Genomic DNA, 72089 nt, shown 5'->3' with positions numbered 1-72089 from the left:
ATAAATTAATATTAAATGTCTAAAATGAGTATACTTAAAAAAATTAGTAAATATAGTTAATTATTAGTTCCTTCATCTCATAGTTTATGATTGATTTGGTCATATTGTGATCACAAACTAAGTTTAGTATATAGTTAAATAAATTTCAAAATTTGCAAAATTATAAAATATATTTTTAATCCTTCTTAAAATGTATTTATTAAAATTTTAAAATGAAACATAAATATTTGTTACTTATTACTCAATGTTTAGTCAAGTTGATATGACATAATACTCAAAATAGGATAAATAATATAAAATGAAATATATATAAAATTTTACTAATTTTAAAAATCATGTAATTGAAAAGATTTTCAAAAAAAAATAGCATAAATATGAACATGAGTACGGCTTTACTATCTCAGAATAAGTACGAAGTACACGCTAGTGATTCACCTTTCATGAATGATGCATGTATTTTTTTTTATACCGTTAATTTTTTTTTTTTGAACAAAATGCAATTTTTTATTAACTCAAACGATCTTCCAAAATACAAACTTTAACTTTGTCTGGAACAGAACTCCATTCAAAGATACGATCAGGGTATATATGAGCCACATGAGCCAATTCATGTGCCGACATATTTGCGGATCGTTTAACAAAATACAACTTAACGTTGTTTAATTCCTGAAGACTCCGTCTACACTCCTCGATTATTTTCCCAATTCTAGATCGTATAGGAGTAGCACTCCTTATTAATTGAACAACCACAAGACAATCAGACTCAATGACAAAATTCGCACCTGGGAGCTCTTTAACCCAGCTTAGAGCTTCCTTCACTGCAATTGCTTCTGCCAGCGTTGGATTCATGATCTCCACAATACATCTTGTCCTAGCCAATATTAAGTTTCCTGCATGATCTCGAGCTATCAAGCCTATACCTGAAACCCCCTGGTGTTCCATGATTGCTGCGTCAACCGTGATCTTTACTACCTCATGTTGTGGCTTAACCCAGTAAACTGCACCGTCCCCTTGAACAGGAGGCTGCAATGGTGCACTTTGATACCTTCCCTGGGCTGATTTCCACTGTGAAAGATACTCCCAAGCTTTAGCAACTATTCTCATAGAATTCCAGCTTCGTTGGTTCCAAATTAAGTCGTTCCTTGCTCGCCAAATCGACCAACACAGTGTGATAATTTTTCCTGATGTATTAACTGGCTGATTTCTTAGCATCTGGTCCAACCAATCCACAAAATCCCTGTACTCAGTAATGCATAAATCTGGTTTAAAAATTCTCCAGCAAAAAGCTGCATATCTGCACTGCACCAAGCAATGTAAAACTGATTCAGCATCTTCCTGACAAACTGGACACAAATTGTCGATTCGCACCTGTCTGGCCTGCAATATTGTTTTTGTCGGTAAACAATTTACTACTGCTCTCCAGACCAAGTTTAACGCTCTCGGGGGAGCTTCGACTTTCCAAAGTTTGTTCCATAATTCATCACTAGGATTTGTACACCACAGGCCATTCCTTCTCTGAATGAAATTGTATGCACTTTTTACTGTGTATTGACCAGTATTCTCAAACTTCCAGCACAAAGTATCTCTGTCTAAGTCTCTTTCCACCTTCGTATTCATGATACAATTAAAGTCCCTTGTATTGAAAATGTCTGCTACAAGATCCATATCCCATTCTTTTGTATCCGTACTGAATAAAGCTACCACCTTCTGGTCATTCAAAGCAGGAGATACTGTGGATATATACGGATTCTCAACATCATTCAACCATGGTTGTTTCAGAATATCGATTTCAGTACCCGTCCCTATTCGCCAGCAAGAACCTGCAGAGATAACTTCTTTCGACTCCGAAATGCTGCGCCATATGAAACTTGGGTTACTTCCCAACTTTGAGTTTAAAAAGTCAGAGTCTGTATAATACCTTGCTTTATATAAACGGGCAACAAGGCTTTCAGGATGAGTGATAAACCTCCAACATTGTTTCCCCAATAAAGACATGTTGACATCCCTTAATCTTTTGAACCCTAAGCCTCCAACCTTTTTGTGACGGGCCATCCTTTCCCAGCCCATCCATGTATTTCTCGATCCACTTTGCTTTGATGAACTCCAGTAGAACTTAGCCATTGCCTTTTCCATATCTTGAACCAGATTTAGAGGAAGTAAAAAAACATTCATGGCGTACGATGGAAGCGTTTGAGCCACTGTTCTAATAAGAATTTCCTTCACTGATCTGGAAATATTCCTTTCATTCCAGCTATGGATGGTGGCATTAACTCTATCTCTCAGATAACCGAAAATAGCAGATTTATTCCAGCCTATAATATTAGGAAGCCCAAGATATTTTGTCGACTGATCAGCTTCAGGAATTTGAAGTAATTGACAGATCCTCTCCTTGTTATATGGAATAATATTGGCACTGAAGAAAACTGTAGACTTACTTCTATTAATGCGTTGGCCCGATGCTTTCTCATAGACAGACAACAGCTCCAAAACTCTACCTGCTTCTTCCACGTCTGCTTTGCAATAGAGGTATGAGTCGTCTGCAAACAACATATGGCTGATGGAGGGAGCTTTCCTACATATCTTTATTCCTTATAGCCATTGTCTAGTTACATAATTCTGAATCATGGCAGATAAACCTTCCGCACATATAATGAAGAGGTAAGGAGAGAGAGGATCTCCTTGCCTTAAACCTCGACTAGGTTTTATTGGCCCCATTTCGCTATCTCCATGAACAATTGTGTAATCTACTGTTGTGACGCACTTTAGAATTAAATGAATCCACCACACATCAAACCCCATTCGATCAAGCACCTCCTTAAGAAACCTCCACTCGATTCTGTCATAGGCTTTGGACATGTCCAATTTGATAGCCATAGATCCCTCCTTGCCCAACTTCTTGCGTTTCAAGTAATGCATTACTTCAAATGAAATCATTATGTTATCTGTGATAAGGCGGCCTGGTAAGAAAGCACTTTGAGTTTCCGAGATAACTGAGTCTAACACCTTTTTCATTCGATTGGCAATCACTTTCGTAATTATTTTCATAGCCACATTACAAAGAGCTATAGGTCTTAACTCCGTCAACACTGTAGGATTTTTCTTTTTAGGAATAAGAACAATATTTGTAGAATTAATATTGTCTATGAGATTACCTGTCTGAAAGAAATTCCTCACCATCTGCGTCATCTCTACTCCTACTACCGACCAGTTCTTTTGAAAGAAAGCCGGGGTCATACCATCTGGCCCCGGAGCTTTATCTGGATGCATATGAAAGACTGCTTCTTTAACCTCCTGACTAGTAACATCGATTAAGAGATCCCTGTTTTGTTCCATTGATACGGTTTTAGAGAGACAGTTTAGAACAGCTTCACATTGAGTATGCTCCTCGGTAAAAAGCTGTTGAAAATAGTCCTGTATCAACTCTGAAAGACCGTTGTTCCAATCTACCCAATCTCCTCCACTGTTCTTCAATTTCTGGATATGATTGAGCCTTTTCCTCTTCTTATAAGAAGCATGAAAATATTTTGTATTTTTATCTCCAGCTTGAAGCCAGAGTTGTTTGGATCTTTGCCGCCAAAATATTTCCTTTTGATCAAGTACTAAGAACAGCTGTTTTTTTTCCTCCTCATATTCTTCTACTGATTGAGCATCCCGTTTACCTTTCAACTTCTTTAAGCGAGTCTTACATTTCCTGATACGACTGTTAAAACACCCCGTGATCTCTTTTCCCCAAACCTGAAGGCTCTCTGCGCATTTAGCCAGCTTTTGCTGCACATTATCACTCCCAGACTCCTCCCAACGGTCCCTGATTATTTCAAAACATGTCGGCTCAGTAAGCCATGCATTCTCGAACCGGAACTTCCACTTTTTATTGCCTCTATTATGAGTTTCTGGACATAACAACAAAGGACTGTGATCTGAGGCAGAAATTTCAATGTTGTACACTTTAGCCATGTCAAAAATCCTCAACCAGTACGGGTTTGCCATAACCCTGTCTAATTTGATCTCCGTCCAGTGATCAGTGTTCCTCCCTTTTTCCCAGGTAAATTGATGCCCTATTATCTCTAAATCCTGTAAATCTGCTTCATATATACATTCCTTAAAACCTTCAATCAGATTATTAGGATAGGGTGATCCTCCTCTTTTTTCTTCCTGAGATACAATATTGTTGAAATCCCCGACCAGACACCATGGTAAGTTAGCATCACGAGATAGGTTTTTTAGGAGTTCCCAAGTTTTAAATCTCTGAGCTCTTGAGGGTTCTCCGTAAATACCAGTTAAACGCCATTCACACTTTCCTTGGACACTTAGTTTCACATCAATATGAGACCTGGACTGACTCAAAAGGTTAACAGTACCTTCAAATCTCCACAATAACGCAATACCCCCACTCTTTCCTTGAGGTTCCACTGCAATAAAACCCTCAAAACCCAATCTACTACAAAGCTTCTCCATCTTATCATAACTGCTGATTGTTTCACTAAGAAAAACAAATGACGGATTTTCACTTCGGGTTAACTCTTTAAGGAACTGAAATTTTCCAAGGGCACCCATTCCCTGGCAGTTCCAAGCTAGAACATTCATAATGACTGGCGGGGTTGTGTTGCAACACCCGCCATTGCTTCGTTTTTTGATACTTCTGAGCTAGATACCTGTACTTCCATGTCTGTGACTTGGGTTATTTGTATGTCCGTGGCTTGATCCACTCTGCGTCTTTTTGGGTCTGCAATTCTTATTTCCAAATTTTCGGGCCCATGTGATTTTCCTTCCAAATCTTCATTTTGAATTTGCGTATTTATCTGATATACATTATCCTGAATAGCCAGCTGCTTAGTTCCTTCATTTGCTCCTACATTCTCTCCCTGAAATAACATGTTTCCATTTTGATCACTTCCTGAATTTTTGCTGGTTTGTTGAACCAAAGCATAATTCACGGCATTCTCTCTATCTGTATTAACTGCTCCCTTATCACCGGAATAACTCGCCTGAGAACTACCTCCTTGTCGGAGCCATTTTGAACCTATGGTATGAGTCTTTCTTCGTGGGTCAGCTCGGAGCCACGAACCATATGGTTTATCTATCATCTCCACCGGTTTGTCAAAAATTTCATCACAATACCTTTCAGCATGTCCTATGAGACCACAGATGAAACAAAAAGTTGGGATTGCTTCATACTGAAAATTAACCCAGCACCATTCTTTTTCCGACTTCCGTAGCTTCATTCTTCGTTTGATAGGTTTATCGAGTGGCAGAGTCACTCTAACTCTTAAGAATTCCCTCCAGACTCCCACAAAATTGTTGGGATCCCCTTCCACATACTTACCTATATAATTTCCAACATCCTTAATAACTCGCTGTGACATGAATCCTGCGGACATGCCATGTAGTTGGACCCAGAGATCCATTTCATTTATCACCAGTTTTCTGGGATCTTCTCCCTCCTTGAGTCTTACCATCACCAGGTGGAACCGCCCGAATGTCCAAGGACTACCTTCGATCACCCTTTTTATATCCAGTTCATGATAAAACTGGAATAAGAATCTGTTATTATCCAACTGCTTTACGTACAGTCCTCTCCCAGGTCTCCACAAAGACGCCATCTTGTGCTGCATGGCTTGGAAATCGATGTGCGAATCCGTTAGGAAGCGTCCAATCAAACACCATCGTGTATCGATTTCACTTAAATCCTCTGCATTCTCAGCATATCTTATTCCTCCGCTTTCCTCCTCTTCTATTTGTATCCTAGCAAAGGCCTCCTCCATCTCCCTTACGTTTGACTGCTGTTTATCCATTGAATAGATCTCCAGTAACAAAGAGTGCCAGATAAAGGACGAGAATAACAGAAAAACTATATAACAACGAAGAGAGAAACTCTCACAGACTCAAACATGTCAATAGACAAGACATATCGATAGCTTGACTTTCTGTAAGAGTGAGATTGAGTAAATATGAGAGCGGTATGGGTTTGACTGCAGAAAGATTTTATACCGTTAATTAATTTTGAATGAGAGGTCTGGTTTGTGCAAGGATATATCTTAAATGTAGAATTAGATGCCGAACAAGCTGGCTTCCATAAATTATTGATCCTCAAAATTATAGATCCTCTTATTAAACAGAATTGCTAAATTGTTTGTCTAATAGGTATATTATTATTTAATATATATATATATATATATAATTAATTTTTAGATTATTTATAAATTTGGTTGCATTATTTTTTAAGGAAGTAGGACGCATGAAATACAAATTTAAATTCAGAATTCTATGCTTGTTTAACGAATTCAACACTTTTCACTAATTAAATTGAATACGCATCTAAATTTATGTGATAAATAAATAATCAAAAAAAAATTATACTATTATACAATTATAATTATTTAATCGATCCAATAAATAAATTATATGTATTTAAAATAAGATTAAACAGATTGACTCTCAATTCATCTTTTTATACGGATCAATCAATTTATCTTTTTATACTGATCAATTTTGGATTCAGTCGACCCCACCCATTTTGTAACAATCATAATCTGTAAAATTCAAGTGATGTTGTTGTCGAGCTTGCAACTCATAATTGCTCTAATGCCTTGTCAATTAAGGAACACTGGACATAAAATTTTAGTCCAAAGTACGAAAAGTAGTCAAAACAATTTTTTTTTTCAAAATAAAAATAGATAGTTTTTGAAGGATTTGCTAAAAATTTATTCAAAACATTTATGATTTTTTATTCACAAAGAACACAGTTCTAATAATTTTCAAAGAACGTAACATGAAACATAACAATTACAATATTAATGTAATCTTCATAACAAAATTTTCTAAATATTAAATACAAATAATATTATTTTTAAAAATCGACATCCCTCTCGTAAATATATATATTTAACAATATAAGTGAAATAAATTTGCCTATCTATAAAAAAGGTTATATAAACTTAATTTGATGGTAAATTAAAAGTCTATTAACTAGATTAGATATAAGATCAAATTAACTTTGAAAACATATAATATTTTGTTGATATATAATAAATATTTAAATTAGTATAACTTATACTCTATTTTTGAGATAAATGTTCTGTTTTTGTTGACTTACTTTTGGTTTCGATAAAAACTCGAATTAAATTCAAAATAATACGGGTCAAACTCGATACAAATCGAATTAAACATTAAAAAGTCCAAATAAATTGAAAACAATTAGAAAAACTGAAATAACATAATAATTAAATTATTCCAGAGTCTTTGAAATTGACTCGTTCATTTCATCATATAGTCTATATATACCTAGAGCTGGCAATTTGATATACGACACGATAAAATGACACGAGAACGACACGATATAAATGGATATGTGTTCCGCTTTTTGGTACACGGACACGAAAATACACGAAATACGAAATTTAAACGAGTACGGATATGTGTTTACCCTAGGTTACACGACACGACTCGAAAGTACACAGAATAATAAATTTATTAATATATTTATATATTTATTTATGTAAATATACATATTACTTTAATATTATCTGTATATATACATAAAATTCATATATATATTTATAAAAATATATCTAAAAATATACCGTTATATGTATGTATATATATATGTGTGTGAAATTATATCCAATTATATAATATTTTATATATTTATTAAATTATTAAATTATTTATTTTTATACACGGAAATGACATGAAACGAATACAAAACGATGAGTTACAGATATGTTTTTACCCTTAAGTACATGAATGTTAAACGGGTCGGATATGTGTTTTCCCTTCACTACACGAAACACGAAAGTACACAACACGAAAATATACGAACGACACGAATTGACAACTCTATATATACCCGATTTTGTATAAAATTAATAATTTTCACCAATCTGCATTTGTAAATCATCTTATTTTTGAATTTTAACCATCATATTTGAAATACTTAATGATTTTTTTTATTATTTTCGGGGTTTATTATAATAATTTTTAATACATCTAAATGATAATGTTAAGAATATGTGTAATAGTTTGATGATAAGTTCAACAAAACACTTAAGTAGAAATCTGGTGTTTGTAGCCTCAACGGATAAGACCAGTCTGGCTATCCGTTGAAGGAGTAGCTTTACTTAGAAATAAGTTTAGTATTGTAGCACATTTCATTCTCTGTATTTAAGTTGTAATTCTTAGATGTTGTGGGAAATTATAAGTCATGTTGACTACTAGTGGATATACAAATAGGAGGGCTAATTGTAAATATTTCATGCCTTGTAATTTTGTATAAGTGAAGTAGTATCAACTGATATTAAAGGCCTTCAACGGATGAGAAACAAAGCTTTAACAGATGTCTCTAAAGCTTCAACGGATAACATCCATCAACGGATGAGTGCTTCAACGGATAAAACTTCAACTGCTAATGCATCAACGGATAAAGCTTCAACGGATAAAGCCATCAACGGATGAAAGCTTCAAGGGATGCTAAGTTCAATAGCAGTTGATAGTGACAATTCATAAGCTGACAGAGGCACATGGGTTGACAGAGACAAACTGGAATGTGGTAGCCTCTTGGAGGAATCAAGAAAAAGCAGCATTTCCATTCTAGTGCAAACAAGGAAGTATTCAAAGATTAACAGCTAAACCTAAATTGCATTGGATATAGAAATGAAGAAGAAACATGTGAAGAATCTTTTAATTGTATTTTACAGTTTTGTCTTCACTTGTAAACTTGGTGATATATAAACCAAGTAGCAGCTAGTAATTAGATGGTGAATTTTCCAGAGCTGTTTAGAAAAATTCAGAGAGAAAATCATTTAGTTTGTACTAGGACGCAGCTGTGATTTAATTCTTTGAATCACAGATTTTCTGAAATAACACATCTCTGGTGGAACAACAAATCCACCAGAAAAGTTTTTAAGTTCTTTGTGTTCTTTACATCTGTGTTTGAATATATATCTGTCTGTATTAGCTTAAAGCAATTCACACACATGTGTTCATTAAAACACTTAGCCTTAGAAACTGCTTAAAACTTGAAAAAGTTTTGAGATTTACATCCAACCCCCCTTCTGTAAATCTCATTGTTAGTTCACTGGGAATAACAATTGGTATCAGAGCAAGCTCTTAACTTATAAAGAGTTTAAAGATCCATTCTGCTAACATCATGAGTCAGAAGACTCCTCCTGCTAACATCATAAGTAGGAAGGATATTGGTATAAAGATTCCAGTCCTGGAAAGAGATAACTATCATCACTGAAAAGTGAAGATGCATTTACATCTACTCTCTCAAGATGAAAGCTACATCAACTGCATTGAAAATGGCCCTCATATCCCTCATAAGGTGGCCACATCTGCTACTGCAACAGTTGTTGTTGGACAGTTCATTCCCAAGCCAAAAGCAGAATGGACTATTGAAGATATTGAAGAGATTCGCAAGGACAAGAAAGCCATGAACATTCTGTTTAATGCCATGACACCACACACTGATAATGATGTATCTAGTATGTTAGATTCCATAGGCTACTCTTTTGTTTCTGCTAGCTTAGGGAGCATTAGAAGAAAGGGCCTTAGGAAAGAATGGAGCTTTCTTGGAGATGCCTTTATCAAGATTTTCTCTGGGAAGATTAGCAATTTTGATGCCATAACTTCATCTCTTGTTAATATGCTCTATATGCTAGTTTCTGATAGGTACTTTAATTTTAGCAACTATGTCATGCTAGAATTAGGTTCCAGGTTAGGTAACAAAGCTAATAGACCTCATAACATCTACTATGCTAGATTCTTTATGTTATTGGCTAACCATGTTGCTGAAGGTTTGGTCATAACTAATGAGAGCAATAAACTCAAATGTTGGGCACAAGAGAAAAAGGTCATTGCAGACCTTTTGAGAATTAACCTCAACAGCTAGGTGCCATTGGTATATTTACCAATAATGAATGCACCTCAGGTAAGTGAGGTAAATACTTCTGCAACTCCTACTTCTTCCAACCCCATTGTTTCTTTGCCTTCTAGTGTGGCAATGGAATCTGTGTCTTTGTCCCAACAGATTCCTACCAAAGCCACCAAAACTAAAATTCCAAAACACAAGTCAAAGAAAACCACCTCTGTTGTTTCTCAAAAGACAACGGTTGTAACAACTACTATAAACGCTGAAGGGAGTGAACAGGGTGTGAGTGGTGAGGGGAGGGGTGAATATCAAGAAACCCCCCAGGATAAGGTGAGAGAGGTGAGTGGTACCCTAGCCATCCAAGCCACAGTTTCTCAAAAGACTGTGGTGGTTCAAAAGGATTCAAACACATCCCTAGTTGCATCCTCCCAAAAGGATGCAACTATTGAAAATAGTCCCTAACCAGGGACACAAAACAAAAGAGGGAGGGACACTGAAGCCACACATTCACCTATCAAAGCCTTTTCAAGAAGAAAGAAGGCTAAAACCCTAGTTTCAACACAGGGGGCACACACTGCACAGATACATCCACCTGTATCTTTGCCTTCTCAAATTCAGCTTGATGTGGCTCCAGCAAATGTGGAGTCACAGCCCCGATCTCTCATAATAGACACACATCAATCACCAAATTCTCCATCACCATCTCTGGATGTGGATATGATATTCACATCAGTTCCTGATTCTCCCTCTTTAAAACTCAGGGAGGAGCCCCACTAAAATCCTGGTGATCATCATCTTTTAGATGATTTGTTAGATCATCAGCCAATTCCTTCAGACTTAGTTGAAGAATCTGTGTCACCTCACTTAAAATCAATCCACACAGATTCAACAATCATGTCACTTTCAATATCTACTTCTTTTTCTTCTTCAACGGATATCGCTCATCTGTTGACAAGTGGTTGTTCTTCAACGGATAAGCTTAACAGCAGTTATCCGTTGATGTCATCAGTTTCTACTTCAACGGATACTCCCTATCCGTTGATAGTCTCTATACATATATCTGAATCAATTTCAAGTGTAGAAGACATGGTTACTGTACAATCACTTCTAGGATTGAGGGAAGGGAGTGATAATTTGAGTGAGAGGCTGGGTTGCTCCCAGGCAAAAGGAGAGGTTGAGAGTCAAAATATGCATGCTATTTCTTCCAGCATGGCAAAAGTGAGTGAGAGGAGTGCCACCTTAGTAGGTGAGGGTGAGGGTGTGAGGGTGTGTGTGAGCCAGGGGGAGCCCCTTGAAAGGAATATATCCTAAGTCCAATCATGTATGAGGATTTAGGAATAACTTTTATGTAATCTGTTTTGATTTCATTGATATTAATAAAAGACTTATTTTGTTTTTTTATTACGGGCTTTATCTATTTAAGTGTTTAAATAAGATATACCATAGTTTAGAGTAAAGCTTTTTATGGATTATGATGAGATCATAATAGTGAGACCTAAAAAGATGATAACTCTAAACTTAAATAGTTCCTGGTCATAGGATTACTAACTGGTAATTAATAATCCGCAAAGATCGGTACATACTATGCTTGCTTCATTATGAAGGATGTCTGTTCTCATAGACATTTGTGTGGTGACACTATACCTAGTATGTAGGTGCTTATTATAGAATAAGTTCACTGAACATGACTCGCACAGCTGAACAACTGATGGAGTTCATTCACGTGTCAACAGTTGTTCACCTAGTGATAGATGTACAAGTATCCTTAGACTTGAGGTCATCATAGTCATCTTGTGTACACTGAACTATGCTTTGGTTTAGTTCTTAGTCTCCAGGGACAATTATTAGGGCTCTTCTGGGTATAGGAATTTGTACACGAAGATAGTGTATGATCAATAAAGGATCTACCCCTTCCAGTGAAGGAAGCGAATGTTCAAGGTTGATCCACTTATGCTAGTTCAGAAATCTCTGGCCAGAGTAAATGAAATTAGAAAGGAGTTTCTAATTTGCATAGAACTACGCATAGTAAATGGTAAGCAAAGTGATTGAATTAGATGGGTTTGACACGAGATCCATGCCTTGTATTTAATCGGGACATTGTAGGGTAGAAGGATTTTATTGTACGGTAACTATTCACTGACAGGTTCTTGGTATTCTAAGCAGTGAATTCATATTATCCGGATAGTCGCGATATGCTGAGAAGTATCCCTCACGATGTAGAATAAATGTGATTAATTAATTAATCATATTTAATAAATTAGAGAATTTATATAAATAATGATAAAATAGTTTTATTATTATTTATTTCTACTACCGGCTTAATATTGAACCTACAGGGTCACACCATAAAAAGAGAATGATTTTTTGGTGGAGAAATTAATTAATAATGGCTAATAATTATTTATTTGTGAAATAAATAATTAATTGGAAAATTTAATAATTAATTAAATTAGATTTAATTGAATATAAATTAATTTAGAAAAGTTCTTAATATTATTAATTAAGGATTTAATTTTTTGAAATTAAATCAAGAGAGAGAATTATTTCTAAAGTGTTTAGAAAAAGGATTAATAATTAAAAGGTGTTTTAATTATTAATGAGAATAATAAATGGGATAATAATAATAATATTTATGGGAAAATTTCAGCTGAAAATTTTGCCTATAAATACACTATTATAGACCCTATTTTATTCGAACCCACATCAAACCCGAAAACCCAAAAAAGTTTGGAAAACCCAATTCTCTCCACCTCATTCCTCCTCCTTAACATCGTTTTCTTGGTGGATACCGGTGGAGTGCTTCACACTTGAGGAGCAACTGCTAAGGATCTCTGATCGTTGTCTCCGAATTATTTTAAAAGGTTAGATTCGATCCCTCGAATTTTTATTCACGATTTATATGCTTTTATTTGGATTTTGTGTGTGTAAAAGTATTTTTCCACGCCCCGCTGCGATTAAAAATCCAACAATGGTATCAGAGCCAGGTTGTATGCATATAGATCTGTGGTAAAAATTTCAGAATTTTATGTGCTTGTATGAATTAATTATGATTTTTACAAGTTATATTATGGATTAATTTTGCCTGATGAGAAATCGTTTCTCAGAATAATTTTGAATGTTGATCTGGGTTCTACAAGTGTTGTAGATCGTCTAGGTATTTTTTTCATAATTTTAGGATGTATAGATTTTTTATTATGAATTTTTAAAGTTCTAGCAATTAAATTCGTAATTAAATAAAGATATATGTATATATATATATTATTTGTAAGTATATATATACATCTGTGGTTTGTACTGCTGTTTGTCATCTGTTGTCTGCTGTTGGCATGGAGGAGACAGACATGGCAGGTCTGTCATGCACGCTGTTCGAGAGGAGGAAAAGGACTGCGGCGGCTGAAAAAAAAATAGGGGTGTAACGCATTCCTGTGGCGCATTCACGGAATGCGTTACACCCTTTTAAATGGCTTAAAAGGCTGTAACGCATCACCGGAATGCGTTACAGGTCTTGTAACGCGTTCCTGTAATGCGTTACAGCCCGTCTGTCCATATTAAATTTGATTTTCTGGGAGTTTCGTAACTCCGATTTAGGCGTGCAATATACCGTTGGATTTGTTTTTCCGAGACGGATCTAATGGAGTGATCAATTTTAGTTTCATAACCTTAATAACAATATTATGAATACAATCATGAGATTCTTGTGTTTGTGAAACACGTAATTGAATATGAATTTTCGATATGAGAAAAGGATGATTCTGTCAACAACAGATTTCTATCTGTAAGAAAGGGTTATTAAGTGACGCCTCTTGATAATGCTCCACCCGATCTGGGAATCGTCTGATTATTGATTATTGATTTGAAATATTTAATTTAAAAGGAAGAATCTCTTTATAATATGATTATGATTGTAACGTTATATAATCCCTCTAAAATTAAATAATATTAAGTAGTAATTGACCAATGATACAACGGGCTTGTGTCGGTCATAGCCTTCCAACATGATAGAAAAGTAGTTCTTATTTTTGAATCATTGTCGGTTCGTGCTACAGCCGAGGGCTTTGATTTCGAAATAAGAAATACTTGTCTGTTACATAGAGATGTGTACATTGAATAAGAATCTAAAGGTCGGTACGTGCTACATCCGTGGGCCTTTGGGGACTGATTCAACTGTACGGAATGTTGGGTTTGACTTGACTTAGAATATTGAGTTTGTCGTGCTACAGCCGAGACTCAATTATTCAAGAGGCTAAAGTTTGATTAGGGAATAACATGAGATGTAATTGACAAGAGTTGTCTGCCTATTGAACATTGCATGGCGGTTCGTGCTACAGCCGGGGTCGTGTAATGGAATGTAGGATCCCTATTCCCACTAGCATTATGAATGCTTAATTTTTCATGTAGGGGGTTGAATAAATTAGGAAAACTAGTGGGAGCCACTTATGAATAAAAACCCGATTTATATAGTGTTTTGAAATGAAACCGAATATTTGCTAAGTGTTGTTATGTGTTTATCATTTACAGATTTACTTTGTACGTTATGTCTTCTGCACTATCACTCAGGAGCATACTGGATGCTCACAAATTGACTGGTCCTAATTATGCTGACTAGCTTCGAAACTTGAGAATTGTTCTCAGGATTGAGAAGCTGGAATACGTGATTGACTCACCTAAGCCTACCGAACCTGCTAGCGATGCGCATAATGATGAACATGTTGTGTATCGTAAGTGGATAGATGATGCAAATGTTGCTCAATGCATCATGCTAGCTTCCATGAACATTGAGCTACAGAAGCAACATGAGCATATGGATGCTCACACTATCCTCATGCATCTACAAGAGTTGTATGATGTGGCGGGGAGGACAGATCGATATGAGATATCGAAGGAGTTGTTCGGTTGTAGGATGTCTGAGGGATCATCTGTGAATGACCATGTACTTAAGATGATCAATTTGATTGAACGTCTTGGACAACTTGGTTTTGCCATGGATGGGGAGCTGAGCCAAGACTTGGTCTTGCAATCGCTTCCGAGTTCGTTCTCGCAGTTTGTTGTGAACTTTCACATGAATAAGTTGGATGTCAGTCTGCCTGAACTCCACAACATGTTGAAGACTGCGGAATCAAATTTTCCCCCTAAGAAGAGTTATGTTCTTCTAATTGGTGAAGGTTCCAATCCTAAGAAAAGGAAGAGGAACTCTTCCAAGAAGAAGAAAGTAGGTGAGAAAACGCCGGTTCCACCAAAAGCTGAAGACCCCAAGAGCAAAGTTGTTTGCTTTCACTGTAACAAGGTGGGGCACTGGAAGAGGAACTGCAAGGTTTACCTTGCAGAATTGAAGAAGAAGGGTAGTGAGACTACCGCTTCTGATTCAGGTATGTTCATGATAGAAGTGCATATGTCATTTCTACTTGGGTATTAGATACCGCCTGTGGTTCTCATATCTGCAATTTGTTGCAGGGACCAAGGAGAAGTAGGACTCTTGAGGAAGAGGAGGTGATTCTACTGATGGAAATGGAGCAACAGTTGCTGCTGAAGATGTAGAATCATTTCATTTACATATGCCTACGGGCAAGACTATTGTTTTAAATAATTGTTATTTTGTTCCCTCGATTGTGAGGAATATTATTCCCATGTTAGACTTGGCTGGATTTTCATTTATTATTGAGAATAATGAATGTTCTATTCTTAGAGATAATATTCTTTATGGACGTGGTGCTTTAAATAATGGTCTGTATATATATGTGACATAATTTGCTTCAGATTGAACAAACTAATAAAAGAAAAGGGATGATGAAAATCTCACTTTAATAGTGGCACTGCAGTCTCCATTTAGTAGACATAGAGAGAGGGCTGCAAATTTGCTAGGAATGGTACACACAGATGTATGTGGACCAATGTCTAAGCAAGCCATGGGTGGATTTTCCTACTTCATTACTTTCATAGATGATAGATCTGGATTCGGATATGTGTTTGATGAAACACAAGTCTGAGGTCTTTGAAAAGTTTAAAGAATATAAGTATGAAGTGGAGAAACAACCAAACATAGTATTATAACTCTTCGATTAGATCGAGGTGGTGAATACTTGAACGGAGAGTTTCTAGATTATCTCAAAGTAAATGGTATAGTCTCCCAGTGGACTCCTCCAGATTGGTATCTGAAAGGAGAAATCGAACTTTGTTAGACATAGTTCGGTCCATGATGAGCTATGCAAATCTTCCAGTATTCCTATGGGGTTATGCATTGGAAACCTCAGCATATTTACTGAATAAGGTGCCTTCCAAAATCTGTTCCTCAAACTTCGTATGAGATATGGAAAGAAAGGAAACCGAGTCTTAAACACGTTAAGATTTGGGGATGTCCAGCTTATGTCAAGTAAGTTGACCCAGATAAGTTGGAATATCGATCCGTAAAATGTAGTTTTGTGGGATATCCTAAAGAGACTTTAGGGTATTACTTTTGCACCGATCATCGGGTGTTTGTCTCCAGACATGCTACCTTCTTGGAAAAGGAGTTTATCCTTGAAGGAAACAGTGGGAGCAAAATTGAACTTGATGAAGTTCAAGAAGCACAAACTACTACGGATCAAGTGGAAATACCTGTTCTGACTGAATAACCTTTTGTGGAATAGCCCATTCATAGATCAGGGAGAGTGTCTCGCCAACCTGAGAGGTATTATGGCATTGTCATTGAGAATGACAATGAGCTGTCAATCATTGATGATGATGACCCTGTGACCTATAATGAGGCTATGAGTAGTGTTGACTCAGAGAAATGGCATAGTGCCATGAAATCCGGAAAGAAATCTATGTATACGGGATACAAAAGAATGATTAGAGCAGATGGCCAGGTGGAGACCTTTAAGGCCAGGCTTATGGCAAAAGGATTCAAACAAAGGCAATGGATTGACTTTGATGAAACTTTTTACCTGTAGCCCTGTTAAAATCAGTTCGGATTTTGCTTGCGAATGCTGTTTACTACGACTATGAAATCTGGCAGATGGCCAGATGGTTTTCTTTCCAAGGGAAATGAAAACCTAGTGTGTAAGCTGCTGTGAACCATATGTGATTTAAAGTAAGCTTCTCGAAAGATGGAACATTCGTTTTGATGAGACAATCAAAGAGTTTGATTTTATCAAAAACGTAGATGAACCATGCGTCTACAAAAAGGTTAGTGGGAGCGCGGTAACATTTTTTGTATTGTATTGAATTAGAGTTGACACACATAACAACATAGCAGACCCACTCACAAAGCTACTTTATGAAAGTCACTTTGATCGTCATAATGACAGGATGGGTATTAGATACCAGAGTGATTGGCTTTAGTACAAGTGGGAGATTGAAAGGAATATGTCCTAAGTCCAATCATGTATGAGGATTTAGGAATAACTTTTATGTAATCTGTTTTGATTTCATTGATATTAATAAAAGACTTGTTTTGTTTTTTATTACGGGCTTTATCTATTTAAGTGTTTAAATAAGATATACCATAGTTTAGAGTAAAGCTTTTTATGGATTATGATGAGATCATAATAGTGAGACCTAAAAAGATGATAACTCTAAACTTAAATAGTTCCTGGTCATAGGATTACTAACTGGTAATTAATAATCCGCAAAGATCGGTACATACTATGCTTGCTTCATTATGAAGGATGTCTGTTCTCATAGACATTTGTGTGGTGACACTATACCTAGTATGTAGGTGCTTATTATAGAATAAGTTCACTGAACATGACTCGCACAGCTGAACAACTGATGGAGTTCATTCACGTGTCAACAGTTGTTCACCTAGTGATAGTTGTACAAGTATCCTTAGACTTGAGGTCATCATAGTCATCTTGTGTACACTGAACTATGCTTTGGTTTAGTTCTTAGTCTCCAGGGACAATTTGTAATAACCCCAATTTTTGAGAAATTTTGAAACCCTTATGAATAGTGTTTTTGCTGAACGAGAAAACTTTTCATGCCACGCTATGTAGGGGTTCTGTTATTGATCTTATGGGATATTATTAGTACTCTATGTGGTATATAAGTGTATGTAAAGATCGTCAGAATCCAATTCTGAACACTTTGATTTTTCCCGGAAATCCACTAGATACGGAGAGAATTGAGTATAAGGTAACAAGATAAAAAAGATTTAAATTAAAGGATTATAAGAGAGGATCATAAAAGGAATACAATATATTGAGAAAGGTTAAGGGAACCTAAGTAATAAGATCCCGGGTATGATCCCTCAAACGATAAACGAGAACGAAAGATAAGCGAACCGTAAAACAAATAAGTGACCAAGAGTCAAGCTTGTACAAGAAGCCAGGGATTGTGACATCATCAAACCACAAGGTGTGGACAAGTGGGAGCATTATGACATGTGCAAGGTGACATAGGCATGACAAGAAAGGAAGGAGATGTGGTGACTTTTTAACCACACAAAATCAAGGGCAACTAGGTAATTTACTAAATCAAACACAAAAACCAAGCCAACCAAGCCAAGCAAAATCATTTTCATCAAAAATCAAAAAGAAACCAAGGCATGGTTCATCATGCTCTCGGCTTTTACTATTGCAAATGGGCAAAAATTTCAAAAATTCAAGATCCAAGCTTCCTAAATTGGTGAGTAAATTCCCTAATCATCTTCATGCTTAGTTAGGGCTATATCATGAGTTTAAGCCATTAATTCCTTCTCAATCTTCTTCATTTAATCAAAGAAGAAGACTATGAATAGTGTTTTCAAGTTTTTAACTTGAAGTTTTTCTTGTTTTTCTTGAAGATCCAAGCTTTCCTAAGACTTCTCAAAGCTTCTTAAGGCTTCCTAGCTCCTCCCACCACTTCAAGGAAGGTATACCATCTCCAAACCCTAGATCCCTATGTATTATAAGATGATTTTAATTAGTAGGATGATATTGTAGCTTGTTGTTGTGATTTAGAGTTTGGGATTTGGAACGGTAGTGAAATGGAATGGTAAATGTTGTGGTTTTGATTAAAAGAACTTAAGTATGATTAAAGTTAAGCTTAGGCATAAGTATGAATGATTAAATTGAATTGGTTGGGGTTGTTATGATGTGATAAGGATGGATGTTGGTTGTATGTTGGATTTGAGGTTGGTTTGTGGTTGGTTTTGAATGGCTTAAAATTGGGAAATCGCGTAAACATAGCCGTCGTAACGTCCGATTTTCTTTGGACTGTTTTTGTGCATAGCATTAGGACCCGAGAACCCCCTGCTATATTATGACCACTGCCATGTTTAGATAACTCATGTTACGAGCTTCGTTTTGATATGTAGTTCGTTCGATTCCGATGCACGGTTTAGGAGAAACGACTGTTTCAAGTAACGGCGTTTCGCGAACGAAACTTTTCCCCTCGCCTTACTTTGAAACATAGGTTAAAGACCAAAAAGGGTTAATTAATGTATGAAACATTTATGGTAAGTGTTTTAGGCAGTTGGTAAGACACTCGCGAAGGAATCGCTTTAAAACTCGTAAAGGTTAAATTATTAAAAATGGTGGAGCCGAGGATACCCGAGTGACTTAAGCAAATCAGTGAGCGCAAAACAAGCGTTAGAGTCTAAGTTAGTTAAAGTATAGATTTACAAGTGATTTTGGTTTAATTCCAACTTACTTGTTGTTTATAGGTTACCAGACTCGTCCCGAGCCTTTTATCACCCCAAGTCGCTCAGGCAAGTATTCTATCCGTTATACTGTTGTTGTGATGTATACATTTGTATATGCATGATCTTGCGATAAATGCATATTGGTTAATTAGCAAATGTTGCGATATATTGAAGCATGCTGATATGGTATATATATATGCATGCCTGTCTCATATTCTTGAGTTATATATCTGTTGGTTCAGTTGATAATACCTATGCTAGAGGATAGCGGTAACTTGCATATACCCTTAGTATAGGGATCCAAAGGTGAAAATATTTTCTAAAACCGGGAGTCGAGGATCCCGAGTAGATTTTGTATATATGGATATGGATATATATATATATATATTTATATATATATATATATATGGTTATAGTTTTCCAAACTATTAATCGAATAAGGTTTATTCGATAACTTTAACTTTATTTTATTATTGAATATTATTTCGAATATTATTCGAAGGAGTATGACTCCTTTTATTTATTTATTTGAATATTATTTGAATATTCATTCGAGGACTTATGACTCCTTTTATTTTATTAATGAATATTATTTTGAATATTCATTCGAGGACTTATGACTCCTTTTATTTTATTAATGAATATTATTTTGAATATTCATTCGGGGACTTATGACTCCTTTTATTTATTTATCTGAATATTATTTGAATATTCATTCGAGGGCTTATGACCCTTTTATTTATTTATCTGAATATTATTTGAATATTCATTCGAGGGCTTATGACCCTTTTATTTATTTATCTGAATATTATTTGAATATTCATTCGAAGGCTTATGACTCAGTTTATATTATTTAATGAATATTATTTGAATATTCATTTGAGGATCTATGACTCCGATTATTTGCTGAGGTATATTCTTTATTTTATTAAAGAATAAGGTGTCAATAATCAAACTTATTTTCGATTATTCAAATAAAGATAATACTTTCATATAAGTATATCTTTGGTTATTTAATACTCGTTTCAAGTATAAGTTTTAATACTTCTACTTCAATTATTTTTATAAAGATTATTCTTTATGGGAATATTATTTAAATAATAATATTCAGTCATTTTCTAAATATTCTGGGGACTGATTTACTTCATTAAATCAGCTTTACTCCAAACACTCTATAAAGTGTTTTCGAGTCTTCAAAATGATTTTTAAAAGATAGAGCGGATCCCAAAACTCATTTTTATATTTAAGATCTTCCTTTTTAGGGGATTTAAATACTCGCTCAAAACCTGAGGGATCCGGCTCTGTGGTGTGTTTTATATTCGCAACAAGGTTGCTGTTTTGTTAAATGAATTGATTACTTACCCAACACTCGGGAAGTAAAATTCTTGGAACAAGTTAATCCATTAACAGGCATCGCCTGGGAAATATCGGTGAGTTTTCCTTTCCAACTAGATACGACTTCTTGGTGAAGCCGTATCAACAAGTTTCTACTTGGGGAAAGGGGGAACGAGCTTTACGTTTCAGAGTCATGGATTTCATCTGAACTAGGAGTGGCATAAGTGGCCGAGTAGCGCCGGCCCAGCCTTATTATATTGGCCCAAATGGCCTGGAAGTTCCGCTAAGGCGGTCCATTCCTTAGGAGTTCAGTGTTCGGTTGACAAGTAAATCCGACAGGTTCTCCTCTACATGTAGAAAATGGTGGGGTTGCACTACTACGACTGATCATCGTAAGTGGTCTTCCTGGCGCGGCAAACTCCCGTAATGAGTTCATCATCCAATTGGATATTTCTGCAACACTACCCAGAGCATTTCGATAGAAAGGCTACGGTTGGGCGATTGTTGAGTGTTGGCAGGGTCAAGTTTTCAAAATGATGTTTGCATCAAATGAAGTATCTCATAACTTCATTTTATTTTGATGATATTTTAAAGATTTAATCTATTCAAATCTTGTCTTGTAGTCTCATCTATGTGATGAACTGTTGAAAGCTCATTATACTTTGAACAGTGGTAGTTCAAGTAGCTTTATAAATGATATAAGTATAGTGAAGTATTTGGTAACTTCATCCCTTGTTTCTACTTATATCTAGTAAGTAATTATCTTACTCGTGATAAAAGATTCTAGTAAGTATCCATTTAGATACTTATATTATTGTTATCACTACATATTATCTTGCGAGCTGTAAGGCTCACTCTTGCTTTATTTCTTCATCACACAACAACAGTTAGGAAAGATGGCCAGACTCCAGCAGACCCAGCGCAAGCGCGTGGGAAGCATCCCGCGTCTTCCCGATGATGTTGTGGCTGCTATAGCTGCAGAGGTAGATCTATTGGTAGATCAGGCATTCTATTTTTGAGAATCAAATTATGTATAATTATAACTTGTGGCAGATAATGGCAATTAACTGTAAATTTATCAAGTAATCATTTTGGGTTGTAATAACTTTTAAATTGTGGATTCAAAGACTTGTACTTATTTAAATTTCATCTCTGAGACTATAACGGGTTGTGGTGTGTGTTAGTGTGGGGTCACAGTATAAGGTTATTATTATTAATTAAGTGAAGTGATATTGTGGAAAGAAAGACCGTGACGACCCGGATCCCCGACCCCGGATCTGGGGGTGTTACACAATTATTAGGGCTCTTCTGAGTATAGGAATTTGTACACGAAGATAGTGTATGATCAATAAAGGATCTACCCCTTCCAGTAAAGGAAGCGAATGTTCAAGGCTGATCCACTTATGCTAGTTCAGGAATCTCTGGCCAGAGTAAATGAAATTAGAAAGGAGTTTCTAATTTGCATAGAACTACGCATAGTAAATGGTAAGCAAAGTGATTGAATTAGATGGGCTTGACACGAGATCCATGCCTTGTATTTAATCGGGACATTGTAGGGTAAAAGGAGTTTATTGTACGGTAACTATTCACTGACAGGTTCTTGGTATTCTAAGCAGTGAATTCATATTATCCGGATAGTCGCGATATGCTGAGAAGTATCCCTCACGATGTAGAATAAATGTGATTAATTAATTAATCATATTTAATAAATTAGAGAATTTATATAAATAATGATAAAATAGTTTTATTATTATTTATTTCTACTACCGGCTTAATATTGAACCTACAGGGTCACACCATAAAAAGAGAATGATTTTTTGGTGGAGGAATTAATTAATAATGGCTAATAATTATTTATTTGTGAAATAAATAATTAATTGGAAAATTTAATAATTAATTAAATTAGATTTAATTGAATATAAATTAATTTAGAAAAGTTCTTAATATTATTAATTAAGGATTTAATTTTTTGAAATTAAATCAAGAGAGAGAATTATTTCTAAAGTGTTTAGAAAAAGGATTAATAATTAAAAGGTGTTTTAATTATTAATGAGAATAATAAATGGGATAATAATAATAATATTTATGGGAAAATTTCAGCTGAAAATTTTGCCTATAAATACACTATTATAGACCCTATTTTATTCGAACCCACATCAAACTCGAAAACCCAAAAAAGTTTGGAAAACCCAATTCTCTCCACCTCATTCCTCCTCCTTAACATCGTTTTCTTGGTGGATACCGGTGGAGTGCTTCACACTTGAGGAGCAACTGCTAAGGATCTCTGATCGTTGTCTCCGAATTATTTTAAAAGGTTAGATTCGATCCCTCGAATTTTTATTCACGATTTATATGCTTTTATTTGGATTTTGTGTGTGTAAAAGTGTTTTTCCACGCCCCGCTGCGATTAAAAATCCAACAATGGTATCAGAGCCAGGTTGTATGCATATAGATCTGTGGTAAAAATTTCAGAATTTTATGTGCTTGTATGAATTAATTATGATTTTTACAAGTTATATTATGGATTAATTTTTCCTGATGAGAAATCGTTTCTCAGAATAATTTTGAATGTTGATCTGGGTTCTACAAGTGTTGTAGATCGTCTGGGTATTTTTTTCATAATTTTAGGATGTATAGATTTTTTATTATGAATTTTTGAAGTTCTAGCAATTAAATTCGTAATTAAATAAAGATATATGTATATATATATATATATATATTATTTGTAAGTATATATATACATCTGTGGTTTGTACTGCTGTTTGTCATCTGCTGTCTGCTGTTGGCACGGAGGAGACAGACATTGCAGGTCTGTCATGCACGCTGTTCGAGAGGAGGAAAAGGACTGCGGCGGCTGGAAAAAAAAAATAGGGGTGTAACGCATTCCTGTGGCGCATTCACGAAATGCGTTACACCCTTTTAAATGGCTTAAAAGGCTGTAACGCATCACCGGAATGCGTTACAGGTCTTGTAACGCGTTCCTGTAATGCGTTACAGCCCGTCTGTCCATATTAAATTTGATTTTTTGGGAGTTTCGTAACTCCGATTTAGGCGTGCAATATACCGTTGGATTTGTTTTTCCGAGACGGATCTAATGGAGTGATCAATTTTAGTTTATATAAAAGTTTTAAACTGTTTATATTCCATGAAGTGTTTTAAAGCTGTTTTTGATCGTTTGAATTGATTTTAAATGCTTCTTGTGATACATAGAGATGTATATTGCTTAGACTAATGTGCTAGATGATGTAACATGCCTACCTTGATGTTTATTCATGTTGATATATGTGATATATGCTTAGTTTATCATGCGATGATAAATTTAGGTGAACTTAAATGAACATAAGGCGCTTGTTAGACAACCTAGTATAGTGAAATAGTTTCATAACCTTAATAACAATATTATGAATACAATCATGAGATTCTTGTGTTTGTGAAACACGTAATTGAATATGAATTTTCGATATGAGAGAAAGGATGATTCTGTCAACAACAGATTTCTATATGTAAGAAAGGGTTATTAAGTGACGCCTCTTGATAATGCTCCACCCGATCTGGGAATCGTCTGATTATTGATTATTGATTTGAAATATTTAATTTAAAAGGAAGAATCTCTTTATAATATGATTATGATTGTAACGTAATATAATCCCTCTAAAATTAAATAATATTAAGTAGTAATTGGCCAATGATACAACGGGCTTGTGTCGGTCATAGCCTTCCAACATGATAGAAAAGTAGTTCTTATTTTTGAATCATTGTCGGTTCGTGCTACAGCCGAGGGATTTGATTTCGAAATAAGAAATACTTGTCTGTTATATAGAGATGTGTACATTGAATAAGAATCTAAAGGTCGGTACGTGCTACAGCCGTGGGCCTTTGGGGACTGATTCAACTGTACGGAATGTTGGGTTTGACTTGACTTAGAATATTGAGTTTGTCGTGCTACAGCCGAGACTCAATTATTCAAGAGGCTAAAGTTTGATTAGGGAATAACATGAGATGTAATTGACAAGAGTTGTCTGCCTATTGAACATTGCATGGCGGTTCGTGCTACAGCCGGGGTCGTGTAATGGAATGTAGGATCCCTATTCCCACTAGCATTATGAATGCTTAATTTTTCACGTAGGGGGTTGAATAAATTAGGAAAACTAGTGGGAGCCACTTATGAATAATGACCCGATTTATATAGTGTTTTGAAATGAAACCGAATATTTGCTAAGTGTTGTTATGTGTTTATCATTTACAGATTTACTTTGTACGTTATGTCTTCTGCACTATCACTCAGGAGCATACTGGATGCTCACAAATTGACTGGTCCTAATTATGCTGACTGGCTTCAAAACTTGAGAATTGTTCTCAGGATTGAGAAGCTGGAATACGTGATTGACTCACCTAAGCCTACCGAACCTGCTAGCGATGCGCATAATGATGAACATGTTGTGTATCGTAAGTGGATAGATGATGCAAATGTTGCTCAATGCATCATGCTAGCTTCCATGAACATTGAGCTACAGAAGCAACATGAGCATATGGATGCTCACACTATCCTCATGCATCTACAAAAGTTGTATGATGTGGCGGGGAGGACAGCTCGATATGAGATATCGAAGGAGTTGTTCGGTTGTAGGATGTCTGAGGGATCATCTGTGAATGACCATGTACTTAAGATGATCAATTTGATTGAACGTCTTGGACAACTTGATTTTGCTATGGATGGGGAGCTGAGCCAAGACTTGGTCTTGCAATCGCTTCCGAGTTCGTTCTCGCAGTTTGTTGTGAACTTTCACATGAATAAGTTGGATGTCAGTCTGCCTGAACTCCACAACATGTTGAAGACTGCGGAATCAAATTTTCCCCCTAAGAAGAGTTCTGTTCTTGTAATTGGTGAAGGTTCCAATCCTAAGAAAAGGAAGAGGAACTCTTCCAAGAAGAAGAAAGTAGGTGAGAAAACGCCGGTTCCACCAAAAGCTGAAGACCCCAAGAGCAAAGTTGTTTGCTTTCACTGTAACAAGGTGGGGCACTGGAAGAGGAACTGCAAGGTTTACCTTGCAGAATTGAAGAAGAAGGGTAGTGAGACTACCGCTTCTGATTCAGGTATGTTCATGATAGAAGTGCATATGTCATTTCTACTTGGGTATTAGATACCGCCTGTGGTTCTCATATCTGCAATTTGTTGCAGGGACCAAGGAGAAGTAGGACTCTTGAGGAAGAGGAGGTGATTCTACTGATGGAAATGGAGCAAGAGTTGCTGCTGAAGATGTAGAATCATTTCATTTACATATGCCTACGGGCAAGACTATTGTTTTAAATAATTGTTATTTTGTTCCCTCGATTGTGAGGAATATTATTCCCATGTTAGACTTGGCTGGATTTTCATTTATTATTGAGAATAATGAATGTTCTATTCTTAGAGATAATATTCTTTATGGATGTGGTGCTTTAAATAATGGTCTGTATATATATATGTGACATAATTTGCTTCAGATTGAACAAACTAATAAAAGAAAAGGGATGATGAAAATCTCACTTTAATAGTGGCACTGTAGTCTCCATTTAGTAGACATGGAGAGAGCTGCAAATTTGCTAGGAATGGTACACACAGATGTATGTGGACCAATGTCTAAGCAAGCCATGGGTGGATTTTCCTACTTCATTACTTTCATAGATGATAGATCTGGATTCGGATATGTGTTTGATGAAACACAAGTCTGAGGTCTTTGAAAAGTTCAAAGAATATAAGTATGAAGTGGAGAAACAACCAAACATAGTATTATAACTCTTCGATTAGATCGAGGTGGTGAATACTTGAACGGAGAGTTTCTAGATTATGTCAAAGTAAATGGTATAGTCTCCCAGTGGACTCCTCCAGATTGGTATCTGAAAGGAGAAATCGAACTTTGTTAGACATAGTTCGGTCCATGATGAGCTATGCAAATCTTCCAGTATTCCTATGGGGTTATGCATTGGAAACCTCAGCATATTTACTGAATAAGGTGCCTTCCAAAATCTGTTCCTCAAACTTCGTATGAGATATGGAAAGAAAGGAAACCGAGTCTTAAACACGTTAAGATTTGGGGATGTCCAGCTTATGTCAAGTAAGTTGACCCAGATAAGTGGGAATATCGATCCGTAAAATGTAGTTTTGTGGGATATCCTAAAGAGACTTTAGGGTATTACTTTTGCACCGATCATCGGGTGTTTGTCTCCAGACATGCTACCTTCTTGGAAAAGGAGTTTATCCTTGAAGGAAACAGTGGGAGCAAAATTGAACTTGATGAAGTTCAAGAAGCACAAACTACTACGGATCAAGTGGAAACACCTGTTCTGACTGAACAACCTTTTGTGGAATAGCCCATTCATAGATCAGGGAGAGTGTCTCGCCAACCTGAGAGGTATTATGGCATTGTCATTGAGAATGACAATGAGCTGTCGATCATTGATGATGATGACCCTGTGACCTATAATGAGGCTATGAGTAGTGTTGACTCAGAGAAATGGCATAGTGCCATGAAATCCGGAAAGAAATCTATGTATACGGGATACAAAAGAATGATTAGAGCAGATGGCGAGGTGGAGACCTTTAAGGCCAGGCTTATGGCAAAAGGATTCAAACAAAGGCAATGGATTGACTTTGATGAAACTTTTTACCTGTAGCCCTGTTAAAATCAGTTCGGATTTTGCTTGCGAATGCTGCTTACTACGACTATGAAATCTGGCAGATGGCCAGATGGTTTTCTTTCCAAGGGAAATGAAAACCTAGTGTGTAAGCTGCTGCGAACCATATGTGATTTAAAGTAAGCTTCTCGAAAGATGGAACATTCGTTTTGATGAGACAATCAAAGAGTTTGATTTTATCAAAAACGTAGATGAACCATGCGTCTACAAAAGGGTTAGTGGGAGCGCGGTAACATTTTTTGTATTGTATTGAATTAGAGTTGACACACATAACAACATAGCAGACCCACTCACAAAGCTACTTTATGAAAGTCACTTTGATCGTCATAATGACAGGATGGGTATTAGATACCAGAGTGATTGGCTTTAGTACAAGTGGGAGATTGAAAGGAATATGTCCTAAGTCCAATCATGTATGAGGATTTAGGAATAACTTTTATGTAATCTGTTTTGATTTCATTGATATTAATAAAAGACTTGTTTTGTTTTTTATTACGGGCTTTATCTATTTAAATGTTTAAATAAGATATACCATAGTTTAGAGTAAAGCTTTTTATGGATTATGATGAGATCATAATAGTGAGACCTAAAAAGATGATAACTCTAAACTTAAATAGTTCCTGGTCATAGGATTACTAACTGGTAATTAATAATCCGCAAAGATCGGTACATACTATGCTTGCTTCATTATGAAGGATGTCTGTTCTCATAGACATTTGTGTGGTGACATTATACCTAGTATGTAGGTGCTTATTATAGAATAAGTTCACTGAACATGACTCGCACAGCTGAACAACTGATGGAGTTCATTCACGTGTCAACAGTTGTTCACCTAGTGATAGTTGTACAAGTATCCTTAGACTTGAGGTCATCATAGTCATCTTGTGTACACTGAACTATGCTTTGGTTTAGTTCTTAGTCTCCAGGGACAATTATTAGGGCTCTTCTGGGTATAGGAATTTGTACACGAAGATAGTGTATGATCAATAAAGGATCTACCCCTTCCAGTGAAGGAAGCGAATGTTCAAGGCTGATCCACTTATGCTAGTTCAGGAATCTCTGGCCAGAGTAAATGAAATTAGAAAGGAGTTTCTAATTTGCATAGAACTACGCATAGTAAATGGTAAGCAAAGTGATTGAATTAGATGGGCTTGACACGAGATCCATGCCTTGTATTTAATCGGGACATTGTAGGGTAGAAGGAGTTTATTGTACGGTAACTATTCACTGACAGGTTCTTGATATTCTAAGCAGTGAATTCATATTATCCGGATAGTCGCGATATGCTGAGAAGTATCCCTCACGATGTAGAATAAATGTGATTAATTAATTAATCATATTTAATAAATTAGAGAATTTATATAAATAATGATAAAATAGTTTTATTATTATTTATTTCTACTACCGGCTTAATATTGAACCTACAGGGTCACACCATAAAAAGAGAATGATTTTTTGGTGGAGGAATTAATTAATAATGGCTAATAATTATTTATTTGTGAAATAAATAATTAATTGGAAAATTTAATAATTAATTAAATTAGATTTAATTGAATATAAATTAATTTAGAAAAGTTCTTAATATTATTAATTAAGGATTTAATTTTTTGAAATTAAATCAAGAGAGAGAATTATTTCTAAAGTGTTTAGAAAAAGGATTAATAATTAAAAGGTGTTTTAATTATTAATGAGAATAATAAATGGGATAATAATAATAATATTTATGGGAAAATTTCAGCTGAAAATTTTGCCTATAAATACACTATTATAGACCCTATTTTATTCGAACCCACATCAAACCCGAAAACCCAAAAAGTTTGGAAAACCCAATTCTCTCCACCTCATTCCTCCTCCTTAACATCGTTTTCTTGGTGGATACCGGTGGAGTGCTTCACACTTGAGGAGCAACTGCTAAGGATCTCTGATCGTTGTCTCCGAATTATTTTAAAAGGTTAGATTCGATCCCTCGAATTTTTATTCACGATTTATATGCTTTTATTTGGATTTTGTGTGTGTAAAAGTGTTTTTCCACGCCCCGCTGCGATTAAAAATCCAACACCCCTGATGCAAGAATATAGAGAAAATGAGAGAAAAGTAAGTACATAAGCTATAAGGGTGGATCCATCCATTGCTAGTGAGTCAATGATTGTGGATGATGCTGAAAAGGGAAGATAATTTCAGCAACATTACAAAGCTGAAATTGATAACGTTTCCTTGGATGCTGACACTTTTACTCATCCTGTTTCAGCCTATCAACTATTGGCTGCTCAGGGCAATGTGGAGGCAGAGCAGACTTTGAACATAGTGCACACTTCAGAATCTCTTCAAAGAGATAAAGCTGCTGTTAATAGGATGTCTTCTCAAGCTGGTGAGCCATCTGAAGAATTTGAAGTAAATTCTAATGATGATGACTCTGTTTCTTTGGATGGAAGCATGAACTTAGGGGGAGATGAAGGCCCAAGTTCTATTCCAAATTTACCTGAATGGGCATGGACAAAGAAATCTACACCAGGACAGTTTGGTGTAGCTTTGGTCAAGCAGGTTATGGCTATTCAAAAGGCCCTTCAGGAAACCTCAGATGCTGGTACCAAGGCTATTCTTCAAGCTCATCTAGACTCTCTGCATCTCCTGCAGTTGCAGCACATCAGACATAATTTGAGTGTGAATGAACTCAAAAAGGATATTGCTGACTTGAAATCCTACAATTCTGAGAAGTTGGATTCAGTCATGCCTTATGGTACAATGCAAGATTTGTTGCTGAGACCGAGGAGAGAATCTGATGCTAATAAGAGGTTGGCCAAGTTGGAAGACAGAGTTCATGTCATTGAAACCTCTGTGGTCACCATTCTTCAAAATCAACAATCTCAGACAAGTCTACTATTGCAGCTGGCAAAAGCACAAGGCTTGACCCTTATCCTTGATGATAACAAAAAGGGGGAGAATAAAGGGGAAGGGGAAGGAGAGCCATCAACAAAAGTTCAAATATCTAAAGTGCTAGTTCCTGCCATCACCACTTCTCCAACACTTCAAATCAAAGGAAAGCTTGATTGAATTGATCTAATCCAGATAGCAGCAGCTGAGATGAAAGTCAAAGAGCAAAGGAGGAGAATTGATGAAATGATGCAACAAATTTTTGGTTCTACAACTTCAAAATCACAATCTGTGAAGCATAGCACAAAGGTGGAGCCAATCATTATGGAGCTCAAGCCAGTAAGGAGGAATAAGGTTGGAGAAACTTCTTCCAAGAATCTAAAACCTATGGTTCTCAAGCCCAACAACAGATCCAACAAGGACTCTACAAAGAACCCTCTAAGCCTTGCTCAGTTGAAAAGAGTGGATTTTCCTCTTCCAAAGCCTGATGAAGACAAGGTTTTGGGTGGTAATATCATGAAGCACAAGGAGACCAAGGATGTGGTTGAAAGAATGAACATGGCTATTATCTTTAGAGAGGGAAATAGTATCTGTGTGATACAAGGACATCCCAAATTCTCAATAGCCAAGAGGGAAGAAGCCAGAAGGTTGAAGGAAGAAGCTGAAAAGCTAAAGGCTGACAAAAGAGCACAAGCAAAGCTTGAAAAACAGCTAAAGTCAAGTCAAGCTGAAGAAAAGAAAGAAATTGAAGACAAGGGTGAAGCTGTAGGTATGGGGGACATGTTTAGTGATGATATGGAAGAAAGAAGTGAGGAAAGAAAGAAATGGCAGAAAGGGAACAGAAAGAAGGCCAATGCAAAAAGGAAGATTATAGATGAAACTGAAGAAACCCAATCAAAATCCAAACCACTACCTTCTATTCCTGAACCCATTGTGCCTGACCCCTTCATAAACATCCATGGTGAAACAATCACTCCTAAGGAGGAACCAATTGATTGGGATACCATTAAATTGCCCACCTTCTTAACCACTTCTCCACCATTAAAGAAACAGAAAAGAAAAATCAAATCAACACCTCCTCTAACCTCAATCAAATTCACTCAGAAGCCTAAGCCTAAGCCACAAGCCTCAAAGGATGATTATGTCCACATTTGTGACATACAGGAGTTTACAGACATTGAACTCTATCTGGATGAGCTGGAGGAAGTAAGGGGAATAGATGCCTACAGACAGCTACCAGAAAGACTAGTGTTCAAATACAAAGGAAGTGGGGAAAGGACTTGGCCCCTTTACAGAATTCTGGATGAAGGCTATTCTACCTTGGTTAGAGTCTACTCAGCTATAAAAAGGGATTCTGGCTTTACCAAAACTGAGATTCTCAACAAGATTGCCAGCATAAGGAAAACTTGGTGGAAGCCCAATGCCTTGCCTAGAACATTACTCATCCCAGAGCATGGAGTTACAGTTCATAAATCACCTCATTGGTTGATGGAGTTCAGAGATAATAAAGGAGTCAGAAGATTTTTCAGACTTGAAGATCAGCTCAAGATTGCTAGTAATGAAACTCTCAAGGATATGCAATCTACGTTGGACATCAATGAAGAAGATGAAGCTGAATTCTACAGACAACTTCAACTCTAAATAGAGGAGAATGATAGGAGGCTAGGGAAGAAAACAAGGGATCAAAGGAAAAGGAATTAATCTGCTCAGGCAAAAGGAGCACCCTTGGAAATAATGTAATTCTTCAATTCTATCTCAGTACATACACTTTTGCACCACTTTTGAATTTCTACTTTATTTCAGTTCATATAGTTGTCAAGTGTTTTGTTATCATCAAGCTAAACCCAAATTTATGCCTACAGTTCTAGTAGACATAAATAGGGGGAGATTGTTAGGAATATGTGTATTAGTTTGATGATAAGTTCAACAAAATACTTAAGTAGAAATCTGGTGTTTGTAGCCTCAACGGATAAGACCAGTCTGGCTATCCGTTGAAGGAGTAGCTTTACTTAGAAATAAGTTTAGTATTGTAGCACATTTCATTCTCTGTATTTAAGTTGTAATTCTTAGATGTTGTGGGAAATTATAAGTCATGTTGACTACTAGTGGATATGCAAATAGGAGGGCTAATTGTAAATATTTCATGCCTTGTAATTTTGTATAAGTGAAGTAGTATCAACTGATATTAAAGGCCTTCAACGGATGAGAAACAAAGCTTTAACGGATGTCTCTAAAGCTTCAACGGATAACATCCATCAACGGATGAGTGCTTCAATGGATAAAGCTTCAACTGCTAATGCATCAACGGATAAAGCTTCAACGGATAAAGCCATCAACGGATGAAAGCTTCAACGGATGCTAAGTTCAATAGCAGTTGATAGTGACAATTCATAAGCTGACAGAGGCACATGGGTTGACAGAGACAAACTGGAATGTGGTAGCCTCTTGGAGGAATCAAGGAAAAGCAGCATTTCTATTCTGGTGCAAACAAGGAAGTATTCAAAGATTCACAGCTAAACCTAAATTGCATTGGATAGAGAAATGAAGAAGAAATATGTGAAGAATCTTTTAATTGTATTTTACAGTTTTGTCTTCACTTGTAAACTTGGTGATATATAAACCAAGTAGCAGCTAGTAATTAGATGATGAATTTTCCAGAGATGTTTAGAAAAATCCAGAGAGAAAATCATCTAGTTTGTACTAGGACGCAGCTGTGATTTAATTCTTTGAATCACAGATTTTCTGAAATAACACATATCTGGTGGAACAACAAATCCACCAGAAAAGTTTTTAAATTCTTTGTGTTCTTTACATTTGTGTTTGAATATATATATGTCTGTATTAGCTTAAAGCAATTCACACACATTTGTTCATTAAAACACTTAGCCTTAGAAACTGCTCAAAACTTGAAAAAGTTTTGAGATTTACATTCAACCCCCCTTCTGTAAATCTCATTGTTAGTTCACTGGGAATAACAGATAATATGAGTACTCATTTCAATTACTTCCCAATTACTCTCGGTACTCGTGACTAGAGATGGGCTTTTTGACCGGACCGGGCTTTTCGGGCTTTGACTTTGACCGGGCCGGGCCGGGTCGGGCTTTCCGAAAATATCAAGGCCCGGTTTGGGCCCTTGAGGCGGGCCTAACCGGGCTTTTTTCGGATCGGATCAGGCCGGACTTTTTCTAATTTAAATTGGATCGAGTTTTATTAGAGATTCCGAAGACTACATATGTAAGCAACTAGATCATCGTAAAAATGTATTAGTTTATATGGAATATTTTATGAAAACATTACTTCGTTGAAAATATTTAAGTTCGGCAAAAAATAAACATGTGTATAGAATAATATGTTTTATCATTATTATCCAAATATATATAATGTATTTACTATATCTTCTTTCATTATTTATGTAGTGAAGTATATAAATAATATTATTAATCACAAATATGTAAATATATATGTGTTTAAAGTATTATTTATATTTATAGTAAATGTGAATTCATAAATATATAAGAAAATATATCAGAATAATCAGATTTTAACTAAGTTTTTTCGGGCTTTTAATCGGGTCGGGCCGGCCCGAAGCCCAGGGCTTGTAACCGGGCCGGGCTGGGCTTTGCCTAAAAATATAGGGCCCGTCAAGGCCCTAAGTCCGGGCCAGGACCGGGCCGGGTTTTGACCGGGCCGGGTTTTGACCGGGCCGGCCTTGACCAGGTTTTGACCGGATCGGGCCGGGCTAGATTTTCGGTTCCGGACTTTTTGTGCATCTCTACTCGTGACTCACTAAGCTGACCAAGTTAATATATCTGTGTTCCAATTTGTTGAACACTAATAAATATAGATTTCATTTAAATTTAATATTGGGTTCAAATTTGATTCTGATTTAGTATGATAAAAATAAAATGAAAATACAACTAAAAAATTATTTTAGATTTTCAAATAAATATAAGGACAAATGTGAATCCAAAGTTTCGATTGTTTAGAAAATTCTAGATGTTTCAAATTAAGTTTTAAAATAAATCCCAAATACTTATAAAAGGTGATTACTTGTCAATTTTTACGTAATAAAATTAGATACCGGGTATACCCACAAATTAAAATGGGTGCCAAGTTTTATTCAGAACTAAGGATTTTTGTCCGTATTACGAACGCTTATTTTCCGTCATTTTTAAAACCTAAAAAAATAACTAGAAAAAATAAGTCATTCAAAGTATAGATTTATATACATATTATAATGAAGAAAAAGATGAGAATGAAATTATGGATTCAATTTTAAAATAGATATTAGTCATTTAAGATAAATTATGGATTTAATTTTGAAATAGATGTTAGTCATTTAAGAGCATAGCATGTTAAATGAGGGATTGATTCTCATTTTTGAATTTGTTCGTTTTGGTTGATAGATAAAGGAAAGTGTTAACCATCTTCAAATTTTGAATTGTTGTTACCATTGAATATGGATGTGTGATTGATTTAATATAAAATAAAAAAAAGATGTAATTAAATTTATATGTTATTTTAAATAAATTTAATTTATTTATAATTTGGTTTAATATTGGATAGTTTATGGATGTAGAGTGATTTATGTAAAAAATAGTAGAATGTGCTAAATGGGTCGATTTAGTGGTCAAATTTCAAAAAATATAGGTCATGAATATTTACCAAAATGTCATTTTTAATATAAATTTTAAAAAATATAAATTAGTGTTTATTAAGATATAATAAATAAATAAATTAATAAACGAAGCACTACTCTTTTTTTAGCAGTTTAATAAGTTTGTGTCCGAGTAAAATTATCATAATACTTGGAACCCCACACGATAGATGACTTTTGCATTTGCATGTGTGGTGAGGGAATAACTCACATGTTGTATGTACAATGATCGAAATAAAATTGGTAGGAAGAAGACAAGTAGAAGATGCATAAAAAATTTTGTAACAACCATTTTCAAATGGTAAATGCAACCGCGGCGTTTTGGTAATTATCTAATTTAAATTCCATTCCACTTGCAAGTTGCAACTACTTCTCTGATTAAGCCTGTCCATACAAGTAAAAGTTGTAAATTCACGAACTTATTTCTGTACTGTATTCTCGGAAAAGTAATGTCTCCGTAACTTGTTTTTGATATATGTATATCGTCATTACTCAGTATAATATATGTTTAGATATAAATTTGTTTTGATTCTAATATTTCAAGGTTAAGATTTGTATTCACTGTATTTAATTTTAATTTTGACTTTTCGGTACATATTTTGATCGTATAGTAAAAATTATTAGTATTTTTTAATTTTTTTGTGAATAAAAGTATAAGTTATATAATTTTATTCAGAAAAAGAAAATTTTAAAATTATTACTTTAATTGTGTAATTAAAGTATTTAGAAATAGATGTGGAAAAGTCAATTTACTAATAAAAAAATAGAGGAAGTAGTTTCATTTACTGAATAAAATGAAATTACTTGGATGAAATCAATGTTTTCGATGTCCTATAAGTCAGAGGTCTTGTATAAAATTAAACATGGCATGCATGCGTTCTTCGTCCATCGATACTCGTTTCTTTTTAAATTCTTATCTTTATTAAGAAAATATTGAATTAACTATACATTTTTATTTATACTCATGATAAATATATGAATTTAGAGTCATATTTATCCCTCATTAATTATTATATAATTTTTAAGAAATATAACTTTGGAAAAATGTCAATAAATTTGGATTGAAACTTAAAAATGAACATGTGTTATAAGAATTTTTTTCTTAAAAAATACTAATATTTTGAGACGGGGAGTATAATTTACTTGTTTTATTAATGTTCCATACCTCGCATTTTATTTTTTATTCATTAAATTCCATACCTTGCATTTTACCGCTAACTATCCACATTTTACGAATTTTAGAAATTAAAGAGTTTAAATATATAAATTTTATTTATAATATAAATTCTCGTTGACCCTTAAGTTATTTGATTCTCAAGGTCTGTGACGTACGTGGGGCTAGTGTTATTTTTTTTTTTTTGGGAAAGCTCCTTCAAAGTGAAGTGTAAGATGAAATACCTATGTCTCTGTCAAAGTTGACCTTGAGCTTTATTAATAGATGTACATGAGTATTTTGTTAACTTAAAGTCTTAAACTAAACAAACTCAACAACATTTTTAAGAGATCTCACCCATGGTAGCAGGAGCAAGATCAACGTAATAGCTATCCGTGTTCTTAACTTGATTTTAAGAAAGAATCAATTCCAACAATATCTTAATAATTTTTTATAATAAATTTGATAAATTACCTATTCATACTCTTAACTTGATTTTAATGAATAAATAAAAAAATACAATTCAATAATATCTTAGTGATTCCGGTCTAAATATTAAGTTTTATTTAAAATAAAGCCGGTATACTCAAAGTAAAATAACTTTTGTCCCTTTAACTCTGTTAAATAAAATACAATTAAAATAGATTCTATCATGAGACATGGTAGGGTTAGTTCATGTCTGTAATGTAAACGAATTTAACATCGATCTATATCACGTGCTCGTAACATGACCCATGAACCCCGTGATGCTCCATGCAAAAGCCTATAAATAGAGAGGTTTTCCCTTTGCATATCTAAAACAACCATTTCTCCATATCTAACCATTGTCTTTTCTTCTTCTGCTTAAATTCTCTCCACAAAACACTCACCTCATGGCTATTTTCTCCAGAATTGGTATCATAGGAGCTGGCATTAGCGGCATAGCTGCCACTAAACAGCTCTCCCAGTACCAACCTATTGTTTTCGAGTCCTCAAACTCCCTTGGAGGAGTCTGGAAACATTGCTCTTTCCGCACAACAAAGCTGCAAACTCCTCGTTGTGATTATGAATTCTCAGATTTTCCTTGGACTAAAAGAGATAATTCAAGCTTTCCGTCTTACCAGGAAGTGTTGGATTATCTATATTCTTACGCTACCAACTTTGATTTGTTAAAGTTTGTCAAATTCAACACAAAGGTGGTGGAGATCAGGTTTGTTGGTGATCGTGAAATGACCGGAGAGGTTGGAAGTTTTATTGGTACTGGTAAACCTGTATGGGAAGTTGGTGTCCAGATTAACCAGTCAGAGATTATGGAGGTAATATATATGTATATTGGTAAAGATCAACAGAAAAAATTTAAGTTTATCTGCATACCTTCAGTAACATTTGAATTCATACTTTAAATTTAACAAGAGAACAAATTATGTCTGATTGTAGGCTAATCATGGTTATTGTGCTTGCATGAAGAGAAATCTTTTAGTCACTATCATAGAAAAAACATAAAGTTATTTGGACAATCAATGAAAATCATATTCTTAAGTACGTTTTAGCTCTGATTTTGTCACCAAGTGCAAGAAAAACAATACATGCAAACAAACGACAATTTATATATGTATTCCGCCATCATACATTAGGATCATATAAATATAGGACTGTATATATCCTTGCTAAGTTTGTTATTTGACACAATGGTATGAACAGTGGTATGCCTTTGAGTTTCTGGTGGTGTGCACCGGGAAATATGGCGACGAACCAAAAGTACCGGTTTTTCCTCTAAACAAAGGGCCGGAAGTATTTAAAGGAAAGGTGATGCACTCCATGGATTACAGCAAACTGGATCACGAAGCCACTGTCCAACTTGTCAAAGACAAGAAGGTTGCTGTTGTTGGTTACAAGAAATCTGCCATTGACTTGGCTGTTGAATGTGCTGAAGCAAATCAAGGTACATGTTTAATTAATCATAACATTATAAAACCACTGTAGTGTGCATATAAGGACAGACATGAAATGATGATTGCATGATTTGGTTATGAGAATAATTTGGAAAGATTTACTGTCAGAGAAGAAAGGCATGTGTCAGAAACAGATCTAAAAGGTCAAATGTCTGGGGGTTAAGACTACATTACTACTTACAAAATTCAATTTCTTGATTTAGTTTTTGACTTGACTTGGTTATTCTATGATTTATACAATACGTTAAAATTGTGAATTAATGATAAGAGGATGTCAACATCCCTCAGTTGGTTGTCTTTTGTGTAGTTATGATTCTTTCATAGTCCCTCACAAAGTACAAAATAGAAGTACAAGAAATAGAATATTCATATCTTCTATACAGACGACCTCAGTCTATTAAATATATTTGTAGAGTTTATAAATTTTACAAAATTATTTAGAAATAATATTTTTAAAAAATTGAAATAAAACTCACTAATGCTATATGAGTCCTGCTGTAGCTTAAATTCTAACAAACTGGAATACATAGCTTTATTAATGTATCCTAATCTGTATTCAAAAATTTGATTGAAAAAGGTCCAGAAGGTCAAGCGTGCACAATGGTAATAAGGACATTGCACTGGACAGTTCCACATTACTCCGTCTGGGGTTTACCATTTTACTGGTTCTATTCAACTAGATTTTCTCAGTTCCTCCATCAAAGGCCTAATCAAGGCCTCCTCAGGACCATCCTTTGCCATTTTTCATCTCCTCTGGTAAATTTTTCTTACGCATTTCTTATCTTTACTTCACTATCATACATTTTAATAACCTTAACAAGAAATGAGTTGGGGCTAATTAAGAAGAACAACAATTAATATCATACAGAGGCAAGGCATTTCAAAGTTTATCGAGTCCTACTTGGCATGGAAGCTCCCACTGCAGAAGTATGGTTTGAAACCAGATCACCCATTTGAGGAAGATTATGCATCCTGTCAGATGGCCATCTTGCCGGAAACTTTCTTCAGCGAGGCTGACAAGGGAAAGATCATGTTTAAAAAAGCTCTCCGCTGGTGGTTTTGGGAAGGGGGAATAGAATTCGAAGATAGTAATAAGTTAGAAGCTGATGTAGTGCTTCTTTCTACTGGCTTCAATGGCAAGAAAAAGGTAAAAGATATATTACCAGATCTATTCCGTAGTTTATTGGAATCTCCTTCTGGTGCCATGCCATTGTACAGGTACGAAAATATTTCACATGAAGGCATCAAGTTTTTCCCATCATATTTGAGTTTTACACATGACCCACTCTGGATTAATTTCTTTCCACGTAACAGGGGTACAATTCATCCTTTCATTCCAAACATGGCATTTGTGGGTTATGTGGAAAGTGTTTCTAACCTGCATACTGCAGAGATCAGGTGCATATGGCTGGCTCGACTTGTTGGTGGTCAATTTAAGCTGCCAAGCATTGAAAAGATGCTTGAACAAACGACTAATGAGAGGGAAATTATGAGGAACACTACACGATTTTACAAGAGGAACTGCATTTCTACATTCAGCATTAACCATAGTGATGAAATCTGTGAAGAGATGGGATGGAGCTCATGGAGGAAGAAGAATTGGTTTTCTGAAGCATTTAGTGCATATAACAGCCGCGATTATGAACAGCTCAAGGAACACAAAGCATGAAAATTGACAATTGAGATGTAATACAATTCTATTCAATTTGTTATCATTATATTTTTTTTGTAATTTATATGTGTCTAAGTAATTACTTAATAAGTTTCCGAGTATTCAGACTCTGGATTCAATTCCACCTAGATTCTTTAGCTCCACTACAAACTGTATGGTCATTCATTGTTGAGTCAAGGAACTATCAAGAAAGAAGTTATACCCGTGTACAAGCATCACATCATGTTACCGCATTTTGAATATCACATATATATATTTTTTTGACAGAGTATACATGCCTTAATACCAATTGCGACTCGCGAGATATACATGATACAAGAGTAAGCAATATTCTAAGATTACAAAATCAAATGGGAATGAGAGGGAGAAAACCAGATAAACATGAGTACTGTTGATAAGAAACGCTCAAAGACTTTGAAGCAGCTTTAATGTCTCATCAATATGTTTTTCAGGTTGAAACTGGTTATTGTAGATGAGCTGAACCTTTCCAGATTTGTCAAGGACATATGTCTGTCGTCCAGGCAATGTACCAAACAGATCAGATGGCACACCCCAATCTTTTCTGACCTTGTTACCCTCATCACTCAGCAATGTAAATGGAAGTCTGTACTTCTTTGCAAATGCCTACACCAATTTAAAACATTGTGTTAAGTGTAAAATTATCCCCAATGGTAACTCCAAAGGAAAATGTGTAAACCCAGGGGCGGAGCAATGACCATACAAACCCCAGTTCCCTAAAAACAAAGTCCCAATAATAATATATAAGATTATTAATTGCAAGCCCTAAGAAAGAATTTTTTTTGGTTCAGTTGCAAACAGAGTTGAACTTCAATTTTCTATCAAAGAAAAAAATACTACTTTTTGGAAGAGAAAAAAGAAAAGCAAGAACTGTTTGCAGTCTTGTGCTCTGTTGGTTTACAGGGACAACTAACCAATGCACTTCTGGAAAGAATTGATGCATTGCCACAATTGATGAAAGATCAAATTACAGATTTGAAGGTTCAAAGTGTTCCCGAATCAGGTGAGTTTGGAGACTGAGAGAGAAATTTCAGTAACCTAGTTCCTAATTGATATCAGCAAGCTTGTATATACACCAAATTCTCAATTACCATTCAATTCCAATGGAAAAAACAACTTCAAAAATGAAATTTCAAAGCATGTTCAATTTAAAATACCTATAGCTTACATTACTATTAATTGTTCTATCCAGATACATAAGCATATAGATGTCACCCATATCAAAATGGACAACATCGCTGCTTGGATCAAAATGTCTATAACCGGAAACAATTGAAAACATGCAAAAATAAACTCTTACTACATTATGGAGGTAAGCTAGACTTCAACTATCTCTTTGCAAAAAGTGTTATAACTTTACCGAGGTTCCAGAAAACTATTATTCTCATTTTTGAATGGAACAGTAACTTAAAATTTGCAACTGTTGCAAGTGGGACACTTCAAGGTGAAGAAAGGAACTACCAAACTGCAAGCTTGCATTACCTTATGTGAAGAGGTATCGTCACCACTGATCCCAACAACCTCAGCGCCTGCTTTCTTAAATTTCTCATAAGAATCTCTGAAAGCACATGCCTGCAAAATGCAAAAAAAGAAAGAAGTATCAGCATACATTATGATTAGTACAGATGTATGTTACTAGCATAACCAATATTCACCAAAAGCTGCTCATACTCTTCATTCATTGGTTTCTTCTAGTAATTGGTGCTCAGACAATACTGCATTTCTCGAGGAAAAGATTGACAATTTTAGATGGATTAACAACATGAGCACAGTCATGATCCTTCATCTCTCTCAATCCACATATAAATAAGCAGCCTATGAAATACCTTCTACCCACTTCCTTGCTTTAATATTTTTAAAATGAAGATAATAAACTCAGAGATTATGACAATATATTACACTTGCATTGGTTCCAATTTGTACAAACACTATAACATGTATCCTCAACAGCTATAACTATCTTAAAAGTATTACTTTCCAAAGATGTGATTTTGAGTTATAATGAAGTCTACACTAGATTCAGGGATACCATTGCCATAAAAACTAATCCCCGCCAGTTACCCCCCCGTAACAAGGCCATTGGCTCGTATCCTCATTCTTCCTCCTCGTCCACTTAAAAAATACTATGTAAACTACCAAAAATTAACATAAAATGAGTCTACTTCAAGTTTAAAAAAAAATTGCATAATCAATTCAAATAATAAAATACAATAACATAAAAAGAGAAAAGAGACCTGTTTGGTGCAGCCAGGGGTTTCATCAGCAGGGTAGAAATAAACAACAACAGGCTTGCCTTTAAATTTCGAAAGACTGACATTTTTGCCATCTTGATCTTTCAGTGTAAATGCTGGAGGAACTGTCCCTTTATTCACCTTAACAGCAAAATATAACCAATAAAAATGATGACCCGGATAATAAATCCTCAAAAAATTAAAAGGGTCACTTCAAAAACTAAATTCTTGAAAATAAAAAATGTACCTTTGCAGAAATGGTAAAAATCTTGGTTGAGAAATAAGGGGTTGAGTGTGAAGAGGAATGTGAGATTTTGAGGCCATAAATTTGAGAATGTGATGATGATTTGGTAAGAAAAAGAGAAGAGTGTTGTTTAGGGGAATGAGTGGAGAGTGAAGAAGCAAGAAGAGTGTGTTTAGATAGAGATAAAGATGCTGAAGCAGCAGTAGCAGAAGCCATTAGAGATGTTTGAAAAATGTATAAGATATTTTAAAGTAGTGTCTTGTGTAGTGATAAAATGGAGTATGAAATGGTTGAATCGAGTAACAAGGGGATAAGGGAAATTGTGGGTCGTGGATGATTTGCTCACCCCAGACACCTTATTCTTGCACCTTCCTCTAGCTCTAGGTCCAGCTATCTTCTTTTACTTCATTTTGTCTTGTTTTTTGTTTGTACTGAAACATTTTTTTTCCAACAAACAAAAAGGATAGAGCTTTTAAAAGTCAATTCTAAGTTCTAAAATATTTTTCTATAATAATAATAATACACCTTATTAGAAGATTATTTAGTTATTTAAATTAGTATTTTTTGTGTATATTTAAGTAACAAGTAAATCTCCTATGTAAAATTAAGTACTAGCTCATAAATTGAGATTAAAATATTAAATGTATTAATTTACTCAGAAAATATACTTTTATTAATATATATTATTTAAAGATATACTTATAGAGAAATAGACTTAAAATTGCATGAAATTGTATTACAAATAAATATTATTTAGATTTATTATAACATGTACTAGCAAAATTAAGGCAAATAAATTAAATAAATAAACAGATATTATATAATTATGTAGGCTCATAAATAGTTACAAAAATAAAATTTGGTATTTTGGTTAATATTGTATTTTCCTGAAAAAAATGTTATTATTGTTAATAAATGGTAAATACACTCCGTAAAAATGAATGTTAGCCAATTAATGTGCTACATTCAGTGTTGTAAAAATCGGGATTAATCACAATAAAAATCGGATGTATTATAATATTTAATTATATTTAATATATTATTATGATTATAATAATTATTTATTAACAAATATATCTTGATTATATCATAATTTCTATAATTATTTATATTTTAATTAATTTAATATTTAAATTTTAATAAATGATTATATACTCCAATTAAGGAAAATTCCTAAATATTGATGGGATTTCTAAAATCTAATGATCTGTATTTTGTTGGGGATTATGGGGGAATTTTTAGAACATTGGCTACGTTTGCCCGCACAAAACAAAAAGTGTTACTTATGCAAGGCTACAACACAACATATTGAACAATGTCAAACAAATTAAAGTTTTTAAATATAAAACATTCCATGCTTAGTTTGCACTCTGCAACAATGTCTGCGTTACTGTAATTATTCTTTTTCTACAACTCAAGTGTCAAATTATACATGATATTTCCTGAATCTCCAAATCTCATAATTGCATGAGTAGTTTTGCTTTTAGTTTGTAGTATAGTATATAACTATATGCATTCTTCTTGTTGTATACATGTATTCTCCTGATTCAAATATATTCTCTCTTGACAATTAGAAAGAACACTTGAAAAGTTGATGGCAAATATTCTTGTTTAGAAGTATTCTTTGTGAAACTCGAAGCGTGTCGATGTCTTGTGACTTAAGTCATGTGACAACTCCTTCAGTTCTTTAGCAAGCATAGGCATTCCACAGTAAAACACACCTGCAAAGCACAATGTTGTTCTAATAAGCATTTCTCACTTTTTGTAATTTAACATTGTTGGTCGGTTTGTTTGTTTTTTCTAATCACAGGAAATTGCAGTGCCGTATAAACGAAAAGCAAAACCTGTAAAATGCCTAAGCATTGGTTATCCTTCTTCTTATGCAGTTTTTACTTCAAAGTAGAATGTGGTGATGTCATTAAGTATCGTTAATATGACAACATATTGCCTCACCTACTGTCGCAAAAGGATGCTTCTGAGCTATTTTTGTAAATTCCTCTTTCCAATCTGGCCTTGCAAAGTGTGTCCTCACCTGCATATTGAATGCTTCTTCTAATTACATCATTGCATACAAAAAATTGCCTTTAGTAAGATTTATCTGCATAATTAGTAAATATAAAAGGGTGTTGAGTGATTTGAATGGGTAAGATGACAGTAAGTGTTAAATTAGTAACTAACCCTGGTTCCCGAGAGGATATCAATACCATGTTTGGCATGGTTGAGAGCTTGAACCATTGTTATTAGGGTGGACCTCGCATCACCCTCTTCATAAACACTAGTAAGATAATTGTGCATCTCAATATGGCCCTGTTAAACGTAATTATTAGTCAGCTGAATTGGATTCTCATTATAAAATTTATTGAGTTGAGCTATCTAGTGTTTAGGTATAAACTGGTAAGGACCCAATTTCAGGCCCTACAAAGGAATAGTTTATGCATATGCAATCTAAATAAAGTTCTATAAGCTCCAATTCTCCTACCTTGCAGTCCATCTCTGCTACTTCATTCATTACTCCTTCAAACCACTCGAAGGAGCCAGGTTCTCTGGTAACCCAATAGAAATGTGCACTTCTAGTCCTCTGTGATTTCCTTTTTTCATTTGGGGTCATACTTGAAGAGGCAAAGCTACTTAGGCTCTCTTCTGACTTGCTATTTTCAGTGTTTGAATCCTGATCCAGCAACAGTGCAATAAGTACCATTTACCGGATGAGAATCGAGAACAAACACTAACCCAAACTAGGAAAAAGAATGTCACAGCTGAATTGAGCATACTCACCGTCTGATCTTCAAATGTTCTCGTGTTGTTAATTAGATCTCTGAGAATGCTTATAAAAGGAGTTGCTCCAATTCCAAGTCCAACAAGAAGTAAAATATCGTAGTTCTGGTAGTCTTGGGCTGGAGCACCATAAGGTCCATCTACGAACAACCTGGGTAAACTGCAGTATGGTATAGGCTTGATTAGATTTTCCGGTATCTGATCAGTGTCTTTTCAATAATAAATTCTGACGTATCTGACTCAAAATAAAACAGTAATGAGTTGACTAGCAGAATCCTGTCAAACATACAGCATTTGTTGAGATGAGGAACCTTGTGATCCAATTAGGCAATTGGTTCATTTTAAGATTAAAACATCTTTATATATATATATAATGCATTCACCCTGTTTGATCCACATGATGTTGTCCAAACTTTGCTCGGCCAATGACACATGGCGAGCAGTTGTCTTCTGTAAATACTCGTTTTAGCTCTTGCGTCCAATCTCCTACTGTCCGGATGTGAATACTGAGGTAGTCATCTCCTGGTGCTGAAGTAATAGAAAAGGGATGCCTGAATGGTTGTTTAAAAAGATATTTTACTTCTCAAATAGAGTGCTAGTTACCAAATGGAAATTGCTTTTCAGCTGGAAAAAAACAAACTTACCATTCAAAAGGAGATATTGATGGGCATTGAAGAAATATATACTGCCCACTTTTATACTTAAAGCCGCTTGGTTTTGACATGATTATGTTGAAGACATCTCCTGGTAGAATTGAAACCTGCAAAAAAAAAATGAAATGATAAAATAACAGAACATTATAGCTATAATTATTTGAATTCACGAGTGGATAACAGAATAGATTACCTTCAAGAGCTTAACAGAATAATATTCCGATCGACATGTTCTCAGACATCGCTCTGCCACATAAAGCAATAGGGGAACAGAGATGTACATCCATGTCTGAGACACCAAAATAATGCTTTCAGCAGTTTATCAAGACTACTATTTTATATACTGTATCAGATATAAATGCTCCGTAATCAAATTTCCAGTTGAATTTGATGAACGGTGACATCTTTTGTAAAAAAATGTAACTTATCAAGTACTTCAAGTATTGAGGATGTGTTGATGACGATTAACTTCACTAGAAATGTTAGAGAACATCTTCACTAAAAATGTAAGAGAACATACTAGGAACTTCTTGATACTATATAGTTCAATAAATGAAAGAATGTCTATATATATGTTACTGAAGTTGATTGATAGAAATTTATCAGAAGATTGGAATGAAATTGAAATTGAGTGATGTAGAAGTTCTTACTGTTTTCTGGTACCATTTGTCGACCAGAAACAAGAAGTTTCCGTGGACTAGTAGCAATATGTAGACTAGAGCTGTAAGGTGATGGGAGAACCAAAATGCATTAAATCCAGTCAATCGATTTAAAGGCCCTGGCAGCTTCAAAACATTTTTCCGAAAGTGTGGGGTTGCCAGCGTGAATGCAACAATTAATAAGATAACCATTGAAATCCCAGTGATTCCTTCAACCCCGGTCAAAAGGTATTTGTAGCTAGGCTTTTTGTTATTGAAATCTGAGGCTATGAGGGCAAATTTTTCAGGCGACGATTGGACCAGACGGGGAAAATCACAAGCCATATGGTTTCCTGCATGGATAAGTACTCCAATCCCTATAGCATAAGCAATTATCTGAAATTTTGGCAGTTTTTCAGGATCAGGTACAAATTCTAAAAAAATCATCCACTGTTTATTTATAAAAGTTTATCTCTGTAGTTTCTGTACAACTTGTGGTTCTAAATAAAACTATTACTACTAGTTAACTAAACTGTAATGGGCTTACCCCTGATGGTATCTAATTAGCTTTTGTGCTTTTGTAATAGTAAACCATTCATCTTTATGACAGGTATTATGAATTGGAATTGAAATCTTATATGTTCCAGACATTCCAGTAATCTGAATAACCATACTTCAGTGAAAACAGTAGTCAATAACAATTCTCTTACCTTGTGAAAATTAATATTGTCATCGAACGGGATGAATAGTCTAGCTCTAGTAGACCGGAGAAATGTCAGTATATTTCTACAAATCGGTAAAAGAATGAGTGCCATGTTTAGCTTCAGAGTTTCAGCTGCCCCTTTAGCAGTTGTCAGGCAATATCCCATGACTTGAAATGCAGCCTTGTCCTTATACTGGATAAATTTCCAGACAAAGAGTCCAGCCATGGCTGACAGCCATAGCAACAAGATCCAACCCCTCTGCCAGTTCTCTAATGCCAGGCACTTGAGTTTAAATCGTAGTCGACAAAGCACACCTGCCCTGTATGCATTTAAGTTTTGGCTCCAGCCTACACTAGCTGTACTCAAAGGTCTGCTATAGTTCATATAGTTTTCCCTCTGAAGTAGCAAAGCTTCCAACTGCCATAACTGAATGAAGGGCGTGTTAGAATTTTGAATAAGGCACATTTAACAAATAAAATATAATTTTTTTTTAATACAAATTAGGCATCTCTTCATCATTAGTATTCTTACCTACTACATCGAAAACAACTGTCATTCTGAGATCAGTATATTTATTAATTATAAGGTCAAGAAATAGCAAATAATTCTTATATATTAATTTATAACGGTTGCTATTGGTTCATATATATTGATGTTGACTCTAGCATTTGATTTGGCATCACATATTAGTAAAAGAAGATGATGTAAGGGCTGCTAGCCTGCTACTGTAATAAGTGTTCCAGTCTATTACATATGGAACTATATTTTAGCTAACAAGTAGATATCATATACATGTACATATAGATGTAGATGTTGGTTAGAAGTTATACGTTTAGCGGATTAGATGTTGGAATGGATATTGATGCTTGCAGAGATAAGACACAGTCAAACTGACATAATTACCCCATCTCAAAATGTAGTTTGCAGATGGTATGAGTGTATGATATCATAGAAGCCGAAAATCTAGAGCAGGTAAATTAATTTAAAGGAACTGTGGCACTTTACCCTCATTAAAGTTGCTTAATATTTGTAGAGAAAGTCTGAAATTCGTAGAAAGATCATGTTTAACATCTATATACAATCGTACTCATGTAAAAGATTCCTCGGAAGATAAGATTATGCAACGAGAACGCTGAAAAAGGGTTACCTCAATGTAACCAAGATTTTCAGGGTCTAATTCTTCCATGATCAATGCAGCGTATTCCTCTGCCCGCTCTTTTAATTTGGATAGCTTATTTGCTGATGCACTTAGCAGGATCAGCTGTTATGAAGAAAACTGTTATCAATCTTGTACGATAAAGACATTGTTATATATATATATATTGAATATATAACTACTTCACAAAAACATTGTTAATTCTTAAATCACATAAGCATATGAGAATTAACAATTAAATTAGGAGAAGGGTTTGAGAAAACAAACAGAGATTGGATTTAATCTCGAGTCCAGAAAACTGTCTCCTTAAAGCAGTTTCGCCCCGCACCATCCGTGTTTAGCGACCTGCTTCCCAGGATAAAACGAGATACTAGTATAATCGATAGATCGAATATACTCTCAGCGAACTTGAACTGAGCCCGAGAACTATCACCGGAATATTGGAAAAATTTAATACTAAAGAGACCGAGAATGAAAGAGATGACTCTTATTTCCTCGACTTAATAAAACTGGTGCCCTAAGACTCTATTTATAAAGAGAGGCTTGAAAGGACTTGTTTTTCTTTTCGATGTGGTACATGGTATTTATAAGAAAAACTAAGGAATAGGTTTGTGCTACTCTCGATGTGGTACAAAACCACTTTTCATATTAAAAGGTAAAACTTTGGAACATCAGTTCTCATTCACCTTTTACTCATTTTGAGCGTGTTAATATGCGTTGGAATCCCCTCGAAGAGAAGAATACGTTCCAATAAATACACACCACTAACACATAATGTGTCTCACTCATATAGAGTCTCAAAATGATTCACAACTTAGTCTAAAATACTAAGTTTGTCCAACAATCCCCCACAAATGAGATTGATGGTCCAGTAGCACGCACCACATAGACACCACATAGACAGACAGACGCGGAGCTTGACTTGGTGATAGTTCCGGCGGTCGGATATAGCATACGATAGGTAGAGAATGCTCCTTGAACCTTCGCTCGAATAAGTATATCGACTTTACTGGTAGACAGTATGACGCGATGTCCTTGAACTGTTCGACCGTTTGTGTAAACGATGACATACTCATCACTATATCTTTCCTGACTCATTCAGTTCTCATGATTATGTCCATTTTGGCCCTGGAACATCGTCCTGGTTCTGCAAGAGTTTCTAAAGAATTGTGCCTCGCAATTCTCCTTTGAAGCGGCCATACTTCTCTCTTACATAGGTGATCTTTATCTTATAGAGTAACCCGCGTTTACTTAACCGAATATTATGTATTCAAACTTGAAATCCCTGTATTCGTCAAAGATCATTAAAAGCATAAAGCTTAGCCTCGTACCTTACGGGTCTCACTGTTTCATCATCATAGAAATAGGCCAGGGGTTACCCCCACAGTGATTTGGTCATCATGATTTAGTTGTCCCATTGAACCAAGTTCTTGGGATCTCCAATCAGCAAGGTTGGGTGTCCACCATGACGCCGTTAAGCAATAGGCAAGGCCCATTCCTCTCAATGATTTGACAACTATCTCTCGGTCTAACTAGATTCCCTTGACTTAAACAGATTCGCTCAGTTTAACCATCTGGTTAGTGGATCCAAACATTATCATTTAACTTTACATAGTCAATCATGATAATTCTCGTTGAGAATAGTTGTTTAATGGTATTATGTCCTCATCATAGATGTGAGACATACCATTTCATACACAATAATGTGATCTCCCAATTTGCATATTGATTACACGATATATGCATATTGAAGACACATTTTCCTTGTCATTTAGGAATATCCTTACAAAGTGGCTACTCGGCCTTTTAACTGCATTTATTTTATGCACCAGACTCGTATTCCATCATGAATCGAGCTAAGTTTAGGATTTCCATGACACGACTGCTAAGTGTGAAATGTATTCTCGAATGACTTTTAAGTTCTTAAAGTCAAATATCTAATTTACATACTATATTCACATAGTACAATTAGATATCTTTCGTATTGAAGTCCAAGCTCACGAGCACATATCATACACCTTAAATCTCATTGCAATCACTTCCAAGTGACCAATTTCCATTGTACTCGTGCATCTACCCAGTTTACCAACTGTGTAGCCTATGTCTAATTTTGTACAATTTTAAAAAGTACAACAGACTTGCAATCCTTCTTGAGAGATCCTTGTTTATCTACGCTTGGATATATATAAATCCATTCCAGCTATGACAACTTTAGCTTCGTTGACCTCTTCAAAATTCACATCACCAACATGTGACATGTATCATCTAAAACTTTTAAAGTCACGAAGATTGTAATCTTCAAATCAAAACTTTTCAATCTCATCAAGATTTTCAGAGATGATCCTGTTGTCATTACTTCTCGTAATGATCAGATCACTCACATGCAATCAATTATGACTTGCATATCATGTGTAAATAACACATGCACACTTGTCAATTCTCTGATTTTGAATCAGTTTGACATCTCATATTGACATATTTCATATTTATGAAATAACTTTACTAGTTATTACTTAAGGCTTCACTTGTTATTGATATTACCAGCTTTTAGCGTCCCAAAAAACCAGCAATTTCAGTTTGCATCATTACCGAGTTTAAGCGTCCTTAAACTGGCAATCCTTATTCACATAGCAACCAATATTGAGCGTCCTCAAAATGGCAACCATGTCATTTATTTGAAGCCATTGCTTATCATAGCAATATCAAATTTAATATGCCATTATTTCGTGTCAATGTTGTTTCACTCAACATGATCACCGAAAATACAGATTTTCTACTCTTGCTTTATCTAGAGCAACCCTCGGGTTCATGTAAATAGATATTTCTCCAAATATCTATTTAGAAAGACCATCTCAATGTTCATTGATGCACTTTTAAATTTCACTATACGATAATTTTAGTATCATCTTAATGAACCTTATTCTCAAAACTCGAGAATATTTCATAAATTATATAAGGTCATCACTTTCGACTGTAATATTTTTTTGTATCAGTCTGACCTTATACTTCCTTCAGACCCAGATATATTTTCCCAATTTAAAAATTCATCTGGGTCCTAATGCTTCTATCTCGTAAGAAGATCTATATATTTTTTTTTAAACAAGATTCTGTCAAACAGAACCACTCTCTCTATTTCTTAACATCCTTTCCCCCACAAAGGACATAGAGAGAACATGCACAATCCATTTTCTAGTACACGTGCTAGAAAATCTTGATTTATTGACTCTCAGTAATAGTCAAATTTTCTCTTGATATATTCACTTATCAAGAAATTATACGTGAAGCGCATTGCTTCTATTAAATTTACGAGTTCACCTTCAAGCAAATTATCAAGACATTCGGGACTAGCAATTATCCAAGTCTTTTGCTCTCTGCAGGTTCATCCTCACATTCATCCAATAACTCGTAAGTTCATTTAGATGACTTTTAATTACAGATCTACTAGGATCTACTGACTTATCGCATAAGCATTCCTAAACTCTGTAATAGTATTCTTACGAATCTCAAAAATTAGATTCATATATCGGATATTATTAGACTCAACCATTGTCTATGTATCCATCCAAAATATCTCAATTGATTTTGGATCTCATGCTACCAACAGAGGTATTGGTATCAAGTTTCGAGATACCCCCACATTTCAATTATTTTCAAGAATGTTTCATTACATTCCACTATTCATAGAAAATTCAATAATTTTCTATTTTAGATACCCCCACAATTTTAATATTTTACAGAATGTCAGAAAATATTCCAAAACTAATAGGAAATTTAATTATTTCCTTCTGTGGTATCATGTTTAAGGAACGATTAGCCCTTCGTAACTAATATCCTCAAATTCAGTGATAGTCTGAGCTGATCACAATCGTTTTGCATCTCTCTCACAGCGCAACTCAAGCCTGCATCTACTCCATTTATATAATGCGAGTAAGGTGCAACGACCTCATGAATATTCACGTTGCAAACAGAATTTGCCCGGTGATTATTCATCATCAAATTTATTCACAACCATCTTAATTATCTGTATTAAGTTGGATTTACCCTTGAGTTTATAGAGCACACATCTCTCTATTTAGCTTCAATATTGACTCGACTACGAGTACGAGTGACAAATGTTTTACTATCAAACTAGACAGTAAACACGTATCGTGTCACTACCTCTCATCTGAGCAGGTTTTACGTTATTCATTAAAACCTATAAGATTTTAATATCATGTTAAAAGAACTTCCCGTAGTTCTTATCATTAAAAATTCAATTACCGAATTTCTCGAAAATATTTACATGGTTCACACGAACCTACATTTATGGCTCACCTACTGGTACAACCAGAAAAGGCCCAAGGAAGAACATAAATCTTCAATAAACCCACATTCAGTGATCCTTGATCAACTGATGCGTTAGGGTTAACAACTTTTCGGATTCTCTCCGAAGTTCAGCATAAATACTGATATCAATATTCGCCGTATTAAGTATCACATGGATCACTATAATAGGCTCGTGTGTCACTGCCGCAGCAGACCGACACCAACACGTGAAATTACTATTTAACTGGAGGAAAAATCCAACCAGAAAAATATAATTTATGTGCCGACCCATAACCTGTACTCCAGGCCCATTAGGTTTTTTAATGTGGAGAATCCTGAGCAATTGTAAATCTGGTTCACTTCAGCTGCCCACCTCGTCACATTATTTAACAACAAACATGTTACTGCATTCTATCCAGTATTACAAGTTTGTGATATAACTCCATTATTAAAGATTAAACAATAATAATTGATGCCTTATCATCACTCAACAATGATTAAAAAATTAATCACCAAATAATCAAGTTCCATCATGAAGGGTCACATATATGTAGCCATATCATTTAATTGCATAGCAATATCATGTTATGAACTTGCAAACATGCATGTAAACTATAGCATATATGATTCTTGTATCAGTGTACTAATAATTCCAAAATCAATTCAGAATTAAGAAATCAATCACCATGTTAACAAAACATAATAAGCTATCCATTAATAGCAAAAACATGGACGAATTATAAATTTGGATTTAATCTACCAATTTATAATGATCAACCCGAAAGAGATGTCACCAAATATGTCCACTTGAATATAAGTTGATCATAAATCAATAACCATTAAAGCATCAATAGCCTTATAAGAAACCAATTATCCAACAACTTTGTGCTTACTTTTGCCTCGTACCTGTTATGCTTAAACAAAGCACCACTTAAAATCAAATTTATATTAATTTCAAGCACATGGCAACAAGTGATCAAAGAAATTAACGCACTAAATTTAATTTAATTAATGAGGCAAATAATGGCCACTCATATACCCATAAATAAATCCAATTTAAACAATCAAATTGACTTTTGCGTCTACTCACAAGAAAGTATGAAAATTGAAGATAACTGCTTTAAGATTGTTATCAATCTTGTACGATAAAGACATTGTTATATATATATATATTGAATATATAACTACTTCACAAAAACATTGTTAATTCTTAAATCACATAAGCATATGAGAATTAACAATTAAATTAGGAGAAGGGTTTGAGAAAACAAACAGAGATTGGATTTAATCTCGAGTCCAGAAAACTGTCTCCTTAAAGCAGTTTCGCCCCGCACCATCCGTGTTTAGCGACCTGCTTCCCAGGATAAAACGAGATACTAGTATAATCGATAGATCGAATATACTCTCAGCGAACTTGAACTGAGCCCGAGAACTATCACCGGAATATTGGAAAAATTTAATACTAAAGAGACCGAGAATGAAAGAGATGACTCTTATTTCCTCGACTTAATAAAACTGGTGCCCTAAGACTCTATTTATAAAGAGAGGCTTGAAAGGACTTGTTTTTCTTTTCGATGTGGTACATGGTATTTATAAGAAAAACTAAGGAATAGGTTTGTGCTACTCTCGATGTGGTACAAAACCACTTTTCATATTAAAAGGTAAAACTTTGGAACATCAGTTCTCATTCACCTTTTACTCATTTTGAGCGTGTTAATATGCGTTGGAATCCCCTCGAAGAGAAGAATACGTTCCAATAAATACACACCACTAACACATAATGTGTCTCACTCATATAGAGTCTCAAAATGATTCACAACTTAGTCTAAAATACTAAGTTTGTCCAACAAAAACAAATATAATGGTACATTGTAATTAATACTGTTGCTTCAACTACATCTATATGTGTCTTAGTTGGTTGCAGAGACACAGCCAGTCAGCCATTCTGTTGGATAATATTGAGTCTTAGAATGACATACTTCACACAACCTGTTAGCTTCTCACTGGATTGAAGTTGTAATAGTAATGAAATGTTGTTCTTTTTTATTCCATAAAAAATTTAACAGAACATATATGCCTAGCGGTAATTTAGCCAAGCTACAAAGTGATAAAACATTCTGGTAGATGGAAGGTAGTTAAGAACATTCTTACCTCCTGCACTTCATTTCTTGTGATTCTTCCATCTTCATTGCTGTCCGCCCTGAGAAAGTAAACAAATAAATCTAGATTAACCTCAATAATCAATTACTCTTACCTCATTTCATAATAAGGAACTGTGGTTATATTATTTTGGTTATATCTTGGTCTCCAGAGTTGTAATATCCATGTAACATTCCAAAACTCAGTACATTAATCGTTTAAACCTTCTGCCTTAGCTGCAGATGCTCTTTTGCAAATTAAAAGATTTGGAATTACTATTTACGAAAAGGAATTTACATGTCAAAGAATATTTTTAGACGAGCGTCAAAACTTTGGTCTGTAATCTGCAACCAAAAATCGTGAAGCTCAGCTTTAGTTATATGCCCGATCTTCTCATTCTGATGGCGACGTCGTCTTTCCAGTACATCAAACACCCCCAATGCAAACTCCTTGGAGTCGGCCATCCCTGTCATATTGTCAGACACCAATGATTAGTCACTTGATATATCAAAACTAAAAAAAATGTGGACCGAAGAAACTAGTATATGTATGTTTGACAGTGGGGGAACCAGGTTACAGCAGGACACTATTCCATCGTCGTAAAGTTTAATAAGATCGGAAAAGTTTGAACTAATAAAATCATGTAAAATATATTACTGGTCTCGAAATCCAGGAAGGCTGGTGCCCCCTTACTCCCTGGTTCCGTCACCGTGCCTATCTATGTTTGCGTGTTTGGAGCAAGTACCAATGCAATCAGCAAAGTCATGTCTAGAAAGAAGTCCATCCTTGGCCAGAGAATCAAATCGAGACTCCACTTTTTTCCAGAGCTCATTCGGCTCTGACGAATCACCCGTGGTTTTATTAATAAATCGCAGTCCACCAAGTGCTCGTTGAGCACATGATTTGGTTCTAACCAGCTTAGCTTTCAATTTCATTGCATCTCGCGTGCTTAAATCCAGATGATTAATCTCCGCAGATGAAAAAGACAGCGTTCTCAGCCACTGAAATTTCCTACCAATCCTAGAACTAGCAGAAATACTCCTTCCACTTGCGAGAATAGAACAAGTTGAAGCTAGGGAAAGATTACTGTCACAATTAATACTAACCGGAGGAGGAGGAGGAGGAGCAATACTACAGAGGACAACAGCGTTGTGTTCTTTCTCAAGCTCTAACGTCAATTCTACTAAATCATTATCATCATCAACAACTACGACACGTTGTTGATCAGCAGCGTTACGACGAAGGTCATTAAGAAAAACAGGCAGCATTGCACCTCCTCCATTATGTCGAAAACCATGATCATCACGAGGAATAATATGATCTTGAGGAAGATCAAATGCACGGCTGTAATTCGAAGATTTAGCAGAAGAACAAGTACTTCTCATGATCTCGAATATAAACAAAAGTAAATATATATAATTTACAATGATTTAATGATCAGTAGGTTTGAAACACAAATAGTAAAAATTTGTGGAAAGTAAATCATGCAAAGTGTGGGAGGAGAAGATGAAAGAAACAAAGAAAGAAAGAAAGAAAGAAAATAAATGCCACTCAACCAATCAAAATCAATGCTTTTTGTGCCTTCTTCTCTTCTCCATTATACTTTAGTTCAAAACCATCTCTAATTCCTCCTCCCCTTGCAATGTCACATATGTGAATATATGTAGTTTATTTATAGAAAAGTTACAAAAGAAAAAAAAAATTAAGTTGTGTATCAAAAGCAGCCTTACGTGTATAGATTGATTTCCATGCACAATATATAAATTGGTTAGGCAAAGTCTAGAAACAATATATAAAATAATATTCAAAACATTTCACCTACAACATTTCATCATCAAATTTAAAAAAAAAAAAAAAAAAAACCAAGTCGCCTGCTCATATAAATGGACAATGTGAGGAATTTATGTAGGTAATATCCATGAAATTTAAATATGAATATATATTAGCAAAAAATGATTGTCAACTTAAGTCAGATCCTATTACTATTCGCATTCTTTTTTGTTTATAGAATTGGGGACAATAATAGAAATAGTAAGAATAATACGTACATGTAAACTAAAAACAATCAGTATCCAGCTAGCCATTAACACATTTGTATTAGTTCGTGTTTTCCACTCTTTCGCCACCTACATATTTGATTCCCTCCATCGGCTCCTTTTACACAAATTAGAAAACAGGCCTTTAAATAAATATTAATTTTGTTTTTTTAAATTATTAATATATGTTCTAATAAATATCTGACTAGCCCCAAGCTATCTCATAATTTGGGACAATAAAAAAAAAATAAACCAAACCTTTCTATTCAAGTCAATAAATACTTCAATTTATCTTTCAAAAATTTATTATTCAATATTTATCTAAATTTTTTGCACAACAAGCCAAAAAATAATTATAAAGTCATGTTTATCAATCAATACATCACATTTATTAATAACCTTTATAAATAAACGAAACCTATTTTAAGTCGTAATTTGGTTTCACTTATTTTTTGGTTCCATCATATTTTGGTTTTACATTTTATGATTCATTAATAATTAATAACCTTTATTAATAAACGAAATCTCTTTTTAAAGTGTTATTTTGGTTTAACTCTAAGTGTATTATTTTTATTTTATTTTTTGTTTCTATATGACTTATCATTCTATATGTATTATTTTTACTCGTTTTTTGAATTTTATAAGCCATGCTTTTTTATTTTTATAGATTTGAATCCTATTTTTAATTAAGTTTTAAAAGTGAAACCTTTTTTAAGTGATTCTTTGATTTTACTTATTTTTTTGGTTCCACCACCTTTTGGTTTCACCGTTTATGATTCATGTTATAACTCTAAGTGTACTATTTTATCTTTTTTGATTTCTATATGACTTATAATTCAATATGTATTATTTTTAAGCGTTTTTTGAATTTTATAAGACATGCTTTTTATTTTTATAGGTTTGAATCCTATTTTTAACTATGTTTTAAAATAATAAGGTTCATAAATTGACCCAACTAAATAAGTTTCAAAAAATATAAACCCCGACCAACTACATAGGTCATGTGTTTAAATTGAAATATTTTAATTTAAAATTTTTTAATTTGTTGGTGGAATTTTATTAATAACCTTTATTAATAAGCGAAACCTCTTTTTAAGTGTTACTCAAGTATTAATTTTGATTTCACAAATTTTTGGTATCACCAACTTTTGGTTTAATTTTATTTTTGTATGTGTTTTAATTCTAATAAAACTTTTGGTTATCCTCTTTATTTATTCATGTATGTATATCTTATACTTCTACATGTATTATAATTCCATTAAGTTTGATTTTATTTTTGTTGCATTATATTTCTACATGTTTTACAATTTAATTCTCGATTTGTTCTCACCTTTATTTCACCTTTAGATTCATATATTTTGTAAAATTGTAAATTGTTTTTTCAATAAATTAATATGACTATTAGAATTATATTGTAATTGTAATTTTTTTAATAATCAATTATACTCTAATAAATAATATATTGAGATAATTATGGTGATGTATTAATATGAGAAAATGCATGGACTACCCTACTTTTAAATCCGGGTGCCCGAAAATACATATTACCTTGGAATAGTTGTTAAAAATCGAACAACTAATGCGTACTAATATATTGTTTGAGTTATACACATGTTTTTATGCATGATCACTACAATTAAAGTTTTGAGTTTGCTGAATTCGAAAATTAAAAAAAAATACGCATGTTCAACACGTTTATGCCTATATATATACAAAACATACATTTTTGTGATGTATATTTGGTACACGAATGACCCACTTTCATGTTTAATGGGTATCTTGGGCAATACTTTCCATCACCGCATAATTTAGGTAGTTTGAGTTGGGTTCGTGAGTAGAAATTAGAATTTTGACATAACATCCATGTTATTTTGATTTTTAAAAATAATTTAAATAAATTAACTCGTTCAGTGCTTCGTATAGGTTATCAACTAGTATAAAATAAGAAGTAGATTACTAGAGAAAAGTGTATACATATCGAGAATATCGGTAAGAATGGTGAGACAACCTTCTTCTATTTTTTCATATATATTTTTATATGTATGTATTTTTGTAAGTATATATGTGTTAGTTTTGTTTCTAAGTTTTTTTTAGGGTAAGTTTTGTTTTTAAGTTAAATTCTTTATTTCATAATTAATTTTAATTATATGGTGTGATTTGAAGTTGTGAATACACTGATATTTGTGTTTTGTAATTTATATTTCAACTTGCAAGGATCTGATCTTAGGTTTCATTTGAAGGTACTTTTGTTATGTAATTTAAGATAATTGTTCTATTTTTAGATTTGTTCTAATAATTATTATTTTATGTAATTATAAATATGCATGTAAAATGCATGTCAATTAAATTGATAGATATCGAGAGTGAGACGTTAAAATCCGAGTTTTACAAGATTAATGTGAAGCGTCATTTATCAAACACTAAATTTTAATTAAGAATTTCAATGACAAGAAAATTGTAGACAAGATTAAAAATTATCATTGTGTTAGGTTTACTCGTGTTCAAAGTGTCTCCAATTTTTCTGATGTGCTTAAACCTCATTGTATTGACGAAATTAAAAGAATTAAAACAAATTTATGCGACTTACCAAAAACAAGAGTACACAATTTCTCCATGGTTACGAATTAAAAACAAAGGATTTTCTATAGTGTGTTTATGGACATAATAAGAAATTATGTGTCAAATTTTGGTTGGTGTTTGAATAATAAATGTTGATATATGCCCTGCATTCACAATTTCACATCAATATTAACAACCGAAACACTCCAAATTCATAAAAATTGATACTTAATATGTGCTAACACGCACACACTAAACAAACCCTAAAAACAATTACTAGTAAAGAATGTGGCTTAAGGAAAAAGAAGATTATAAAGTTACGACAAAATCCGAAAGGATCAACAAAAAAATATATCGATCACCGTAATATTGTAACTTGCGGATATATCTAACTTAAAGCAATTTCAACCAACACTATAATGTTATCATAGTATAAGTTATATTACAAATTCTACCCCAATTTAACACTACAATGGTGTTAAAGTTACACTGGTGTTAAAATTACACGAAAATAAATAGGGTGACATTAAATTTGGTGTCAACAATATATTTGATATAGTTTTATACAAAATTTGGCGTAATTTATAATTTCTATAGTTGTGTTTATTGACAAAAACAAATTTATGCCCCACATATTCTATTCATATTCTATTATATTCAAATAAGAAATCTATATTCAAATAAGGTATTTGTTTTTGAAAAATTAAGTATATCATATCTCTATTTAGATATTTAATGTAAAATATAGTGTCCATAAGTTAGAATAGAATAAACATCATGGATAGTTATTTTGACACTATTTTAGAGTAAAAAACACTATTTTAGTGTGTCGTTGGCAAACATAAGGAATAAAATGGAGATACGGTGTATAAAATACGAGTGTCACACTATTTTTAAAAATATTAAAATTAAATTTTAATATATTATAAAATCTGTTACTAACTAATATATAATATAATTCTATTATTTATAATATTAGATTTGTGAACAACAAGCTCATTAAAAGTAAACATGTTTAATTAAATGGCGTTTCTTTAAAATTTTATATTTATTTAGAATTTCAGAATGATCAACACAAAAATCAAAAATTCAAAAAAATTATAATTACTATTTTAAAATTATATATAAATTTATTATTTAAAAATATATTTATCAGGACGCTGCGGATAAACTAGTATTAACTAAAATAAATATAGATATCGACTATTAGTCTTATAATATATAGATAAGTTATTTTATTTGCAATAATGATGCTTATATTTCCTCATTTAATATTTTACTATTGAAAATTCATTTTCTCAATTAAAGTTCCATATTATATGAGAGAGAATGTCGTGGTTTTCATAATAATTGTATAAACTATTACTTAGGACATTTTAAAAAAAATGAAAAAAAGAAATGTTCCTAATAAATAAATAGTAAAACAATATTATTTATGATTGAAGAAACCCCTGAAACATAAATGTTGCTCATTAAAATTTCTAACTTAAGATCTTAAAGTAAATTTCAACTTGAGATCTTAAGTAGATGGTGTATTGAACTTTGCTCCTCCCACAGCTATCTCGTTAATATTATATTAATGTATATGAATTACAAATTTTAACAAACCTGCACATCATTCGTATTGGTCTTCCTGTACAAATTATTTTTTTCACTAATGTATGTTGTAATTATGCGAGTTAAATATTTGGTCAGCATTATATTTTTTTTACATGGTGGTGTATTTCATAAAAATATGATTGATAATTTAGACAGGTATTATTTCTACCCTTTTAGAAGTGAAGGGGTTTTCGTAAGATTGGGGAGGATTTTTAAAGTTTACGGAAACAGGTATCCCCTAAATAAATTTTTTTATCATTAAAAATATACAAAAAATGTAAAAATGCTCCCTTAAAACTCAAGAAATTGCTATTCAAAATTTACTGAATCCGCCTTTCTGGTACAACTTGAAACAATGCACTAAACTACTAATCACTGTCAGCTGCATGCAGATGCAGTAGTACTGTGTACCATTAGTCTATTACCAACAATTTTTATACATACTCCCTCTGTCCTCCCATTTGTTTACACTTTCCTTTTTTGGATGTCCCTTCCAATTATTTACATTTCAAAACTTTCCAAAAATGGTAAGATTTTTATAATTTTTAAAATAATTACATCCACTATTTCTCTCCACTATACCCACTTTATACATATAATATTAATCGGTCCCACTACTTTACTCACTTTTTCAACTTTCCTCCACTATTTTATCATTTTTCTTAAACTCCGCACCCCACCCAAATGTAAACATTTGGGAGGGACGGAGGGAGTACAACTTTACAAGACGGACGTCTCTGTTAAGCTAAGGTGTATGGTTAAAGTCGTACCAACTCCATGTCCCAATCATTTTTATACAAATAGTTTGCACAAGAGAATAAGAAATTTATTAAAATAATATTAGTTTTGATAAGGTAATGAGATGAGAGGAAAAGAAAAATTGTAATTTAGTAAGAAAAAGTATAAAATTGGGTAAAGTGGTGACACCAATTAATATTTAATGAATAAAATGAGTATAGTGGGAGAAAGTAATGGATATGGTTGATTTTTATATTATTAAATTTTTACTATTTTTCGTAAGTTTGAAATGTATAGAATTAAATAGAACATCCCAAAAAGAAAATGTATAGAAATGAATGGGACAGACTGAATTCTTGGCACTTCGCCACGTATTTTAAAATTAATACAAAGTATAATTTTATATTTTTTTTAATAAAATATTTAACTTTTATTTAAAAAAACAAAAATTATAAAAATATTATAAAATTATATTTCTTATAAAATAAGTGTCGAACACTATTTTAAAATCGATAATAATTGAGAAGCACTGAGAAAATTAATACATTGTAAAAAGGCTCCCGTACGGTACAACTTTAGTAATTACGGTTAAGCACACTATCACATATTCAATCTTTAATCAGGAAATAGCATAACCGCTTATTCACCTAGAACATTTGTCTTAAACATGTACCACAACTCAACAAAGAGTTGGCTCAAGTGTAATAGCTCTAATTGTACTCCTACATGGATATAGTACCACTCCAAAATATAAAAATAGTACTTACATAGATCGAAGAAAAACGGGAATTTACAGTATGATATACTTATAAGTTATAACGCAGGCAACACCTAGCTAAACTTTCTTCAGCCGCAATATTCAAAGCCTAGGATTTGACACCAGAAATGTCATGGTCGCCACTTATTTATGTATAACTATTTATATAAAAGGATTAGTACTATTTCAGTTCCTTTTTTAATTGTCGTATTTTATTTTGGTGTAGTTAAATATATCAAAATTTTACCGAAGTTTGTTAATATTTTAAAATTGAGTAAAATAAAATTAATTATATCATTAAAAAGTATTTTTAATCTACCCTAACACATATTTTTCAGTTTTCTAAATAATATATGAAAAATATTTAATATTATCTCTGTCCCACGGGGTTCTATACGTTTACTGTTTGCACGTATTTCAAGATTTCTATAAAGTGTAGTTTCATAATGTTTTTTTTAAAAAAATTGAATAAAAGTTTAAATATGAAACTTTTATTTAGATTATTTTTAAAAAAAATATTGTGGAGTTATGTTTTAAAGGAACATTGAAAAGTGTATCGAAAAATAATGTATAGAATTTAATGGGATAAGGGGAGTATTTGATAAAAGAAATTAGTCAAGTTAACCGTTTAAAAAAATTATGACAAATAAAATAGGATGAAAGAAGTATTTCTTCGTGATCAAGTAAAGTTATTGTGTTTTATATCATTTGTGTTCGTAATTACAGAACAAACTTTGGTTGGCGTTAGACAAATTTAGGAGTAATTTGCTGGAGAATGAAGCAATTAAAAATTAAAAGCTTACTACTATAAAATAATTAATAACTATGGGTGAACTTGATTTGTGACCACTAAATAGCTTGTTTGGATCGTGAAACTCTACCAACTAAATCAAGTTACAAAGCAATGCTTGAAATAAGTGTAAGACGATATGGAATTTGTTCAACAAATTATTCCAACTTGTTTCTTTTTTTAATATCACAGGACTTCGTCGGATCGTATCGCTCCTCTTTGTTTAATAACTCTATAAAACTACCACAATAAACTAATGAAGTGTGTTAAGTTAATAGAATTCCAATTATAAAATACTACTACTACGTTTCAATTGATTTTATTAGACATTGACCAACCCTTCTGTGTGGGTGAGTGGTTCCCTAACATGAAAAGTGAAAACTCGGCAAGAATTTAGTTTATTTGTCACTGTCTTTTATGTGTAGTAGTTTTTAAACATGTTATATTTAAAGTTTGAACCAACGGGCTGTTGTTTTCTTCCGTGTTTAAAAAATATCGTGAGATTGAATCCTTCACTAGTTAAGACGGTAGGATATATTGTGGTGTCTCTTTGTGACGTTTTCTTTGTTTTGCTAGTATTCTAGGAATTGGGTGGTATTGTTGGTGTTCATTTTGCTCAAAACACCCGTGTCTTTGTCCCCAATATTATAAAGACACGTAAAATTCGTGCAGTCTAAATTTAAGGAGAACAAAAAGATGTAAGATTATATCTCACTCGTTATACTATTTTTATATTAAAATAATTTAAAAATTACACTATTTTTATATTCAAGCTTCAATTTATCAATATTAAATTTTACATCTTTCACATACTATATAGTTTAGTTTATTACTAAGGTATAAAAATAATTTTAAAACTTAAAAGTAATGAAGTGGTGAGAGTACAAAGGCAACATGACGAAGATGGTCTAAACAATATAATAAGAAGCATGTAAACTTGGGTCGCATGCTGAGTCTCGTGCTAGATACTCGGATACATGTATCGGGACATACGTATCTTCGTACCGGATACGCGGGTTCTTCCATTATCTTAATCTAAAATTTTATTTTTAGAAACCGTAGTCAAAAATTATTTTAACAAATTATATTCACAAAATCAAGTATTTATATTTATTATTTACTACAAAAGTACCAATGATCGTATTCATTTTTGTATAAACTAAAAGATTTTACTTTTAGTTTTGTTTTGTGTTTTAAATTAATAAATAATGTACTTGATTCATTTTTTATGTAATTTTTGATTTTGTTAGTAGGTTTATTTATGTTTAACATGAAATATATATACTAAATTTTTATTTATTTTTTATGTGTCCCCGCACTCGTATCCCCATATAATTATATTTGTCGAATTTTCGTCTGTCCTACGCCCTCGCACTCCGACACCTGTATCCTTGCTTCCCAGACAATATACAATTGTTGATAGGGATAAATGAATCCTGATTGTGTAAATTAAATATTATATTAATTATACATGATTTAGGCTGCTAGGCCCAATAAGAAGATGTATGATTTTCAGACCAAAAATGTTAACACATTGATCAGGCCTGATGGACCAGATCAGGCCTGATGGAACAAAGAAGGCCCAAAACCCTAATTATTAATTAATTTCGTAATTAATTAATAAAGGAGAAAAACAGCTATTAAGATAAGTCTTAGTGGGGATATAAATCCTTGTAGATTGGCCTCCAAGTAACCTCATGGGATAAGGAATCAGCTTCCTACATTTTAGGATTTCAAAGTCCATTCTAATTCAGAGACTTGACCACCAAGTCTCCTATACCAAGTCCAATTCAAGGACTCCCAACATCTATATAAGGGGCCTCACCCCACAGATCAGAACTACGTTTTTTGACTTGATCCTTAGCATACAGCAAGGTACGTAGGCATCTTGTTTAGGCAGATTGGGTCACGAAACACAAGAGCAGTCAAATCGAGTCTCGAAACTCATATTCCTTAGTAATAAATACAGCAATTATATATCTTAATTTTTAATCCATAACATTTGGCGCCGTCTGTGGGAAATCACAACAACAGCCATGGCGAGAACACGGAGAACAATTAGAGCTCTTGAGGAAGGTACACCATCGGGGACAACCCAAGTGATTTCGTCAACCGTGGAGGTACCTCTCCATTCAACTTATGCAGCCACCCAAGGAGAAGCCCAGATAGGGGTAACTGAACCTCAGCCACAAGGGACGATTCCCTCGGCTATTCAAGGAAGTGGACATGCTGGACGGAGTGAAGCACGAGGGCGATCACCCCCTACATACGAGGTTTGGCTCCTATCCCTGAGGATCAGGACTTTTCTGGTCCTTACACTGAGAGAGATTTCGAATCTTCAGATGATGAAGTAGCCCCAAGAAGGAGACGTGCTGGAAAAGAGCCGATGGCTGATGGTAGCCAACGTCCTCAAAGCACCCAAGGGACGAATCCCTAAGAAGTGCAGGAAAGGATCAGGGCTCACGAGGCTGAGATTCAAAGGCTTAGGCGCGACTTGGAGGCGCACCAGACAACTAGACCCCCAGTACCTCCTAGAGGGAGAAATCCTCGTCCTATCATATACCTGGATGGTCCAGTACAGAGAAGGGCTGCTGTCCCAAGGGCTGATCCGAGCAATCTTCTTCCCCTTGGAGATCCTAATGATCCTACTCCGCCCTTAACTGAAGATATAATGAATGCTCATATTTCAAGAAAGTTCAAGATGCCAACTATCAAAGCTTATGATGGCACGGGAGATCCCGCTAATCATGTTAGGACATTCTCTAATGCACTGCTGTTGCAGCCCGTGAATGATGCTATTAAGTGTCGGGCCTTTCCTCAAATCCTGTCGGGTATGGCTCAAAGGTGGTATAGTCGTTTGCCCCCAAACTCTATTGGGTTGTTCAGAGAATTAAGTCATGCTTTCATTAAACAGTTCATCAGTGGGAGAGTGCATGAGAAAAGTTCGCATCCCTCATGAGCATTGTGCAGGGAGCAAAGGAATCTTTGAGAGACTACCTGAATCATTTCACAAAGGAGGCCTTAAAAGTCCCGGACCTTGATGACAAGGTCGCAATGATAGCACTGCAACAAGGAACTAGGGATGAGTTTTTCAAGATGTCCTTGGCCAAACGCCCTCCTGAAAGCATGTTGCAGCTCCAGGATAGGGCAGGAAAGTACATCAAGGTGGAAGAGAGCATGAGAAAGACCGTAGTGAGTAATGAGCCCACTGGAGGCAAGAAGCGGAAAACTGATATGGAGTATATCGCTAAGGACAAGTATCTTAGAACCAAGAAAAACCCTGATTCAACCCCCAAGAAGGGAGGACCTGGGCAAAAGTTCACTGAATACGCTGAGCTGAATGTTCCTAGAAGCCAAATCTTGATGGAAATCGAGAAAGATTGAGATATTCGTTGGCCTAAACCCTTGAAGGCTGATCCTGGCAAGCTAGATAAGAGCAAGTATTGCAGATTTCACAAAGATGTCGGTCATGACACCGATGAGTGTAGACAACTGAAAGATGAAATTGAGTTCCTCATTCAAAAAGGAAGATTGAACAAATACACTAGAGAAGGAGGGGATAGGAATAATAATGGAAGAAAGAACTTTGAAGATTGTAGGAGGGACCAAGATGATCAGGGGCGGAATCCCCAGCTTAGAGGACCGGTTATAAATGCAATTTTTGGAGGGCCACGACCTCGAGGGCTTGTGATAAACACAATCTTTGGAGGACCAACTGCTGCTGGATTATCCAGGAACTCCAGAAAAGCATATACTAGAGAGGTTATGCATATTGTTGGAGAAGCCCCGAAGAGGGCCAGGACAGAATTAACATTGGCTTTTGATGATTCTGACCTAGAGGGTGTGAAATTTCCTCATGACGACCCGCTGGTCATAATACCGATAATAGGAAATAGCCCGGTCAAAAGGGTCCTTGTGGATAATGGTGTTTCAGTGGATATCTTGCTCCATGATGCCTTTCTAAGGATGGGTTATAACGAATCCTAATTGACCCCAACCGACATGCCGATATATGGATTTGCGGGAGTAGAGTGTCCCGTGGAAGGGATAATAAAGTTGCCAACCACCATAGGTCAGGAACCAAGACAAGCAATGCAGATGTTGGACTTTGTGGTGGTAAAGGCTAGTTCAACTTATAATGTTATCATGGGGAGAACAGGGATACATGCCTTCAAGGTAGTCCCTTCTTCCTACCATTCAGTTATGAAGTTTCCCACTCAGAATGGGATTGGAGAAGAGAGAGGAGATCAAAAAATGGCTAGAAGCTGTTATGTAGCCTCTTTGAGGGCAGATGGAGTTGGGGGGCAGATTCTTCCTATTGAAGATATGGATATCCGAGAGAATGATGAGAAAAGAGGAAAGCTAGCAGAAGACTTGGTTTTGATTTCTTTAGCCCCCGAGAATCCTGAGAGGGTGACTTTCATTGGAGCCACACTCGAGGAGCCCCTTAGAGGGAAGTTGGTGAGATTTTTGCAAGAAAATAGTGATGTATTTGCATGGTCAGCAGCTGATATGCCAGGCATAGACCCAGAACTGATTACCCACAAGTTGAACGTGGACCCAAATCGAAAGACGGTGAAGCAAAAGAAAAGAAACTTTGCCCCGGAAAGACAAGAAGCTATAAAACAGGAGGTTGAGAAGCTCTTAGAGGCTGGTTTCATTGAGGAGATACAGTTTCCTGAATGGTTAGAAAACCCTGTGATGGTGAAGAAGGCCAGTGGAAAATGGAGGATGTGTATAGACTTCACTAATCTGAATGATGCATGCCCTAAGGACTATTTTCCGTTGCCAAAGATTGATACTTTGATAGATGCCACTGCTGGGCATGAGATGCTAAGCTTCATGGATGGATTTAGTGGATACAATCAGATTAAGATGCACAAGGATGACATTCCAAAGGTATCATTCATCACTGAATTTGGTGTTTATTGTTATCTTGTTATGGCATTTCGTCTTAAGAATGCAGGAGCCACCTATCAAAGGTTGGTAAATAAAATTTTTAAGGATCTTATTGGCAAGACTATGGAAGTCTATGTTGATGACATGTTAGTCAAGAGTCTAGTAAAGACTGATTATATAACCCATTTGAGGGAAACTTTTGAGGTTGAGATATCATAAAATGATGTTAAATCCTAAGAAGTGTACTTTCGGAGTAGGATCTGGAAATTTTTTGGGGTTGATGGTCTCCAAGAGAGGGATCGAGGCCAACCCCGATAAGATAAAGGAAATCCTGGACATGGAGCCACCAAAAAATGTCAAGGATGTTCAGAAGCTCACGGGAAGGGTTGTTGCACTGGGACGATTCATCTCCAAGTCAGGAGGCAAGTGCTTGTCGTTCTTCAAGTCACTAAAGAACATTAAGGACTTTGTATGGAGTGAGGAAAACCAGAAGGCATTTGAGGAATATAAGAAATATATGGCCCAGACCCCATTGTTGGCCAAGCCAGTTTTGAATGAGGTTTTATACTTGTACTTGGCCGTTTCCGAAAGTGCCTTGAGCGCTGTATTGGTTAAAGAAGAACTGAAAATCCAGAAACCCGTATACTATGTCAGCAAAATTCTGCATGGCGTTAAGTTGAATTATTCAACTATTGAGAAATTTTCTCTAGCCTTGGTAATGGCTTCAAGAAAGTTACGTCCTTACTTTCAGGCTCATCAAATTGAGGTGCTAACAAATCAGCCCCTGAGAAATATCATTCATAGTCCCAAGGCTAGTGGGAGGTTGATCAAGTGGGCAATAGAGCTGGGAAAATTCGACATCAAGTATAAGCCACGAATGGCAATAAAAGCCCAAGCATTAGCTGACTTCGTGGTGGAATGTACCATACCCAACCAAGAAGTCGGGGGCAGGAAGATACCATGCCTCAAGACAAGGAAGTTGATAAGGGGGACAAAGAGAAGGATGATAAGGAGAAAGAATATTGGGTTCTCTATTTTGATGGGGCATCAAAAACAAATTCAAGTGGAGCAGGTTTGGTTTTACAAAGCCCTGATGGGTTCTTGATTGAGTATGCCATGAAGTTAGATTTCCCGACCACAAATAATGAGGCAGAATATGAAGCTCTGATAGCTGGTCTTGGCTTAGCAGGGACACTTAGAGTCAAGAACTTAAAAGTCTGTGGAGACTCGAAGATGGTCATATCCCAGGTGAAGGGAGAGTTTGAGGCAAGGGATGGTACGATGGCTAAGTATGTCCGCCTAGTAAGGGCCGTGATGACCCAATTCGATGAATGCCATGTTGAGCACATTCCAAGGGAGGAAAATGCTAAGGCAGATGCATTATCAAAGTTTGCTTCATCTGAGATAGAAGAAAGTTCTGAAAGTGTATACTTTCGCGTTTTGAAAACACGGAGCATTGATGTTAAGCTTGTGGCTCCTATAGGCCTGGGGAAATCATGGATATATCCCATTAAGGTTCACATTCAAACCGGTTGGTTTTCGAACGATGCTACTGAAGCACGAAAATTGGCTGTTCGAGCACTAAGATACTCTTTGATAGATGGAACTCTGTATAAAAGATCTTTCGTGGTTCCCTACTTAAGGTGTCTCAGGCCCGATGAGGCACGCTTAGCTCTTGAAGAAGTACATGAAGGCATATGTGGGCAACACTTGGGGGGCAGGGCCTTAGCTCACAAGATAACCCGTTTAGGCTTCTACTGGCCAGAAATGATGGTTGATGCCAAAGAATATGTGAAAAAGTGTGACCGCTGTCAGAAGCACGCACCAGTTGTTAGACAACCTCCAAGATGCTAACCTCCATCAACTTGCCCATCCCCTTTGCTATGTGGGAATGGATATACTGGGGCCTTTCCCCATAGCCACGGCACAAAGGAAGTTCCTAATTGTAGCCATTGATTATTTTACTAAGTGGATTGAAGCCAAACCTTTGGCCAAAATCACAACTAAGCAAGTTGCACAATTCTTGTGGGAAAATATCATGTGCCGGTATGGAATTCCCCGCATCCTAGTCACTGACAATGGAACACAATTCAACAATGAAGAATTCAAGAAGTATTGTGAGGAGAATGAAATTGAATTGCGATTCACCTCTGTGGTTCACCCGCAAGCCAATGGGCAAGCGGAAGGGGCGAATCGAATAATCCTGGATGGACTAAAGAAGAGGATCGAGAAATCAAGGAATAACTGGGTGGATGAAATACTCCCAATACTATGGGCCTATAGGACTACCTGTAGAGTCACGACTGGAGCAACTCCCTTCATGTTAGCATATGGGGCAGAAGCAGTTGTTCCCGTGAGATATCAGATTCCTCTCCAAGGATTCAAGCTTTCAATGCTGAGGAGAATGAGGAAGGGCAAAGGTTAGCCCTGGATTTAATTGATGAAGTGCGAGATGAGGCACATGCGAAGATAATGAAATATCATAAAAAGGCTTCATTCTACTACAACCTAAGGGTTAAAGAAAGGTTTTTCAAACACTGCGATTTAGTCTTGAGGAAGACAGAAGCTTCTGGTGTAGGACATAAAGGGAAGCTTGCCCCAAATTGGGAAGGGCCATACAAGGTCAAGAGTGTTCAAGGTAGAGGAACCTACAAGCTGGAGACTATAGACGGTTTTGAAGTCCCGAGAACTTGGCATGCACAAAACCTGAAGGTTTACTATGTGTAAGGTGATTGAATGCGATTCTCATTTGTCAAGATGACAAGAAGGTTAAAAATCACCTTGAAGCTTTGCTTGCTTAGGATTTATATGTTTTAGTTTTATTTTGAGGTTTGTTAAGACTTGTGTAAGGGATGAATCCTAAATAATTTATGAAGTTCAGAAAGTTTTCGAAATATGTTTGAATCTATGCGGCAAGACAAGTAAGCTAAATACATGAAAGGCAAGCATAAAATGAGATGAATAGGAATGGATCAAATAAATATTACAAAATATGATAAACAAAGTCTCGAAAATAAGATAAAGTAAACAAGCCACGCAGGGCTGTAAAAGCTCTAAGGAGCTGAGGTGCCCTCGGCATCCATGTCGTCATCCCCTCCGCTCTCGCTAGAAGTCTCTGTCGTCTCGGAGGAGGAGGAAGAGCTGTCACCCTCAACAGGTCTGGAAGAAGACTCGGGAGGAGGAAGAAGCGGGTCTTGAGGGATGCGATCCGAGACAACTACTCGGGTATGAAACCTCTATAGTAAAGACTCATCATCAGGGCAGACATAGTCCACCGGGTTAATATTAGGACAAGCCTCGTTCACGGTCCCAAGGGCCGAGTCCCAACCAGTCCTGAAAAACCCTGGAAAGACTGAGTCATCTCTTACCCTCATGGACAGGGTAAACTCCTCCTAGTCCAGATAGTTATCTATCGCCTTATCTTTCTTGGCCCGAAGCACCACCAGCTCGACGGTAGATTCTCCGAGTTCTTCCTCCTTACGCTTGAACTTCTTCTCTAGAGCAGCATACTTCTTTTGTTGTCTCCAGAGGGCATTGTCGGCCTTGTCAGAAGCCCTCTTCCATGACTCAGCTTGCCTCACAGCGCCTTGAAAATAGGCGTTAGACTGAAATGAAATAATAAACAAAGTGTAAGGCAAGTGAATGCTACAAATAAGAAAGATAAATTCAAGAAAAGGTCATACCGAGGCCAAGGATTGAGCTCCCATGAGCTTTATCCTCTCCAGGTCAGGGGTGGCGACCACGTCAGTGAAATCTTTGGGAGTTACACCGTGGTAGGACCAATCCCAAGCATGCTTCGTGGATCCAACCACGGTATCCCCTCGGTGGAATCCCCAAAGAGGCTGGAAAGCACCCGTAGCAGCAGGGGCAGGAGCATCAATAGTAATAGGAGCACTAGGGGCTTCGGCTCCCTCAACTGAAGCCTCCCCCATGGGCTCTCTGTGCTTCTGTAAGAAGATAGGCTCCGCGGCCTTTCCTCGAGTGTCTAGGCTTGCAAGCCGAGCTTTCTTCATCCTGACAGTCTCTTCAACAGGAGGCACATTATCCTCGTTGATCTCTTTAGCAGCTGCAAAACAAGATAAAAAATA

At 35.0% G+C, this 72089-nt stretch overlaps 3 protein-coding genes across 6 annotated transcripts; 1 reads left to right on the top strand and 2 right to left on the bottom strand.

Moving 5' to 3' along the window:
- The first annotated feature begins 36984 nt into the window (after positions 1-36984).
- LOC141724502 (putative flavin-containing monooxygenase 1) lies at positions 36985-39915 on the top strand. 2 transcript variants are annotated; one of them, XM_074526670.1, is made up of 5 exons: positions 36985-37452; positions 37838-38078; positions 38666-38844; positions 38957-39306; positions 39403-39915. In XM_074526670.1, exons 1-5 carry the CDS (start codon positions 37030-37032, stop codon positions 39755-39757), a joined length of 1548 nt encoding a protein of 515 aa, XP_074382771.1. In that variant the 5' UTR covers positions 36985-37029; the 3' UTR covers positions 39758-39915. The 2 variants fall into 2 exon arrangements, with proteins under 2 accessions (XP_074382771.1, XP_074382770.1); XM_074526669.1 differs by having other exon boundaries at positions 38957-39915.
- Positions 39916-39980: 65 nt separating this feature from the next.
- On the bottom strand, positions 39981-42631 carry LOC141724503 (peroxiredoxin Q, chloroplastic). The gene is made up of 4 exons (XM_074526671.1): positions 42257-42631; positions 42013-42150; positions 41261-41350; positions 39981-40384 (listed from the first exon to the last, which is right to left on the bottom strand). Exons 1-4 carry the CDS (start codon positions 42467-42469, stop codon positions 40166-40168), a joined length of 660 nt encoding a protein of 219 aa, XP_074382772.1. The 5' UTR covers positions 42470-42631; the 3' UTR covers positions 39981-40165.
- Positions 42632-43571: 940 nt separating this feature from the next.
- On the bottom strand, positions 43572-56247 carry LOC141724501 (respiratory burst oxidase homolog protein E). Of its 3 annotated transcripts, none has more exons than XM_074526666.1 (14): positions 55369-56247; positions 54921-55089; positions 54636-54684; positions 48171-48284; positions 47030-47449; positions 46332-46715; positions 45875-45970; positions 45673-45788; positions 45412-45579; positions 45029-45188; positions 44733-44921; positions 44432-44560; positions 44207-44285; positions 43572-43974 (listed from the first exon to the last, which is right to left on the bottom strand). In XM_074526666.1, the coding sequence occupies exons 1-14, from the start codon at positions 56006-56008 to the stop codon at positions 43865-43867; spliced, it is 2823 nt and encodes a 940-aa protein (XP_074382767.1). In that variant the 5' UTR covers positions 56009-56247; the 3' UTR covers positions 43572-43864. The 3 variants fall into 3 exon arrangements, with proteins under 3 accessions (XP_074382767.1, XP_074382769.1, XP_074382768.1); XM_074526668.1 differs by having other exon boundaries at positions 55281-55413; XM_074526667.1 differs by lacking the exon at positions 48171-48284.
- Between the last annotated feature and the right edge of the window lie 15842 nt (positions 56248-72089).

The sequence above is a fragment of the Apium graveolens genome, chromosome 5, assembly GCF_009905375.1.
Source record: "Apium graveolens cultivar Ventura chromosome 5, ASM990537v1, whole genome shotgun sequence".
Classification (NCBI taxonomy): Eukaryota; Viridiplantae; Streptophyta; class Magnoliopsida; order Apiales; family Apiaceae; genus Apium; species Apium graveolens.
This window is presented reverse-complemented; position numbering and strand designations above follow the sequence as displayed.

What these genes read in the sequence shown, in the direction of transcription:
- LOC141724502 (XM_074526669.1), top strand. Translation starts at nt 37,030, where the DNA reads ATGGCTATTTTCTCCAGAATTGGTATCATAGGAGCTGGCATTAGCGGC. An exon ending in ACCAGTCAGAGATTATGGAG is followed by an intron (nt 37,453 to 37,837) that starts GTAATATATATG and finishes TGGTATGAACAG; the next exon opens with TGGTATGCCTTTGAGTTTCT. An exon ending in GCCATTTTTCATCTCCTCTG is followed by an intron (nt 38,845 to 38,956) that starts GTAAATTTTTCT and finishes AATATCATACAG; the next exon opens with AGGCAAGGCATTTCAAAGTT.
- LOC141724503 (XM_074526671.1), bottom strand. Translation starts at nt 42,469, where the DNA reads ATGGCTTCTGCTACTGCTGCTTCAGCATCTTTATCTCTATCTAAACAC. An exon ending in TTTTTACCATTTCTGCAAAG is followed by an intron (nt 42,151 to 42,256) that starts GTACATTTTTTA and finishes TTTGCTGTTAAG; the next exon opens with GTGAATAAAGGGACAGTTCC. An exon ending in ACGATACCTCTTCACATAAG is followed by an intron (nt 40,385 to 41,260) that starts GTAATGCAAGCT and finishes AAATTGGTGTAG; the next exon opens with GCATTTGCAAAGAAGTACAG.
- LOC141724501 (XM_074526666.1), bottom strand. Translation starts at nt 56,008, where the DNA reads ATGAGAAGTACTTGTTCTTCTGCTAAATCTTCGAATTACAGCCGTGCA. An exon ending in AAAATCTTGGTTACATTGAG is followed by an intron (nt 47,450 to 48,170) that starts GTAACCCTTTTT and finishes CCCTTCATTCAG; the next exon opens with TTATGGCAGTTGGAAGCTTT. An exon ending in ACAAATGGTACCAGAAAACA is followed by an intron (nt 45,971 to 46,331) that starts GTAAGAACTTCT and finishes TTGGTGTCTCAG; the next exon opens with ACATGGATGTACATCTCTGT.